This window comes from Balaenoptera musculus, chromosome 5 (genome assembly GCF_009873245.2).
Source record: "Balaenoptera musculus isolate JJ_BM4_2016_0621 chromosome 5, mBalMus1.pri.v3, whole genome shotgun sequence".
Taxonomy (NCBI): Eukaryota; Metazoa; Chordata; class Mammalia; order Artiodactyla; family Balaenopteridae; genus Balaenoptera; species Balaenoptera musculus.
The window spans coordinates 61,686,896-61,758,984 of record NC_045789.1 but is presented as its reverse complement, the minus strand read 5'-3'; positions in this window follow the sequence as shown (position 1 = coordinate 61,758,984).

The following is a 72,089-nucleotide window of genomic DNA, read 5'->3' as shown; positions in this document are numbered from 1 at the left end:
TGTGCAGCAGGAACTAGTACAGCTTTGTGAAGCAATTATACTCCAATAAAGATGTAAAAAAAAAAAAAAAAAGAATTATTAAGTTAAAATGAGCCATTAGGGTGGACCCTAATTCAATCTGACTAATGTCCCTATAAAAAGAAGTAATTAGATCAGTTGTGTTATTTATCATGATCCCTAGCCCAGAGCACAGAACAATGATTTAGCATGATGCAGGGCACATATAGTAAATGCTTGAAAAAAAAAAATTAAAGTAATAATAATCAACTTTAATACAAAGTATTCAAAAACAAGATTCAATTTAATATTACATTTAAAAATTGAGACACTTTATAAATTGTGAAATACAGTCACACTGTGTTTCTTCTCAAATTATAATCCTTAGGATCTTGTGAATCTTTTCAGCTCCAATAGTAAAATATACTAGGACAAGGAAGAACTTTTGATGCATGTACCTTTTAGAGCTGAAAAGGCATTCCATCATCATTAAGTGGTGGCATCTTCCATCAGGTTTTAAGAGTTATTGGAAGATAACTCTGCTTTTCATCATAGTCCTTATCACTGCCTGACACACTGTGTAATTATCAAATTATATGTTAATTTCCTGTGTCTTATAACTAAACTGTAAGCTCCATGAGAGCAAAAGCTTCTCTTATTTTACTTAATGCTGTTTATCCAGAGCCTACAATCGTTATTTTAGGTACCAATAAGTACCTACAGAATGTAGGTACCAGTAGATGTTAGTGGAATAAATGTGTGAATCATGAATGAATAAATTAGATCCAAGGATAGCTGCTATCATTGAAGTAAGGGAGAAGATGGACAAAGAGCTCTGGAGGTACATTCAGTCCTCTCACAAAATACAACTGGTAGGCAGCCTTCTGAGAACCAGAGAAAATAGAAAATAGCAAGAGAAGTTTTACAATACCTCTGTTGACATTTTCTCACATTAACATAAACACACTTCTTATTTTAAAGTTAAATGTCTTCATCACTGTCCTTCAGAACAATAGTTTCCAGACATTAGAAATTCCATGTATGATTATTTAATTATTTTAAATAGAAGAGGTAGCAAGAGTTAGTGATTTAGAAGAATGAAAGAACTCTACATAATGAGAATGTAAAAATATTGGTTAGAAAGAAATATCATTAGAGTCATATCTCCAGTGTGAGAGTTATTAAAGCCACCTTGAATCTATAGTCTAACTTTCATTATCAGAAGGTTTAAAAATCATTTGAAATAGAAGGGACCCAACTGTTCCATTCTAAAGATGATAAAAATCTCTCTCCCAGGACTGTGAATGGTCACTAATCTCATCTGGAAAAATTATACTACAATAATGCAGTAACTTTATAAATTTCTGGAAAATTAAAGTGATTGTCATAAATTATGGATGAAATATCTCATCACAAGCCCACTTTGTAAAAGAAATGTTAGTGTATTCTTCTTAAAGATTAAAAGGGAGGGTTTGGGTTCTCTCAGATAATGATTATTGGACTACAGAGTTGATGATGAATCCTAATACATGTAAAAATTTTATTCAATCCATAGGACTCATTCATGTATGAGTCAAAATCATAATTTGTGAGTTCAGATAATATTTCTAAGTAACATGTTCCAGTTTTTCTTCCAAAATAATATTATTGGTATGACTAATAATGTTTTTTACAGTATGACTAGCACTGTTTTTCTACTGACTTAAGTTGATTTTGGCTGATGAGTAACAGTAAAAAGTATCATTGGAATTGGGTTATTCATTCAACATTTAGCATGTGAAATTTTGTCCTTCAAATTAATGGTATTTGAAAGGAACCTAGGCAATAGGAATAGAGACAGGAAGTGAGGAGTTGTGAGGAAATATAGTACAGCTTTAATTTATACATGAACACTTTAAAATCCAATGAACTTTGCATCCATCTTGTCTTCACTATTCTTTATAATTTTTTCTACCAAAAAGACATTTTCCAAAAGCTAAAATAATTGTATACACTTTTGTCCACCTATATGTTTCAATCCTCCTCACAATTGTTTGTATGCTTAGAAAGTCACCAAATTTTGCTTAACCAAGGTACAAGTTGATAAATATATTTTAAAAAATAAATATTTTGTGTGAAAATTTGGAAAACATCTATGTGCTTACATGCTCACAGAGACAATTTGTGCTGTTACAACCTAGAAATTTCAGAGAAACTCAGAAAACCATTAAACTATGTTTCTATAAGTTTGTATATGTTTAATAGCCAGGTTATATTATAATCTAATACACATAGAAAAATAAATTGGTAATTCCATAAACTGTTTTCCTATTTGTACGTATTTGCATGTAATTTCAACTTTAAGACCACACTAGTATTTTCAGTTTAAAGATCCAAAGGAAGTTCTGGACATCTTGATGATTTTGCAAATCCAACCTCCCTGTTGTTCACATCAAAATGTTTCTGGTTACCCTTCCCACAGTCTTTCAAACCACACTTGACCAATCAACAGTTTCAGAAATATCCAGGAGGTGACTCTTTCTCACCACCTTCCAGCTTGGTCCATGTAACCATCATCTCTCTTTGGGATTACTGTAATAGCTTCCACTCTTGTCCTTCTTCCTTACACTTCATTCTCTCAACAGAGTAGCCAGAGTGATAAAATTAACCAATCCCAATTGTGTAACTCCTCTGCTCAAAGGACAAAGCAAGTCCTTTTACTGCTCAGAATGATCTTCACTTTCCAGAAAGACTGATGACCTCTCTGACCTTGACTATCAAGTTCACTGTCCTTTATTCCACTCCACTCTTGCCCAAAGACTTTCTTTTCGTTCTGTGAACCCATCAAGCATTTTTTTTCCCTACGAATTTTTGTAGTTATTCTATTGAAACACTTTCATTCATGACCTGCTCTCTCCTTTCAGGTATTTGCTCAAATGTCCTATTGTGAATGAGGCCTTCCTTAACTATTCTACTTAAAAGTACTTCTTTTTCCTATCCCAACATCAGCTTTCCTTTCTTTTAGCTTCTTTTTTAAATCACCTATCAACTGTATGTTTACTTGTTTGTTTAATATCAGCCTGTCCATTAGAATTTAAAGATCACAAAATTATGGATTATTATTGTCTGTTTTCTTGAGTGCTCTATTTCCAATTTCTTGGAATAATTCTTGGCTTATAATCTTATGCTCATGAATTGATGAATTATTATAAATGAAATAGCACATTTTATGGCTGGTGTTTTCTTCCAAGAAAACTGGACACATTTTATGGATATTTTCTCATAGAAAAAGCATCTCAAGAGAAGGCATATATCGGTAGGTCTATTCTTGCTGTTATTATGATGTGTAAAACAGATCATTACCAGTAGAAATACCATCCCTAGAAAAAAATTGCCTCCATATTATGCACAACTTTGATCTAGATAAAGGACAAAGTGCTCATTTCTTTTAAGCATATAGTATTAAAGTTCACATTATTTGTTGAATAATGAAGCATAGATCTTTTTGCAGGGTTCAGAAAATTTAAGACATTGAATTCAGTAAACAAAACACCCTAAATAAACATGATATATGACAGTTCTATCAGTTTCCTACTAAATTTTAGAAGTTGCCATAAAAGCAAGAAATTAAATTATATAATCATTCCAAATTGTTTAAAACCACATGCATATCAAGTATTGTATATGCCTAATAATGGTGAATATTTCCATTCACAGTCTCCATAAAAGTTTCTTCATTAGCCTCACTCCCTATGCATAGGATTTGTTAAAAAATACAGTTTTATATCATGATATTATAGAATATGTATAGAAAAATCAACTATTTTGGGTATAGAGATTTCCAAGGTAATTTTTTTTCTGTTGAACCCATCCTTTTATTAAATATTAATGAAATGTAGTGTACAAGGTCAAATCACCTATGTAATATGTTACTGAAATTCCTTCAGTGAAGAACCTCTATTCACTTTAAGATTGGTCATTCACATGCTCAGCATTAATAAAATATCAAATATTGTCACAACTTTGTAAACACACACACAAACTCACTTTGCCAGTTGATAAATGAGGCATTAATCATGGAGAATGGACTGTCTAAATTTTTTTTGGTTGCTTGTTTTTCACTTCTTTTTAAAAATATTTTAACTTTCAGTATAATATCTTCAGGAAAAATATTTTTATAAAATATATATTATTTTTTAATGGAATTTGTCTCTGAGTTTTTAAGTTTTTCTCCAAACTTATATGTATATATTCACATGTATATTTTCCTGTCTAACTCTTTATACACCTGGTATTTAGTTTTTGAATGGTGTTAAGTTAAACAATATATTTTTTCCAAATAGTCATTTTCTTACACTTTGGTTTCAATAATTTTTTCAAGATCCTTTGTGTTTTAAATTAAATGCATACATTTTCTTAGGAATTGTTTTTTGCAATCAGTTACTATTGTAGTAATATAATATTTTCATAACTGTAGGTAACAATATTTTAATGTACAACAAGATGAGTTCTGAAGTTGGGGAGATATTTGGGTCAGAGATGCTTTGGTCATGTTTATAAGCTGAAAAACAATGTGTAAGAGGAAAAGAGAAACTTTAAGATACATGAGAGAGGTTAAATTATAGGTAAAAGTCTTAAGTGAGGTGTAAAAAATTATGTTAGACCTGAAAAGAAAAAAATTTGACGCTTCCATTTGAGATATGATGTAAGGAGATAGATATGGTTTTAAGAATACATCTATTTATGTATATATAAGAAACAAAAAATTGGACTTCAAATTTTATGATCTCACTTTCTCTGTAAAGTAGGAGGAAAGGTCATCTGTTAGTTGTAAACAATAAAATATCCCGCAAGATTTAAAGAAATATTAGATTGCTGTTTTAAAGTGATTTGGGTTTTCAAGAAGTACTATGGTGTTTAGAGGAAAACAAAATCAATCCAGTGTATCAATTCTTGTCCTCTCTTGGTCTTAACAAAGTTCAAATTTGATTACATATCAGGTGACAAATTCAAAATTGTGCTATGTTGTAGTTAACTCTCTTTGTAATTAGCAAAAGAACTAAAAATCAATATTACTTGAAACTAACACTTATGGAACAACAGTGGAATAGACTCTACAGAACAGTATAATAAGCCATCAGGGAATACTTTGCTCTGGTTTTTTGTGTTCACTGGATAAGTAGGAACTTCAGTTTTATAATCAATGGAGTTGGAGAAGAAAGCAACCCAAACATTATGCAGCTTAGTTGGAAAAGCATAGAAGGCTATTTGTGTCATATTCTGTGCAGAAGGAAGAATCAGTTGTTATCTATATTTCTTGAGAAGGAATTTACAGATTAAGAAGTTGGCTGTATACTCTGAGACAGAGACAGAATCTGTATTTGTCATTGGGAATTGCTTTACATGATGATGATGATGATGATTTTAGTCCTTCATATCAATGTGATTTTGGTTAGTTTAAGTTTATTCGGTACTTTGCCAGTTGACAAAACTAAGATTAGAAATCTATATTTAAATACATGATAATTCAATTAATCCACCTGCAAATATTTGCTGACTTCTTTTGTCCTTGCAGTAACCTTAAGCAGTTAAAATGGCAGGCTTGTATGTTATGCCCAAAGTTTAGTGAAAAAAATAGCGTAACTAGTTGAGAGTTGTTTATTGATAAATGGGGGAAAATAAAGAGGGTTCAGATCCTCAGGGTCATGTAGATTTACTGACATCTTGGTTTATTGCAGATTTTTTTTTTTAACATCTTTACTGGAGTATAATTGCTTTACAATGTTGTGTTAGTTTCTGCTGTATAAGAAAGTGAATCAGCTATATGTACACATATATCCCCATATTCCCTCCCTCTTGCACCTCCCTCCCACCGTCCCTATCCCACCCCTCTAGGTGGTCACAAAGATATTTAATAAGGAACAGGAGTGGGGCGTTTGAAGCATTATTCGCTGAGTACAAACGAGGATGTAATACAGGTGTTGTGCAGTGACTCTTCCACTAGTATGCTCTGACTTTCTTTGCCTCTGTTATTGGAAAATCCCAGACAGTAATTCTTCACCCACAGCCTGTCTCTAATATCTTGCTGCTGCCCCAGTAGAGCTTAGCAATCTGTGTGCTCTTCACTGGCACTGCTCTCATCGAGCTGGCTCTGCTATACTCTCTGGCTGGCTCTGTTTTTTCCTAGTTACATGATTCTCCATCTGCTTCCATTTGTGGTGGCAAAGTGGCCCTGCCTATCTCTTACTTTGCATTCTGCCATGTTTCTAGTTTTGCTATTGCTTTAACTATATTTTAAACATGTAGCATAGTTGATTGAAAACTGAAGAAATGCCTAGTACTTATTTAGATTCTTTGCAGAGAACAGTTAGTCTTTGCCACTGACTAAACTACACTTTAAACCAAGGTTCAGAAACTTCTTGCAATATGTTTCAAGTAACCAAAATGGAAAATCCAAGCAAACTGTTGCCTGTGTTTAGCCTTGTGATTTAAAGACAGCTGGTGGAGATAAGCACTAACATAAATCTTGTCTGAATTTCCCAGACCTAGCATATGAATCGTGAATTTTTTATTGCTTTTTCTAGATGTTTAACTATAGGTGATGGTAGTATATCAGAACAGAAAGAACAATGAATTTGTTTAGAAAATCTAGGTTCAGTTTCTTACTCACTTGCTAGTTATTTGACCTTGGGGAAATAACCTTTGTCTATGTCCTCCCCTTCAGTTTGGAGATGAGGAAACTGAGCCTAAGAGAAAATATGAAATTATCAGAAGTTTTCAAAGCTAAAAAGTGCCAGAGATAGATATTAAATTAAGTCTTATTGACCTCAAAACCTATGCTCAATCACTGCACAGAGTGCCTGCTTTGTTGCTGTTGTTTTACTAATAATGTGTTGACATTTTTAAAATTGATGCTCAGTTCTAAACTCATCTATATTTGAAAATGTATATGGCTTGTGATCAATTGCTACCTACAACTTGTGACCAAGTTTCTCTTTAGGCTGTAGCTGAAGTCTTTGGGTCTTGAGTATTCTGTCCGTTTCTAGGCATATTTTGTAACTGAATCCACAAGGACCATTTTTCTCCAGTCAAAACCGAATGTCTTCTCTTATCACATAGTATTTTCATACAGATAGTCCTCTTATTTTTTCTCCTCTTAGCCAGTCCTTATTCTTTACTTTTTTCAAAACAAACCTGATCCATAGTTAATAAAATGTCTTTCATTTCAGCCTTTTAACTAAATATTTCCTTTGCCTTCTTGGCTTATCTGAAACCTGATCCTCAAATGAAGATCCTACTTGGATTGCACCTCCCTCCAGCTGAAAATGTAAATTCTCTCACAATCATGCATCATCTGATATTTATGTGGGTTTGAAATCCTCCTCCTGACCTACCGCAAATTTAAAACATTACAATTCTACTGTCTTGTAAAAACCCCTCTTTTTTGTGAGTTGTGAAACTTGCCTAAATCACCCTCACTTTCATCTTATCCATATAACTCCTTTATGTATTTTTTATACTTCAATGAATTTGGAATACCATTTATAGTCTTTCTTTCCATGGAAACCCCAACCATAACAAGGGACTTCAAAATCTATATGAAGGTATTGTGAAAAACCCAGCATCTCAGTTTTCTGAACATCTGAAATAGCATGACTTTTCTTATCTCTTCTCTTTAGCCGGACTATTGATGATTACATTCTGACTGAACCCTATTGTTATATTGTTCCACCTGAAAAAAAAATCATGAATTTAGACGTTTTGCTTTAGGACCGAAGTTTTCTATTGTTTTCTCAGTTTCTTGCTGATCCTATGCCCATTACAACTGTACACCAAATTCAGGTGGATCACTAGTTTTTGACTTCTATTGTGTTCACAATTCTGATACAGACTCTGTCATATCACTCACTCTCTTGTCAAAATTCTAAACCCACTTTCCTTTTTGTCCTTTCACATCATCACATAGCAAATCTCTAATCCTAGATAACTTAACTATCTACACTGTTCTGCCCACAGCTGAGCTGAGAGTATTTCAATTGAGCATATTTACAACTACAAATTATCAATAATCTCAACTAGGTCTTCAATCCTGCTGAGACATTCTATTTCTCTGGATGTTTCATTTTCTACTTTCCACAAGTATTTCAGTCTCTTTCAACTGTCATCAAACCTCCAATAATTTATCTTCTTATCCTTTCATTCTCAGCAAATGATTTCATGTACCACTTCACAGAAAACAAAACAAAACAAAACTGAGCAAATAGATGGTAACCACTTCAGTGTTCAGGAAACATAAAACAAATCTGTCAATATTTGTAACTATTTTTTTCTTTCCTTCTCTTTCTGTTAAAAAGTAGGAGGATGAAAAGAAATTATGTAATTATGTAACTTGTCAAAATTCACACAATTGTGAATGAACAGGAATTTGAACCTGACCTTCCTGAATTCAAAGCCATTTTCTTACCACTGAAATATTCTAAATTCCATAGAGAGAATTCTGTGAGTAGATATAGTATCTTTAATTGATTTTAAGATGGTCAATTTTGCTGTATACCCCATCTTCTTACTCTTATAGAGACCATGCCATTGATAGTGATTATGATACCTCTAATAATATAATTTATACAAATGAGATCATTTTATAAATGATATTATTATTTGTATAAATGCCATTTGTATAAAAGAATAAGGGAAAACCCATAATTCATAATAACATAGAGAATAATACTCAACATAACTTTGCTGTGGTCAGTAATCTACTTAAGAAGGCCAGTTTTGTTTCTTTGACACGCCAAAGGATCTAGTACAAGGTGATTTATTCCTGAAATACTGTGAAATTAATGAAAATATTATTTGTGGGGAAAAATGAGTTTACTTGTGTTTGTAATTAGTTTCTCCTGCAGCAGCAGCTGTGCTTATATCAAGAATATGCCATGATGAAAAATGGTAGGTTGATTTCTGTTGTTTTTTCATTTCTTTCCCCTTACATTTATTTTTTATCATTTTGAAGGAAATTAGAATCATGTTTAATTATTTTATTATACTACAGAGGGAAGAATAATAGTGTGCCTGGAAATGCAGCTATGCCCAACTCACTTAATACCATTTCAGTGATTTTCCCAGTCGCTTGAGTTTGCTCAAATACTATTAATTGCAAGAGATCAATAAATCCTAACTATCAAAATCACATGAAAATCAGTTTCAGCTCTTTCCAGAAGGAAGTGAGTCAGGATTTTATCATCCAAATCATTTATTTCAGCACTGGGATACATTCCTCCTCTGGTACACTTTAGACTTACAGGGTATGTTCAAGGATGGATCCTTGAGGTACATTCTAAGAGTGCTTCCGGCAGATTGTCCTCACTCCATTATATAATACTCCCTAAGAATGATTGTTTAATCAGGTTCACATTATCCACAAAGGTATATTGAGAGAAATGATTAAATGCCTTTTTCACATTCGTTATATTTATGACATTTCCCCACCCCAAACAGAAAAAAAATGAATATAAATATTCAATAATAGAGAATAATACTGAGTGTTTATATTTTTAATAAACCAGTATTAGGTAATTTTATTCTAAAATGGTATTATCATACCCTCAAAGCAACTGTTTACCAGTGCTTTTTTAATCCTACTGGAGTTTGGCATCAAAATTACCAGCTTTAATTCTTCAGTTTTCATGATCTATCTCTTTGTCCTTTTTGAACATTAGTATATAGACCGACTCTAGAATATTTGTGTCTCTCCCATTTTTCATTATTTCTCAAAGAGTTATTCTTTCTCAAATGTGTTTCTGAGCATACATTTTCAGGTTCTCCTGTCTCATAGAAAGGGTTCTGAATTTGGATTCAGAAGACCTGGTTTCGAGTCTTAGATCTGCTCCTTAGCTTATGCAGGACTTATGGCAAGCCAGCTATGGCTGCTGCTCTCATCTGTAGAATAGAAATAAGAATACATTCCTCAGACAACTATTTTAACAATTAGATGGAATACAGTCCAGGTAATGGCATAGTATTTTGAAGACAAGAGTACAGCATATGGGTAACAGTAAATCACTATATACATAAATGATTTTGTTAATGAGCATCTATTAGTATCCTTGAGCACCAAATGCCTAGACTAAGTGTGCTGGCTTATTTATTAGTTACTGCCTTCATATTGTGTCTCCATTTATCTTGCACTTAACTTGCCTTTAGTTAGCACTTGGCTTAATTATTCAGTTTAAAGGTGATTCTCTCCTCCATCCCCATTCTCTCTGTTGTTTTCAAAGACAGAATTCACACAGGAACAGGTCTTTCCCATTAACCTTGCATTAAGCTTTAGGATGAACTATTATTTGTTCTACTTCTGGACTGAAAAGAATCCTAGAGCCTGTTTGTGACTCTTTTAGTTAGCTCTCTTTTTCTAACATTTATGCTTGTTAATTTGAATGTTACCTAAATAGATTCTTATGCAGCTATAGTAGTTTCATTGAAAATCCAAGTATGTCCTTTTAAATTAAAATTACTAAGAATGATTTTTCTTCCATTCAAAAAGTGGCCTATTATGTGCCTGGTATTGGTGAGGTAGAGATAAAGCATAGTTTTCAAGTGTGTTCAGTAGATAACCATCTAATGGGGAAGACAGAGAAATAAAAGGCTACTATGATTTATGATATAGAAACAGAGAAAGATGACAGTTCAGACTGGGCAAGTCTGGATTGGTTGAAGGAAGTATTCCTAGAGGAACTGACACTTAAGCTGGGTTTAGGAAGATGAACAGAAGGAAAATATTTTTAAAATGGAGTAGAGACAGCTACAAGAAAGCATGTAAAAGGAAAAATGTTTATGAGTATAGACAGGAGAGATGGGGGCATCAGAAAGCCCTATGCTTTTGACTCCCACCCCCAACCTCTAGCCTGCCTGTCCGTATTGGCAAGAATGAAGAGGAAGCTGTAGGCCTGCTTTCATGATTGCCTTTTATCCTTTTGTATCCATCATTCAAAGAAACTTTGATTCTCATATACATCACTTATTCTTATCTGTCTTCTAGACCTTTTCTTCTTTCTTTAGAATACATGGTCGATTTATCAAAATGCTCTGTAACTTGGTACTTTCTCAGAACACTACTTTTACCATCTTGCTCTTACTGAAATCTGCCTCTCCCTTGAGGACGTTGCTGTCCTACATCTTATATAAGTGATGACTGCTTTATCTTAATATGTGTAAGCAGTACCTATCACAGAAATTAACTATCATATCTCTCTCTGGAATGTTAGACATGTATTATCAATCATTCCTTACTGAAACACTTTCTTTGCTTTCCCTTAGTTCACTGACTCTGTGTCTCAGCCTTCTAAGCTAGTTCCTTTTCATCTACCCAACCTTTTATTTGAGTGTCTATGTGGCATGTTAAAATCAGTATATTCAAATCCAAGATCCTTATATTTTCTCCCCAACTCTCTCTCCCTGTTTCAGTTAATGACAGCATTAACTGTTGATCAGGTACTTACATCTAGATTCATTCTTGACTACTATTTTACTTTCACACCTCAAATACAGTGTGTCAGCAAATACTATTTTTCAATTTTACCTTCAAAATACATTCAGAATTTGACCATTTTTACCTCCTCCACTGCAATCTTTTTTTTTTTTTGGTCTAATCCACCATTATCTTTTCTGGACTATTTTAATATCTTTGTAATGGTTCCCAAGTCCTCATGCTTTTGCACTTGCCTTTTCTATATTTGAGTCAAATCTCAGGGAAGCAGCCAAAGTGATATTTTTCAATGAAAGACAGATTTCATTGGTCTTTTGTGAAAAAACCCTTAAATGGCTTTCCAAGTTATCTGTAGTAAAACCCAAGGCTTTAAATGTACTTGCATGTACTGGCTGTCATTACTCCACTCAAGTCATCATCTGTTACTCTCTCCCTTGCTCTCTCTCTGCTTCAGCTACAGTGGCTTCCGTGCCTTTCCTCAATCTTTCAGAGTCTGGAGGTTCTCAGCCTAGGGCTTTGCCCTTGATATTCCATTTGTCTAGACTGTCTTCACTCCAGACATCTGAGAGCTCACTCTCTTGCTTCCTTCAAACCTGGACGTCTTCTCCTCAGTCAGGCATAGGACCATCCTATTAAAACTACAACACATCTGACACACATGTACTTTCTCTACATCCCTCCTGTGCTTTATTTATATTGTATTTATCACTATAATACATAATTTATTAATTTTATTTAGTTTTTATTTTTTGACTAGCGTGTGAGCTCTATGGGCTTATGTTTTTGTCTGTTGTTTAATTACGTCTGTAGTTTCGGAGTTTAGAAAGATGCATGACCATAAAAGAGATTAAATGAATAAGTATTTCTTAAGACAATAAAGAGCAAAACTATTAAAAATGACAAGGAATAATAAAAGTATATAATTTACAGAAATCTAAGAAAAACACTTATTGGTGTTAAGATGCAATCAGAAGTAAAAAAAAAATTGCCAGCATTCTTGAAGACCCTTCTTATCTCCTCTTCCAATCGCTCTCCCTTGTATCTTTCCCAAGGGTGACTCTTATCTTGACATTTAACACTAAAGGTTACTTTTGCCAATTTTTCTCAACTTCATAGAAATGGAGTCATACAGTCTGTATTTTTACATTGCTAACGTTTTTAGCTCAAGATTATGTTATGGGGTGCATCCTATTTTTGTATGTAGCTATAGTTTATATCTTTTTATTGTCATAATAATTCATTCAATGAGTATACAACCTATCAGTTCTAATGCTGACGAACATCTGTATGGTTTCCAGCTATTTAAGTATCATTAATATTAATGTTATGGACATTTCTGTACATATATTTGGTGCCCATGTAGTAGGTAGTATCTGTGAAGGAAACTGAGAAGGGTTTCCAGTATACAGTCATCTACATGTTTATAATCTGTGTGATAGTTAAATTAGTGTCCTCTCTAAATTCTTATTCTACTCCGCCTCAACCACACAGTTCTTCCAACAACTATATCCTGGTCTATTTATATGCATTGTAAAGGGGCTAGTTCCTTTTTATCCTTCAAATCTGAATTAATTCAAGCCTAAGTCTTTTACAGTTGTCACTATATACAAAGTCCAAAGAGCTAACAGAACATACAACGTTATCACTAAACTAATCCCACATACTCAAAATTAAAGTAGAAAACCAGCCAAACCCCAACACAAGAGCAGCCATCTATGCAAAATCATGTTCTCATAACCAAGAATATCGTATTATCAAAGATCATTGCAGAAATGAAAACTGAGGATAAGAGTGACAGAAAACATCTTCCTGGAATACCCTTGCCAGTCTTCAGATAATCTATGGCAAATGCTCTGAATTTATAACATGTGGCATTAAACTCACCTGAAAAAAATATCCCATCAAGAGGTTAATACTGGCAATATACATTTTTATATATGTAAGAAAATTTCAACAATGCAAACTACTATCTCTCTCAGAATATCAGGAATTAAAATAGCTGATATTTGTATTGTGGCTTCCCATATATTTGACAATATGACATGTTAAACAAATAAACAATGCTTTCACCCATATAGTACCCTATGTAAATCTTAATACCATTCTTGGAAGAAAGTGTTCTTATTTTCATTCAACAGAAGAGGGCAGCGCCCATCTGTAGCACACTCCCCATCCTTACCCCATCCTTTATGGTAAGAGAAGGAGGAATCTCAGAAAATTAACAAAGAGTCCATGCTGCTTGTGAAAAGCCACATAATTTTCTCTGGGAAATTATGTAATTAAGAACAAAAAATTTAGGAACAATAATACGTATTAAGCACATGAATATAGATCTCCCTGTGCTAGATGAAAATCTTAAGACTACAAAATAATAATTAGTGCTTCTCAGCCTTTGGCTGAGATCAAGTGCAGAATAACATTAATTCATTCTTTCATTCACTATTCATTCACCCAATATATATATTTCAAATATATATATTTGAAAATCTATGGTGTGTTAGGCACTGTTGTGAGTGCTGGAGATATTTAAAAAATTAAGATATATAAAGTTCCTGCCTAATAAAAGTTGTGATCAATTGGTGAAGACAGATAATGTTTCAGATAGTACAGGTTGCAATAAGAAACCACTCCAATATGTAGTGGTTGAAACATACACACACACACACACACACACACATACACACACACACACACACACACACACACACGCACTCACACACTAGGTATTTAGCTTACATCTCTACAAGTCACAATTTGGGTTGGGCCCAGCTGGTTGGAACTTCTGATCTGGAACTTGTTCACTTAATTTCAGCTGGGTCTGTTCACCTATCTGTGATGAGCAGGTGGGTTGGGTGGGACTATGGTTTATTATGGCCTTGATTTCCCAAATGGGAATCACTTTACCTGGTCTCTTATGCTATAGGAGGCTAGCCTGTGATTATGTACATGGCAGCAATGTTCCAAGAGCAGTGACAGAGCAAAGACCAGTGTTAAAGTACCCTCCAAGTGACGGTTTGTTTCATGTTTGCTACTCTACCATTGGCCAAGCAAGTCAAATTGTCAGTATATAAGAATCAGTGTATTAGGGGCTACCCAAGTGCTTTAATACAGGGAGGTGTGAACAAATGGAAGAATCATTATTGCAACAATTACCATAGATAATACATATATATATATATATATATACACACACACATACCTTTAGCTGGGAAATATCAAACTCTCTAAAATAATGATGATTTGGCCCATTTGAAATGGTCAAATATGAACTTGAATTCATCAAGGATTTAACTCAATTTTGCAAGGCATTTTGTTTTGCAAACACCTATGTGTGTACCCAGAGTTTTGAGGGGGAAAAATCATATTACTAAAATATTTTATATGTATAAGAAATTGGTTATACAAAGAACATTAAGAATTATCTCTGTTTTCAAGTAGTTAAAATTATATTGGTAGAGATGTAAACAAATATATTATTACAAAATAATAGTATAAGATTATTATAGTAATAGTATAGTAAATAGTATATTATTATTGTAAGTATAAGTAAATAATTACAGTTACCAGTTTCACTGGAATGAGTCTTTCCTGCTCTGTAGCAGTCCCACCCTTGGTAAAATATAGAAGCTCCTACTTTCTTTCAAAATGAAATGCTTAGGTAAAGATGCTATGGGAAATCTGTTTCTTAGCTTGTCATTAACATGAAGGAGATAGTGCAGTGTATAGAAGCACAGCCTATTACAAATGTCATAGACATTTTTCTTACAAATTTTCTTACCAGTTCAAAAATCCCCCAAACATAAATTATATATGTAATAGGTGCCAACAGCAGAGCAACTGGGTTAACCTCCATCTAATTATATACATCAAAGTAAATGGTATGTTTTAAGTCAACTCATAGTAACTTCCTAATATGGATTGGTAGCGCCCTTCTTTTTGCCCTTTGATTTTGTTCCATTTAATGTTTCCACAGTTCTTCATGGTATAGTTTTAATCAACTTTATTTAAAGCTGATTTGCATACAATAAGTACACTCATTTTCAGTATAAAGCTCAATTGCTTTTGACAATTGTAATTACCCACATAACCACAATCATAATCAAGATATAAACTATTTGTATCACCACATATGTCTCTGACTGTTTTCTATCTATTCAACCTGACTCTGGCCCCTAGCAACCACTGATTTGCTGTCACTATAAATTAGTTTAGCATGTCCTATAATTTGATATAGATGAAATTATACAGTTTAATGTATCCAGCTTCTTTCACTTAATATAATGTTTTTGAGGTTCAGTCATATTCATCTGCATTGGTAGTTTTGTTATTTTATGTTATTGAGCAGTATCCCATTCTTTAGCTATATCAGAAATTGTTTAACCATTCATTTATTGATGGACATTTGAGCTGTTTCCAGTTCTGAACTAAAAATAAAGCTGCTAGAAAAACTCATGTTAAAGTCTTTGTGTAGACCTATATTTTCAGTTCTCTAGGATAAATAACTTGGAGTAGACTGGCTGGGTTGTATGGCAAGTATATTTTTAAATAATAAGAAAATACCAAACTGTTTTCTAAAGTAGTTATTTCACTTTATATTCCCACCAGCAATGTGAGTTCCGGTTGTTCCACATTCTTGTCAATATTGATATTGTAATTCTTTTTCATTTTTGCCATTTTAATATGTGTTTGGTTGTTTAAATTTTCATTCTTCCAATGAATAATAATGTTGAACATTCTTCATATGTGTATGGGTATTTTTGTATTTTGTTTAATAAAGTGGCTATACAGGGCTTTCCCCATTTGAGGTTGTTTGCGTTCTCATTACTTATTTGTATCTTTATATGTTATATATATCTTCATGTATGTTGGATATAAACCCTTTGCCATATATAATTTATAAACAATAGTAATTATTATTACTTTCTTTTTAGTCTGTGGCTTGTATTTTTCTTGAATATGTCTTACAACAAACATAAGTTTTTAATGTTGATGAATTCCAACATTACTTATATACATAACTATTGTTTATAAATTATATATAACAAAGAACTTCCAAATTATTAACTTTCTTCCCTCATTGTTAGTGATTACTGGATCTTAACAGGAAATCTTTGCCTACTGTAAGGCCATGAAGATGTTTCATAAATTAAGCTTTTCATTTAGGTTCATGATCAATTTCAAGTTAATGTTTTGTATGGTGTGAGGTAAGGGATAGGGTAATTGTTCTTCATACAGATGCCCATTTTCTTCAAACATCATTTGTTGAATAAACTATCTTTTCTACACTACATTACTTTGCATATTTGTTGAAAATCAGTTGACAATGAATGTGTGCATTTATTTATGAGTTCTCTAGTTTATTTCATTGAACTACATGTCTATCCTCACAAATACCAGACAGTCTTGATTATAGTGGCATTATAGTAAACTTTGAAGTAAGGCATTATAGGTCCTTCAACTTTGGTTTTCTTTACAAAATTATCTCAGCTACTCTTTTTCCTTTGTAGATCCAGATGAATTTTGAAATCAACTCGCCAATTTCTTAAACAAAACCTGTTATGATTTTGATTGAGATAGAATTGAATCTATAGAGTAAAATCAGAAAGACAGTGCTAGGTCCTATTATAAAGTGCTTCTTCAGATCTCTAGAAACTTGTCCAGTTTGGAGCTTGCTAAATCCTAAGTAAATGTATTTGCCATTTAGAATGTGGTATCATGGTTTAGAGTACAGCCCTGAGAGAGATTTCCTGAGTTTGATCTCATTGCACTGCTTATTATTTAGATGAGGTTGAGAAAGTTATTCATCTTTTCTGTCGCTTAGGTTCCTGTTTGTCCAGTGGGAATAATAATAGTGACTATCTTGAAGGGATATTGTAAGAATTAAATTAGTCATTATTTAGAAAGCATTTACAACAGAACCTGGCAAATATGTGCCATATAGATGTGTGGGGTGTTTTTGTTTTTGCTATTTAAATAATTGCTGTACTCATTGCCATTCTTCCATGAAGGCCAAGAAAAAACAATATATTAATTAACAATAGGCTGCAGGCCAAGGTAAAGTTTTTATGTTTTTTCAGTGTTAAGTAAACACAGTGTGGGATCTACAGCTTACTGGTAAATCTCCAGGTAATTATAAAGCATAGGAGAAGATGTTACACATAGGAATACAAAATGGAATTAATAATGCTGAAATGTGTAGAACAGTAGAAAAAGCAGAGTAAGATTAGAAATAATAAAAATAGGGACTTCCCTGGTGGTCCAGTGGTTAAGACTCCACACTTCCACTGCAGGGGACACGGGTTTGATCCCTGGTCAGGGAACTAAGATCCCACATGCTGCACAGTAGGCCAAAAAAAAGAAAGAAAGAAAGAAAGAAAAGAATAAAGTAATATCCTTTTGAGAAGTAGTGAGAAAATCAACTACATGTTCTTGAAATACATACCCTTTCTTTCTTTAGATCCATGTATTATATGATAAGAGTGGCATCTTAGGCGGGGAAGGATTTAATGAAATTTAAAAATCTGGCAAAGTAGCTTTTATTCTTTTTTTTTTTTTTTTTTTTTAAACATCTTTATTGAAGTATAATTGCCTTACAATAGTGTGTTAGCTTCTGCTTTATAACAAAGTGAATCAGTTATACATATACAATATGTTCCCATTTCTCTTCCCTCTTGCATCTCCCTCCCTCCCACCTTCCCCATCCCACCCCTCTAGGTGGTCACAAAGCACCGAGCTGATCTCCCTGTGCTATGCGGCTGCTTCCCACTAGCTATCTATTCTACATTTGGTAGTGTATATATGTCCATGACACTCTCTTACCCTGTCACATCTCACCCCACCCCCTCCCCATATCCTCAAGTCCATTCTCTAGTAGGTCTGTGTCTTTATTCCCGTCTTGCCACTAGGTCCTTCATGGCCTTTTTTTTTTTTTTTCCTTAGATTCCGTATATATGTGTTAGCATACTGTATTTGTTTTTCTCTTTCTGACTTACTTCACTCTGTATGACAGACTCTAACTCCATCCACCTCATTACAAATACCTCCATTTCATTTCTTTTTATGGCTGAGTAATATTCCATTGTATATATGTGCCACATCTTCTTTATCCATTCATCTGTCAATGGACATTTAGGTTGCTTCCAGGTCCTGGCTATTGTAAATAGAGCTGCAGTGAACATTGTGGTACATGACACTTTTTGACCTATGGTTTTCTCAGGGTATATGCCCAGTAGTGGGATTGCTGGGTCGTATGGTAAGAAGGATCTTTGGTGCTGTGGACCCATCAGATGGGGAGTATCTTTTGGTCTCATGGGCAGGCAGGCTAGGAGGCAGTTTAGGAAGTGTAAAACTTGTTCTAGGATTGAGAAATAAGATAAAAAGGACCTTCAGTTTTCTTTTCTCTTTATTTTCTATTCTAGTTGCTGGAGGAAAAAATCATGTAGGTAACTCAAGTTGTTCTGTGTTTCCCAGATTCAAGGATGACATGTTCAGGAAAAACCTCTAACTATACATAATTCTGATTCATCAGTGGTAAAATGACCCGACAATTTACCACTAATCTTTAGCATCGAAAAGTTAAATAGCTTATTAACAGCAACAACTTAAGGTAATGGATCAAAAAATTCAGAATTTGTTTTCAAGGCAAAGTAACTGGTCTTTTGTGGCATTATGATTATTCTAATATCACAGGTCAACGAAGAAGAGAGTTATCTATTATAATCTGAAAGAGCAAGGACAGTACCAAATACAGCTGTCACACTCAGATACTAGAATGTTTTTCATAGCTTCTTTGCATTAGAAGATGTTCTTATTACTTATCTGATTATCTGTGGTTGCCCCATAAAAAAGATCGATGACAGAAGAACTGCATATATAATGGAGATTTCATAAATAACAGTAGGAAATTTGTGACATACTTTCTGAGATCACCTAACAAAATTGTCTAGCATGCTTAAGGGTAAAAGTAGCTCTTTGCCTGAGGACCAGTCAAGTCCATCCAAAATAATGGACTCTGCTGATAATAGCAATAGTTAGTAATTAAGCAACTGACTATACATATTCTTATAGAAAGGAAAGATGACTGGTCACATTTTAATGTTCTCTCGCACCCTTATACCTCTGCCAATGGAGATCTGTGAACCCAGATTGAAAGTATGTAAGTTACTTGGAATTTCAAATGGGCCAAAAGCTGTGCATGTGTCCATGATGTCAGTTTGCATTCAGTGAAACTAGTTAACAGTAGTGGTTCATCATTAATAATCTAGACATAGCTTAATTATCCATGGTCCTTGGTTCATTATTTTTCCATTTATGACACAGAAGATTATTAATAGTCTCATACTAAATATTTTGACTGTTACCAATGCTCAGTTGCTAGTTTGCAAGCAGGAAACATTTCCTTGGGACTATATAAAGCAGTACTGTGTATTTGTGCCTGTGTATTTTTCTTCCAAATTAAATTTGTTAGATTACATATGCTTGCATTTCATTATGAGATCATAAAATGCAATATACTCTATAAATATCGACATGATGCAGTACCTAAATTACATTTAGACTGTGCTGAAGACAACCACAAAGCAATGAAAAATTAAGTCTTTTATGATATCAGAGGCATTCAGAGCAAAAAACCCGACTTGTTTTGAATGTACCACAAGTAAGACGTTTGCCTGTCAATAACAGTAAACTTAATAAGAATATTCAACTTAAAAGTATACTGAAATATGTTTAAGTTAAAATAGAATTAAGAAAACAATTATGCTAAAACTAAAATAACACTAAATTCTTTTCAATAAATAGAATGTATTCAAATACTATAATTCCTAAATGAAACACTCTTACCACAGTCTACCATTAATTGAGGTTTCCGTATACTAGCCATTTCATATGTGAAATGGTTTACACAGATTATTTTATTTAATGCCCACAACTAATTCATGATGCAAGTCTTAGCCTTCTTATTTCATACTGAAGCCACAAAAGATGAGTGAGAGTAAAATAACTTGACTGAGGTCAAGAGCAGGAAGTGGAATCTAAACTCTACCCAGGTCAAAGGTAGCACTATGTTGATGCATAACAGTACTCTACGCTGTAACCATTGCCTTCCTGGTGAAGTTTCTCATCAACTTAGCTTATCAGAGAGGATCCTTCCACATATCTCCCATCGGATGTGGCTCCTAATGCTGACTTTAGGTTGTGCAAAGACCTGGAAGTAAGCCTCCCTTTTCTGTTTTAAATAATTTCACTTTGCTCCTATCAGCAGCCCTATTACTGCTTTAGCTATAAGGAGTACAGAACTTGTCTACATATTTCTGAACCTCAATTAATTTCATTAGAATTCATGTTGTTCATAGAACATTTGTTTTACTCTTTTGTTCATGAGACTACAATACAGTCTTTTCTAAATGTGAATTTTTCTTTGTAAACATGGAATTGGAATTGTGTTGCTCAGAATTTAGGAATTAAACTTTAAAAATGGAAATATTTTAAGTATCAAGAAAAATTTAATTCTCTTTATGGATTTAGTAATCTAGCTGGTTTTTCAATACTTGAGAAGTTCACAAATATTTGCAGGGAAGGAGGCCAGTTACTCTGTGGTAATCTGTAATCTGCCACAATATCTAAAATGATATAAAACTGAAAAAAAATATGATATTCAGTAAAAATATAACTTCTATATTTGATGACAGTTTGACATAAGTGTGCATATGATTCACACTTGCTATAGAAGATAGAAAAATAATTATCCTGTAAATTTTAGCCATAGTCACCAAGTAAAGAAAAATTAACAGTTCTTCAAAATTGTTTTATTTTTCAAGAAAAAGTCAGAGTGGGCTTCCCTGGTGGTGCAGTGGTTAAGAATCTGCCTGCCAATGCAGGGGACGCGGTTTCGAGCCCTGGTCCGGGAAGATCCCACATGCCACGGAGCAACTAAGCCCGTGTGCCATAACTACTGAGCCTGTGCTCTAGAGCCCACGAGCCACAACTACTGACCCACAGGCCACAATTACTGAAGCCCGCGCACCTAGAGCCCATGCTCTGCAACAAGAGAAGCCACCACAATGAGAAGCCCGTGCACAGCAACGACGACCCAACACAGCCAAAAATAAATAAAAAAAATAAATAAATTAAAAAAAAAAAAAAGAAAAAGTCAGAGTAAGTCAAACTACTGCAAGGAGTATCTGTTTTTATTGTTTCTTTGAAGTCTGATATTTAGAAAGTAGTCTCGCTAAATGTATAGAAGTCTATAGAGTACGGCTAATATAGAATTTTTAATGTTTAATTTTACTCTGTGTAGAGCTATGCAAGATCAGAATATATATACTTTCATTCATTTATGCCAAATTTTTTTGAAAAAAATTCTGTGTCTCAAATAGAAAGTTTATTTGTCTGCCCACATATAATTATATATATTCTTTATCTCCACTGATGCTGTAGACATTTGGTAATATGTGGATTTATTTGCTTTTCATGTTGACGTGTGGTTTTGAAGAAGGTGTAGAGAGATTTGGATTTGAGCATCCATCATTGTTCTATGGAAGGTAAGGACATTTTTCTTTTAAATTTTGATTTCTGTACCCTATATTATTTCAGTATACAAGAACACAAAATATATTCCAACATTCTGTTACTCTTAGTATCTAAATTGTGGTTCAATTTATAGGGAATCATTTTTGAAAAATATAAAGAATATTAAAGAGAATTATAAGCTTTTATGGCCACATAGAAAAAATACTCAAGCTTAACTCTCCAGCAAAATCAGGTCCATATCCATAAAGTAAATCAGCATATAGCAATTATCACATGGTGTAATAAGGAAATCTTTTCAGAAAGTCGATTAGATTTCCAAAGTATTTTAGACATTTTCATATTTGTTGAAATAAGCAGAAGTAAGTCAATGTTTTGAAAGGGATATATTCTCCCTCAAAAAAGATAGAGTGACTACAGAGATAATATTTTGAAAATAGAAAAATAAACTAATACGCACCATAAAACATTGATGTGATTTAAACTGTAGATGGCAAAGAGAAAAATCTACCATAGCAAAAATAAGCCATCATCATTACTATGTTCTAGACAATGTACTAAGAGCGTGCTTTATATGGATTATTACTCTAATTCTGTACAGCTACCATTTTTTGAGAATTGATGGTATGCAGTTAATTATGGCATAACTTCAGTAGCAGCTCTTGGATTGTAGCTTATTTGTTGGATCACTTCTGTATTTCTAGAAGTAGTTTCTTATGACCCAGCCTAAAACCTACTCCCTAGAGCTCTTCTAACCATTCAAAGCATCTAATTTCTGTATTCAGTATTTCTTGCTTTTACTACTACAGTTGTTTCTCTTTCCTGACTGAACTGGACTGATAATTGCTAAGCTTTGCTTGGTCTTAGAAGGACCTAAGAGAAAGGAGGGATCAGTTATATGGTCTAACTGAGAGCCCGTAATGACATGGATGGTCCATCCTCTTAGTGATATTGAGAAATGGTTTGACTTAAGAGATGATGTATTTTGTTGTTGTGCTGAACTAGTTTGTCATGAGTTAAATATGTTGAAGTTGGAATAGGAAAAAAAAAATAATAAAGCAAAAGGAACTAAAGTTAGCTGAGAATAACAATGTGTCTTACTCCATTTTTCATTTTTGACTACTGACAGATTTCAAGCTCAACCACTCCCCTTCTTTTTCCTGTCTGCCCCAAATCTGGCAAGCTGATAACAAAGCCCAGGTTCTCCCTCCTTTGGTGCCAGCAGAAGTTTAATCCGTGTAAGCCCCAGCCAGAGCAGGAACTCTCACTCCTGCCACATTCCCTAACCACCATTAAAAACCAGGCTATTTCTCCTTTCCTAGCTGTCTCAAGCCTTTTCAGACCAGCTTGAGAGCCAGCCCTGTCCTCCCCAGAAAACCTCATTGTGTGAATAATAAACTTTTCTCATATTCTCTTGGTACAAATGTGGCATCATCAGTCTTGACATCCAGATCAAATTTAAGGTAGAGCTCATCTACAGTATTGTTGTGATCACAACAATCACCATAGTGAACATAGCAGCATCTAGATGATGGCCACCACCACTGGGAGTCTTGCTGCTGCTTGTTAACAACGTGCACTTTCAACTGTGTTTCTCTGTACTACAGTAGCTAAGTCCTACTGGGCCTCTGTTATAAATTTAACCTACTTAAGTCAGAAGTTTTGATAATTGGTGAAGAGGGACAGGAGTATAAGAATGGAGCCCTTTAAAAAGTGGCTTTGATTGTGAGTCTTAACCCAGACATATATGTGCATCTCAGATTGAATTATATGTCTCAGTTCTACTGTAAATTGTGAAAAGCACTAGTCTCAGGAAAAATACTCTTACCCTGTGATGACTGGTAGTCTCAAACAAATTGATCCCCATTTTAGAGAGTGCTCAGAGGAAAAGGCCTATGCCCTGCAATATATGGGCCAGTTGAGTGGTTACTTCTGTGAAGAAGTATTAGTTACCATTTGGCATGCTGAAGTCACAGTCTTTAAAGCAGAAGGCTCACTAGAACCCTACAAAATGCCTTTGCTACTGCTATTGCTTATGCCTTTATCATAACAAGGATCCTGATATTTAGATTCATAGGGAAAGACATTCATGGCACACCCATGGCAGAGCAAAGCTACCTCAAGCCGAGGGTTCTTCAATGCAATAAAACAGCCATAGACATAGGGAGATCCTTAACCCTGACAATACTGATTTGAGACCATCTGGAAGAAAAATAAAGGAAGAAAAATAAAAATGAGCAGAGTAATGAGGAACACTCTCTGAATTATGCCCAGAAATAAATACAAACAAAAAAGACAATGCAAACAAATAAATTAAAAACCTGGATCTGTATCCAGGCAGAAACACAAAACTAAAAAGAAGTCCACAATTTGGCTCAATAAGAAATAAAATTTACTGAAAGAAATTTATACAACAAAAAGATAAAAGGGAGCTGACTGGCTTTGGCACCCCTAAAACATAGGTTCTGAATTAACTTTATCTGCTGAAATGTATCCATTGGCAAACTTTCAAGGTCTTAATTGATACTGGGGCTCAAATTAGCGTTATATGTGGAGATCCCACTACATTTAAACAAGGTACCTCCTATACCCTTAAGAAAGTTACTGAACATAAAATAGAGAACGAACAGGTAAGTTGCACCTTAACCCCTGGAAATATTGCCTTGTCTAAATTCCCCATAGTACCATTGTCTTAAAATATTCTATAATGGGTATGAACACTCTTACCCAATGAGTAAGAAATTAAAATTAAATTAAGTCAGTAGCACTTACTATCACATTGATAAGATACAATCCCATGGACCTTGGCCTGCCTCCCCTCATTTTTCTTAAAGGTAATTAGTGATGTTATGGAAAGCCAATCAGAGTGTTTCTGGGATGTATTTGCCCCATAAAGGTAGGAAAATTCACACTTAAGTGGTTAGAAAGCTTGGACTAAAGTTTGACCTCATAAGTGTCCATATTTTTATCAGATCATGAATTTAATATTGAGCTGAACTGATGTAACTAAAGTTGCGCATTTAAGCTTTGTGAGTATACTACAGCTGCGATTTCCTGGGCTCATAACACAATTGTTCAAATTAGAATAATTGAAACAGACTTTGTTTTATCATTGTTTAATTCAGCTTCACTTTTATAGATATGACATAATATCTAAATTATATAACATAATTTAGAATGATGGTAAACATCACATAATTAAGATCAAGAATATGTGATACTTACTTTTCAGGTTATTGCATATTATTGAAACCTAAGGGATGAATTTCAATTTTGGGTCTCAAATATGGTCCATGTTACCATTCATGGTTTCTGGATATCTGAATCCATCATTTTACTTGGAAAAAAAGTAATTTATCTTCACCTTGGCTATTAATTTATAGGTGTTAGGTCATTTGCTCTCAAAAGGAGACTCATGCTTGGAAGTCAGAGATCTGTAAAGCTTTCTGGAGTCTAACATCCTCTCTGCTAGCCACAATAGCCATTATTAGTGATTGTTTTAAGCGAGTGCTTAAAATCTGATGAAATGTCAGAAACTCAAGCAACTTAAGAAGCACTCTGAATAGAAAAGACAGAAAAATAAAATTGCTGATTCCACTAATAACTTGTCAAAAGCTACTGAGTAATTCCTTATTTTCCTCAGTTGTTTCTAGTATCAAATATGGCTCTCTCTTAGTGTGACCAGCTGCTCCTAACTGGTCTTGTTCTCAAGGAGCTGGTTGCTTAGAATCATTTATACAGCCATGTTAGATCATAAACTATGCTTGATTTCTAGAGATAGCTATGGTATTTACAGTTCATTATTTTATATTTTTTTCAGCATTATGGAGCAACATTATGATCAAGCCTATCTAACAGTCTGCAGTCCCACCCTCCTAGATGATGTTTTTTACCCCAGGCAGGGCATAAACTTTCTCTCCCTCTCTGTTCTACTGGACTATCTTTCCTCCAAAGGGATTATAGTGTTGAACAAAGTATTCTCTCTTGATAATGACCCAAAACAAATACGTATGGTGCCTTGGCAAACATTCCTAATTTCTCATTTCATTTAATTTTCTCTAGCCTTCCCTCCCATCAATGTTCACCATGGTTGACAGTACAATCATACCAGTCAAGTTCTGGGAAAGGCTTTGGCTCTCCCATAATCCCTCAAGGCTAATAAACATTCCAATTCCAGCATTATAATCACAAAGATATTCCAATGAAAACCCTTTTTTCCATGGAGACTAAGAAGTTGGGTGGTTAATGGTAGTGTTCAGTGAGGGACTGTTCTTGACTACAACAGAGAGATAATTATAATCTGGTAGTTAGTAGTCACTGAGTGTTTAATTTATTCATTCAGAAAATTTTTTTTTTTTGAGAAGTTACTATATGCAAGATACCCTTATAGTTGCTAAGGATGCAACAATGAGCAAAGCAGACAAAAATCCCTTACCACATAGACCTAGATAATGCTGCTCTATTAAATAACTCCAAACTCTTAGAAGTTTAAAGCAATAAAGGTTTATCAGACACAAGCTGAGTCTTTATTACAGATTGGCTGGGGGCTCTGCTCTATATGTCTTCACTCAGCAGCCAAGACTCATGATGTAGCTACGGTTATTTCTGCCAGTCACAGAGGGAAAAGGAAAGAGTACTATGAAGGGTCTCATACCAGTGAGCAAATGCTCCGAAACAGAAATTATACATAGCAGTATTGCTCACACTTCATTAGACCTAGTCACAAGATCCCACTCAGAAACAAAAGGGCCAGAAAGTGTAATCCTCCCATGTACCCAGGAGTTGGAGGGCTGGATGTATTTTGTGAGCAGCACAAATTATTACTGCATGGACATTGGCATATGATAAGAAATCAAATAAATAAAATATAGATTATGTAGCTATTATAAAGTCAAATAAAACAGGAAAGTTAAATAGAAAGTTTAGGTTTAGGGGGTACAATTTAAAATAGTAAATCAGGGAAGGTGTAACAGATGTCGACACTAAATAAAGACATGAAGTAAGTAGAAGGGTGAGGCAGAGAGTCAGTCACCTGTGAGGAAGAGAATTCTAGAGAGGGAGTAGAGAAAACACAAAGGTCTGAAGGTAGAGATCTGTGTTGTGTGTTCCTGAAACAGCAAGGGAGCTAATGTTACTGGAGGGAAGTATGCTGGGGGAGTGTAGAAGGAATTAAGTTGAAGATGTAACTATGAACCAGATCAGGTAAAGCCACTTCAGAGGTTTGAATAGAAAAGTAAAATGATCTTTCCTACAGAATAGCAGTATGCTGCTTTTGCTGTGTTGACAGTAGACAATATAAGGGCAAGATATAAATGTGATGACCAGTGAGGAGGCATTCATCTGGGCAAGAGACACTACAGGCTTGATCCATGTTGGTAGCAATGAAGCAAGTGAGACAGCTGGACTCTGATTATATTTTAAAGATTGAATAAACGTAGTTTGTGGATGAATAGTTTGTGGGGAGAGAGAGAAAGGAAGAATTCAACGATTAGGGTGTTATCCCGTGAAACTAAAGGGCTAGCATGTCCTATAAGCTCTTACTTTAAATATGTATATAATTACTTGGCCCTCTATTGCTACCATGCCCACTGCTACCACCCTTATGCATGTAATCGCCATCTTTCCAGAACCATTGCAACAGTTTCAGACTGGTATAACTCTTTCCACTCTTTCACTGACAAGTCAAGTCTCCAGATACTAGCTCAAGTGATCTCTTTGAAAACAAAATATTGTCTATAACAGAGACCAAATTTCAAAGTCTTTGCTTTGAATTTCAAAGGTCCCACATGATGCAGCATTTGGCAACCCCCTGACCTCATTTATAATCAGTCTCCTTCTTTGCTCACTCAGCTCCAATCGGCCAGCATTTTTGAACTTTGAACATAGCAAATGCTTACCCTTTCAGGGTCTCTCCCTGCTATTTTCTGTGAGTGGAACAGTCTTTTCCCCAACTATTTGCTAAGATCCTCACTCACCTTATTCATGTTTCTCCTTGCAAGTCAGATCATCATAAAGGATGATTCTGGACACTCTATCTATAATGCTTTCCCTCCCCCCACACATGCCTCTTTTCTGCTTTACTCCTCTTTATTTTCCTTGTAGCACTTGTGGCTAACATCATGAAGTATATTTATTCAAGTATATATTAATTTTTGCATTGCTTCCTCCTACTAAATTTAAGAATTTATGAAGGCAGAGAATTATCTGACAGGTTAATACCTCTATCCCCAGTGCCTGAATCAGTGACTGGTACAGAGTGGGCACTCAAGGTATATTGATGTTGAGCAAAAGAATAAGTAAGTAAATAAAATACAGGGGGGTGAAATTAGAGTCTTCTACAGGTACCCCACTTTTTGAAGTTTAAATAAGTTAAGCAGTAATATGGTGAACTGCCAGGAACCACAGATGTCATAATGTAGCCAGGACCATGAATGAAATGGGAGATTCAATTATTGATACTGTTAATATCTTGACAAAAGCAATTGAGTTCCACTGACATTCTGAAACAATTTACCAAGTTCAAATATTGTCATATAGAAACTAGAATAAGGGTAAAGATAAATCCACAGCATAAAGCTTAAAAATATTTATTTTCTGCATGGAAATATGTGCCTGGGCCATACTGTTAATTTCTAAAAAAATGAATGTGGGGAGTAAAAATTCTTCCAGAACATAATCCTAGGAGAAATTTTAATGAATAGCTCAGGAAGGAAAATTGAAACTTGTAGGCTCACTAATTGCAAACAGTATTTAAAACAGCATTTAAATCTAGAAATGGCACTTATAATTGAGTAGAATCCAAACCTGTACATGGAGTAGAATACTCAAAACTATGGCCTGGTGTGCCAAAAATTCCCCCAAGGGCTCTGGTAGTTGCAGCCTTATCAGCTATGTAAGTATAGGCAGATGGTTGAAAATATGGAACCTCGGTGACTTGATCCTTTGTCCTATGCTAAGGAGAGAACTGAATTTTTTTTAAATTTTTTTTTTAAACATCTTTGTTGAAGTATAATTGCTTCACAATGGTGTGTTAGTTTCTGCTTTATAACAAAGTGAATCAGCTACACATATACACACGTTCCCATATCTCCTCCCTCCCGCATCTCCCTCCCTCCCACCCTCCCCATCCCACCCCCCCAGGTGGTCACAAAGCACCGAGCTGATCTCCCTGTGCTATGCGGCTGCTTCCCACTAGCCATCTATTTTACATTTGGTAGTGTATATATGTCCATGACACTCTGTCACCCTGTCACATCTCACCCCTCCCCCTCCCCATATCCTCAAGTCCATTCTTTAGTAGGTCTGTGTCTTTATTCCCATCTTGCCACTAGGTTCTTCATGACCTTTTTTTTTTCCTTAGATTCCATATATATGTGTTAGCATACTGTATTTGTTTTTCTCTTTCTGACTTACTTCACTCTGTATGACAGACTCTAACTCCATCCACTTCATTACAAATACCTCCATTTCATTTCTTTTTATGGCTGAGTAATATTCCATTGTATATATGTGCCACATCTTCTTTATCCATTCATCCGATGATGGACACTTAGGTTGCTTCCATGTCCTGGCTATTGTAAATAGAGCTGCAATGAACATTTTGGTACATGACTCTTTTTGAATTATGGTTTTCTCAGGGTATATGCCCAGTAGTGGGATTGCTGGGTCGTATGGTAGTTCTATTTTTAGTTTTTTAAGGAACCTCCATACTGTTCTCCATAGTAGCTGTATCAATTTACATTCCCACCAACAGTGCAAGAGTGTTCCCTTTTCTCCACACCCTCTCCAGCATTTATTGTTTCTAGATTTTTTGATGATGGCCATTCTGACCGGTGTGAGATGATACCTCATTGTAGTTTTGATTTGCATTTCTCTAATGATTAATGATGTTCAGCATTCTTTCATGTGTTTGTTGGCAATCTGTATATCTTCTTTGGAGAAATGTCTATTTAGGTCTTCTGCCCATTTTTGGATTGGGTTGTTTGTTTTTTTGTTATTGAGCTGCATGAGCTGCTTGTAAATCTTGGAGATTAATCCTTTGTCAGTTGCTTCATTGCAAATATTTTCTCCCATTCTGAGGGTTGTCTTTTGGTCTTGTTTATGGTTTCCTTTGCTGTGCAAAAGCTTTTAAGTTTCATTAGGTCCCATGTGTTTATTTGTGTTTTTATTTCCATTTCTCTAGGAGCTGGGTCAAAAAGGATCTTGCTGTGATTTATGTCATAGAGTGTTCTGCCTATGTTTTCCTCTAAGAGTTTGATAGTGTCTGGCTTTACACTTAGGTCTTTAATCCATTTTGAGTTTATTTTTGTGTATGGTGTCAGGGAGTGTTCTAATTTCATACTTTTACATGTACCTGTACAATTTTCCCAGCACCACTTATTGAAGAGGCAGTCTTTTCTCCACTGTATATGCTTGCCTCCTTTATCAAAGATAAGGTGACCATATGTGCGTGGGTTTATCTCTGGGCTTTCTATCCTGTTCCATTGATCTATATTTCTGTTTTTGTGCCAGTACCAAACTGTCTTGATTACTGTAGCTTTGTAATATAGTCTGAAGTCAGGGAGCCTGATTCCTCCAGCTCCATTTTTCGTTCTCAAGATTGCTTTGGCTATTCGGGGTCTTTTGTGTTTCCATACAAATTGTGAAATTTTTTGTTCTAGTCCTGTGAAAAATGCCAGTGGTAGTTTGATAGGGATTGCATTGAATCTGTAGATTGCTTTGGGTAGTAGAGTCATTTTCACAATGTTGATTCTTCCAATCCAAGAACATGGTATATCTCTCCATCTGTTTGTATCATCTTTAATTTCTTTCATCAGTGTCCTATAATTTTCTGCATACAGGTCTTTTGTCTCCTTAGGTAGGTTTATTCCTAGATATTTTATTCTTTTTGTTGCAGTGGTAAACGGGAGTGTTTTCTTAATTTCACTTTCAGATTTTTCATCATTAGTATATAGGAATGCAAGAGATTTCTGTGCATTAATTTTGTATCCTGCTACTTTACCAAATTCATTGATTAGCTCTAGTAGTTTTCTGGTGGCAGTTTTAGGATTGTCTATGTATAGTATCATGTCATCTGCAAACAGTGACAGCTTTACTTCTTCTTTTCCAATTTGGATTCCTTTTATTTCTTTTTCTTCTCTGATTGCTGTGGCTAACACTTCCAAAACTATGTTGAATAATAGTGGTGAGAGTGGGCAACCTTGTCTTGTTCCTGATCTTAGTGGAAATGGTTTCAGTTTTTCACCATTGAGGACAATGTTGGCTGTGGGTTTGTCATATATGGCCTTTATTATGTTGAGGAAAGTTCCCTCTATGCCTGCTTTCTGCAGGGCTTTTATCATAAATGGGTGTTGAATTTTGTCAAAAGCTTTCTCTGCATCTGTTGAGATGATCATATGGTTTTTCTCCTTCAATTTGTTAATATGATGTATCACGTTGATTGATTTGCGTATATTGAAGAATCCTTGCATTCCTGGAATAAACCCCACTTGATCATGGTGTATAATCCTTTTAATGTGCTGTTGGATTCTGTTTGCTAGTATTTTGTTGAGGATTTTTGCATCTATGTTCATCAGTGATATTGGCCTGTAGTTTTCTTTCTTTGTGACATCTTTGTCTGGTTTTGGTATCAGGGTGATGGTGGCCTCGTAGAATGAGTTGGGGAGTGTTCCTCCCTCTGCAATACTTTGGAAGAGTTTGAGAAGGATAGGTGTTAGCTCTTCTCTAAATGTTTGATAGAATTCGCCCGTGAAGCCATCTGGTCCTGGGCTTTTGTTTGTTGGAAGATTTTTAATCACAGTTTCAATTTCAGTGCTTGTGATTGGTCTGTTCATATTTTCTATTTCTTCCTGGTTCAGTCTCGGTAGGTTGTGCATTTCTAAGAATCTGTCCATTTCTTCCAGGTTGTCCATTTTATTGGCATATAGTTGCTTGTAGTAATCTCTCATGATCCTTTGTATTTCTGCAGTGTCAGTGCTTACTTCTCCTTTTTCATTTCTAATTCTATTGATTTGAGTCTTCTCCCTTTTTCTCTTGATGAGTCTGGCTAATGGTTTATCAATTTTGTTTATCTTCTCAAAGAACCAGCTTTTAGTTTCATTGATTTTTGCTATTGTTTCCTTCATTTCTTTTTCATTTATTTCTGATCTGATCTTTATGATTTCTTTCCTTCTGCTAACTTTGGGGTTTTTTTGCTCTTCTTTCTCTAATTGCTTTAGGTGCAAGGTTAGGTTGTTTATTCGAGATGTTTCCTGTTTCTTGATGTAGGCTTGTATTGCTATAAACTTCCCTCTTAGCACTGCTTTTGCTGCATCCCATAGGTTTTGGGTCGTCGTGTCTCCATTGTCATTTGTTTCTAGGTATTTTTTGATTTCCCCTTTGATTTCTTCAGTGATCACTTCGTTATTAAGTAGTGTATTGTGTAGCCTCCATGTGTTTGTATTTTTTACAGATCTTTTCCTGTAATTGATATCTAGTCTCATAGCGTTGTGGTCGGAAAAGATACTTGATACGATTTCAATTTTCTTAAATTTACCAAGGCTTGATTTGTGACCCAAGATATGATCTATCCTGGAGAATGTTCCATGAGCACTTGAGAAGAATGTGTATTCTGTTGTTTATGGGTGGAATGTCCTATAAATATCAATTAAGTCCATCTTGTTTAATGTATCATTTAAAGCTTGTGTTTCCTTATTTATTTTCATTTTGGATGATCTGTCCCTTGGCGAAAGTGGGGTGTTAAAGTCCCCTACTATGATTGTGTTACTGTCGATTTCCCCTTTTATGGCTGTTAGTATTTGCCTTATGTATTGAGGTGCTCCTATGTTGGGTGCATAAATATTTACAATTGTTATACCTTCCTCTTGGATCGATCCCTTGATCATTATATAGTGTCCTTCTTTGTCTCTTGTAATAGTCTTTATTTTAAAGTCTATTTTGTCTGATATGAGAATTGCTACTCCAGCTTTCTTCTGATTTCCATTTGCATGGAATATCTTTTTCCATCCCCTCACTTTCAGTCTGTATGTGTCTCTAGGTCTGAAGTGGGTCTCTTGTAGACAGCATATATATGGGCCTTGCTTTTGTATCCATTCAGCCAGCCTGTGTCTTTTGGTGGGAGCATTTAATCCATTTACATTTAAGGTAATTATCGATATGTATGTTCCTATTCCCATTTTCTTAAATATTTTGTGTTTGTTATTGTAGGTGTTTTCCTTTTCTTGTGTTTCTTGCCTAGAGAAGTTCCTTTAGCATTTGTTGTAAAGCTGGTTTGGTGGTGCTGAACTCTCTCAGCTTTTGCTTGTCTGTAAAGGTTTTAATTTCTCCATCAAATCTGAATGAAATCCTTGCTGGGTAGAGTAACCTTGGTTGTAGGTTTTTCTCCTTCATGACTTTAAGTATATCCTGCCACTCCCTTCTGGCTTGCAGAGTTTCTGCTGAAAGATCAGCTGTTAACCTTATGGGGATTCCCTTGTGTGTTATTTGTTGTTTTTCCCTTGCTGCTTTTAATATGTTTTCTTTATATTTAATTTTTGATAGGTTGATTAATATGTGTCTTGGCGTGTTTCTCCTTGAATTTATCCTGTATGGGACTCTCTGTGCTTCCAGGACTTGATTAACTATTTCCTTTCCCATATTAGGGAAGTTTTCAACTATAATCTCCTCAAATATTTTCTCAGTCCCTTTCTTTTTCTCTTCTTCTTCCGGGACCCCTATAATTTGGATGTTGGTGCATTTAATGTTGTCCCAGAGGTCTCTGAGACTGTCCTCAGTTCTTTTCATTCTTTTTTCTTTATTCTGCTCTGCAGTAGTTATTTCCACTATTTTATCTTCCAGGTCACTTATCCGTTCTTCTGCCTCAGTCATTCTGCTATTGATCCCGTCTAGAGTATTTTTAATTTCATTTATTGTGTTTTTCATCGTTGCTTGGTTCCTCTTTAGTTCTTCTACATCCTTGTTAAATGTTTCTTGCATTTTGTCTATTCTATTTCCAAGATTTTGGATCATCTTTACTATCATTATTCTGAATTCTTCTTCAGGTAGACTGCCTATTTCCTCTTCATTTGTTAGGTCTGGTGTGTTTTGACCCTGCTCCTTCACCTGCTGTGTGGTTTTTTGTCTTCTCATTTTGCTTATCTTACTGTGTTTGGGGTCTCCTTTTCACAGGCTGCAGGTTCGTAGTTCCCATTGTTTTTGGTATCTGTCCCCAGTGGCTAAGGTTGGTTCAGTGGGTTGTGTAGGCTTCCTGGTGGAGGGGACTAGTGCCTGTGTTCTGGTGGATGAGGTTGGATCTTGTCTTTCTGGTGGGCACGTCCACGTCTGGTGGTGTGTTTTGGGGTGTCTGGGGCCTTGTTATGATTTTAGGCAGCCTCTCTGCTAATGGATGGTGCTGTGTTCCTGTCTTGCTAGTTGTTTGGCATAGGGTGTCCAGCACTGTAGCTTGCTGGTCGTTGAGTGAAGCTGGGTCTTGATGTTGAGATGGAGATCTCTGAGAGATTTTCGCCGTTTGGTATTACGTGGAGCTGGGAGGTCTCTTGTGGACCAGTGTCCTGAAGTTGGCTCTCCCACCTCAGAGGCACAGCCCTGATGCCTGGGTGGAGCACCAAGAGCCTTTCATCCACACGGCTCAGAATAAAAGGGAGAAAAAAATAGAAAGAAAGAAAGGAAGAGGATAAAATAAAATAAAATAAAGCTACTATAATAAAAAGTAAGAAAAAAAATTAAGAATAAATGTATTCAGAAAAATTTTTTTTTTAATTTTTAAAAATAGATTTATTAATTTTTTATAGTAAAAAATAAGAAAAAAAATTAAGAAAAAATTTATTAAGAAAAAAATTTTTTTTAATTTTTTAAAGTAAATAATATGAAAAAACTTATTAAAAATTTTTTTTAATTTCTAAAAATAGAAAATAAGGAAAAAATTATTAAGAAAACATTTATTAGGAAAAAAAAATTTTTTTAAGTAAAAAAAACAAAAACAAAAAAACAAAACACGGACGGAAAAGGGGAAAAATTAATATATCCTGCTCCCAAAGTCCACCTCTTGAATTTTGGATGATTCGTTGTCTATTCAGGTATTCAACAGATGCAGGCACATCAGGTTGTTTGTGGAGCTTTAATCCGCTGCTTCTGAGGCTGCTGGGAGAGATTTCCCTTTCTCTTCCTTGTTCGTACAGCTCCCGGGGTTCAGCTTTGGATTTGGAACCGCCTCTGCGTGTAGGTCGCCTGAGGGCGTCTGTTCCCCGCCCAGACAGGACTGGGTTAAAGGAGCAGCTGCTTCGGGGACTCTGGCTCACTCAGGCAGGGGGGGAGGGAGGGGCACGGATGCGGGACGAGCCTGCGGCTGCAGAGGGGCGTGACGTTGCAGCAGCCTGAGGCGCGCCGTGCGTTCTCCCGGCAAAATTGTCCCTGGATCACGGGACCCTGGCAGTGGTGAGCTGCACAGGCTCCCGGGAGGGGCGGTGTGGAGAGTGACCTGTGCTCGCACACAGGCCCCTTGGTGGCGGCAGCAGCAGCCCCAGCGTCCCCCGCCCGTCTCTGGGGTCCGCACTGATAGCCGCGGCTCACGCCCGTCTCTGGAGTTCGTTTAGGCGGCGCTCTGAATCCCCTCTCCTTGCGCACCGCGAAACAAAGAGGCAAGAAAAAGTCTCTTGCCTCTTTGGCAGCTGCAGACTTTTTTCCCGGACTCCCTCCTGGCTAGCACCGAAGCCCGAGCCTCAGCTCCCAGCCCCCGCCCACCCCGGCGGGTGAGCAGACAAGCCTCTCGGGCTGGTGAGTGCTACTCAGCACCAATCCTCCATGCAGGAATCTCTCCGCTTTGCCCTCCGCACCCCTGTGGCTGCGCTCTCCTCCGTGGCTCCGAAGCTTCCCCCCTCTGCCACCCACAGTCTCTGCCCATGAAGGGGCTTCCTAGACTAGTGTGGAAACCTTTCCTCCTTCACAGCTACCTCCCACTGGTGCTGGTCCCGTCCCTATTGTTTTGTCTCTGTTATTTCTTTTTTCTTTTGCCCTACCCAAGTACGTGGGGATTTTCTTGCCTTTTGGGAGGTCTGACGTCTTCTGCCACCGTTCAGTGGGTGTTCTGTAGGAGGAGTTCCACGTGTAGATGTATTTCTACTGTATCTGTGGGAAGGAAGGTGATCGCCATGTCTTACTCTTCCGCCATCTTGCGCCTCCCCCCCCGAGAATTGAATTTTTAAGTGACTTTTTAAAAGTATATAAATTACTAAATAGTTTTTATCATATGCTGAAGAATGCTATAAGCTTTTAAATGTATTTATATTTTCGTAAGTGCTTTCCAAATTTTAATAAATTAGCTGAAATAAAAGTTGTAAAAGCTAGAGTAATCATTAGAACATTTTGGAAATGAGTATCTCGATATTGATATGAGGAATAATTCCAGATGACAATTAAGAGTAAATAATATAGTTGACAAAAAGAGCAAATTTGACATGATGTGCTTTAAAAAGTTCAGCATTGACCAGTGACTACCAAAATCAGAGCCATATGAGTAATCTTTAAGTTGGCTTCCTAATTTTATTACATCAAGTGTGATACTAAAATTCAACTTAGAAAATGGAACCTGATTTACCTTTGTTTTAGAGACAAGAGAACAAGAAGTCAAGGTAAGAACAAACAGTAGAACAAAGAATATATTTCTAGTTGGTGATTTAATACACTTTAAAGGGATACTTTCAAGGATGACAGGGCTCAAATTGAACCTACCCTGTATATATTTATTTATTTATTTATGGCTGTGTTGGGTCTTCGTTTCTGTGCGAGGGCTTTCTCTAGTTGGCGGCAAGTGGGGGCCACTCTTCATCGCGGTGCACGGGCCTCTCATTATCGCGGCCTCTCTTGTTGCGGAGCACAGGCTCCAGATGCGCAGGCTCAGCAATTGTGGCTCACAGGCCTAGTCACTCCGTGGCATGTGGGATCTTCCCAGACCAGGGCTCAAACCCGTGTCCCCTACATTGGCAGGCAGATTCTCAACCACTGTGCCACCAGGGAAGCCCTACCCTGTATATAAATGATTGTGTTTGGCTCCTTCAGTACTCAGGGCCCTAGGATTTGTAACTACATGAACTCAGCTCAAAATATATTATCATTAGAGAGGCTTAGGTATCAAGCAGTTATGAGAAAAGTGGTGCCTCTTTTTCCTGTGTTCAAGTAATGCATGTCTGTAATCACTATGGAACTAAATGCACGGAGATGTTGAATGTCTGAGGAAGTTATGTGTTCTGTATTCAAAGATGTTATAATCTAAAGTTATCTATATTCTATAACTATACCTATATATCTATGCCTGAGATATTTTATACTCTCAGTTTCCAATTTCAGAGTGGGATTAAATGTCTTGCTTGGGAACACCAATTTGGTGATTTGTTAATCTTGTTTGAACCCAGGCTTGTCTGATTCAAATGTCCATACTCTTTTCACTGTAAACACAGACTCTCAAAGCCGAGATTCAAATAACAAGCGTTTTGGAGATAAACTGCCTAGGGAAACCTTTTTTTTTTTTAACTGGTTGTCATTCACAATCCACCCATCCCAAATACACACACATACACACACACACACACACACCACACCACAAAATACACATATGAAATATATAATTTCAAGGTTTTATTGAATGTTTCTATTAAATGTTTTATTAAATGCTAAAAATTAAATGTTAAGAATGCTGTAATACATGAGTTTTATAGGTATTTTGCAGATATACAATCATAAATTACTAGTATTATTAATTTAACTTAGATTCATAAATCCTAAGGACTTTCAAATATATATTTTATATGCAGTCTTTATATTTGTACCCATGTTATTAATAAACAGTCCTATAGAAAATGTTAGTTCTAACATTTATACTAAGTTAGACTCATGATTGTTTGCATTTCATTCAATAAGAATAGACAAGAACTAAATACATTTGTGTTTCTTGCTTGTCCCTTGACATTGGAATTAGCTTGTATCATTTGGCAGGTGTCTCCTTTCAAAATGAGGGCAGCATTTCAATTGCTATTTATATGTGCCAAATCCTGGCTAAACTGTTTAATTCACATGGACCTGAAGAGATTGTAGCTGTGGGCTTTGTTGTTTTTTGTTCCTGTAAATCACAGGACAAGACAGGTTTTAGGGCACTGTTTGAATCAGTCCCTCAGGCCTCCCTTAACAAATGGGTGTCACTCACAAATGCTGGTAATGATGACTTCATGATTTCAGTTGCACTTTTAGAGGGCTGGTAAAGTGACCTATGGCCTTTCTTAGTCAGTCCCAGGAAGATGGGAAATAGTAATTATAGTGTAATAAAGCACATGAGGACTCTGTTTAAATGGCAGAATTTGCATTTAAATGGAAAATTTTAAATGAAAACATGTAAAAGCTTGATAGGTGCAATATTTAGTAGACAGCTCATGCTAGCAGTTAGAAGGACGCTTAATCGCATGTCATGTGTGGATGTGCAGAGGTGGGCTTCTGTGCATGCCCGAAGGGCAGGGGTAGAGAATTTGAGTGGGATTGAAAAGGAAAAGGTAAAGTTAGCCATAGATATGACACATTTCATCAAATTGAATTATAAGAATATTTTGATTTTTTTAAAAGATTAAAGAATTAATTATTTGGGGACACTCCAATGTCATGACCTATAGCTAATTGAAAACGCCTAATTGATTAACACTTAGGGACTATAATGGAATTTAACTTTCTGAACTGCCCACGATAATTCTGCATTAATCCATTTACTGAAAGTGTTTATTTATATTCTGCATAGGAAATTAAGGTATACATAAGTTTAAATGCATTTGACAATTAGGAGGTATTTTGAAATTGACATGAAAATCTATCATGAAAGTGATTTCCTTTTTTTAAATGAAAGAGATGCCCATGAAGATACCTTTGCAGGTTGTGAGAAGGCAAATAAAGTTACTTCAGTTAATGCAGCAAATAATGTGATGAGGAAAAAATAATGTTTGAAAACTGTATGTTAATTCAAATGTTTTCTCTTTTACTTAGGTAGTAATTTTATTGAATAACTCAACCAATATAGCCTATCTGAAAGGAATGATAAAAGATATGTTTTCAAAGATTCCCAATTTATAAAAAGTTCTGTCAGAATGATGGTTACTGCCCAACTATTCAATGAATAGCTATAGATTAATTAATTTTCTAATCGCAAGATAAGGTAAAAATGTATACTCTAGTGTTTCAAATCTTGCCATATTAAAATCATATCCTTTAGCAGCTGAATGAGTAAAACATACAGGTAGCTTGTTTCTTAGGTTTTACATATTTAAAGGCAGACATCAACTAGCAAAAAAAAGTTTGAGTTCATCTATATGAAAACAATTTCTAAAATGTATTTTCTACTGAAGGCAGTTAAATCGGTATAGTAACCAATGCATATGAGTATTTCTTACCCTTTCGTGTTTGCTCTCTGTATTTAAGAATGAAAGTGCAAGTGCCAATGTTATCATAGACTCACCTTATTATTTGTTTTTTCTTTAGTATATCTATTTCCAGCATATAAAGCTGTTGGGAAGAGGTCAAACATACAGATACATTTCTGCTGTCTAAATGTGCTTGTGGGTTCATACTTTTAGTGATTATATGTTATAAAACAGAAAGGGCCATACTTGTGGTCCATTAGTCTCACCAGGTTTAGGATATACCTAATTATAGAGTAGAAGCTTTTGTAACTACAACAGTATCCATGTCAAAAAGTAACAAGGATTCTGATTAACTTTAGTTTGACACAGAATTTCATGGATGAAGCTGTGTTTCTCTCAGAGTGATAACCACATTTCTTCTTAGTATTTGAATCCCATTTATGAAAGAGCGGTAGGCGTTCTCAGATACCTGAAGATACTGCTCCCACACCTCAGTGACCTTCGGCCTATTCCCTTCCATGTGCAATTATGTCTTTTAGTTTTAGTTTTGTTTATTAACTCCCAAACTGGGCTTAGTATGTTTTTCTTGCCCTAATAGTGATGGAGGTTAATGAAAAATAGAGGAGGGCTCTGAAAACTTTCATTCATTCAACAATTATTTAGTGAACATTTACTATATTCCAGGTGCTTTTTGGTTAATGGATGTAGAGCAGTATATAAAATAGTAAAATTCTTGCACTCAAATTTTATTGTATAATGCATATAATGTAATAGTAGGTAACAAAAGCATGTTAAACACATGTTAAGACACAAAAAGATGATACAGTGTGAGAGAAGTGCTATTTTATATAAGGTTGTAGGGGACCCAAATAATTTTTAAAGAGTTAATTATTCTGGGGGCTTCCTGGGCAACATTTGTGTGGTTGGTACTAAGTGTTCAGAGTCTAGACTACTTAACTTGGTATTTTATGGAATATCACACCCAGGTCAAGCTTCACTTTATTTCTTAATATGTTTCTCACTTTCTTTTGAGTAGAATCTTCTTTTCTTTTGCATCTCGCATGCATACTGTCCCTGGTTATTTTAGGTTCCTTGAGTCATACTGAAGTATCCTCATCTAATACTTGCTGTAGCATCCACCTGGCTTTTTGTTCAGTTGCCTGAAACCTCTGGTGGTAATAATGGACAATAATGAATTAGTTTTTACCCAGATAAACTGAGCTTGTTAATATTACATTAGCTGGTAAATGTGTTATCGCTCTCATGGAATGTAATTACATTAACCAATTAAAATGTCAGTCCCTGAAGAGATAGCCTAAATCATATCTTTGGAGAGAGATATCTCTGTAATGTGTGCCAACTTTAATGAGCTATCTGTATTTAATTCTCTTTCACATTTCTGCCTTCTTACCTATACCTGAAACACTTGCTTTGATACACTCCCTATGACCTATAAGCATTGTAATTATTTTCCTAATTTTTAAGCCCTGTCACTGATCAAACTGTTGCTTCATCATCCTTATTCACCATATGTCTACCTGGATGTCTGAAAATTTCTTAAGACTTATTTATTCAATAAATGTTGATGAGGTACAATCTACATGCCATATTCCATTTCAATAAGGTCCTGTGCTTGGCTCAGTGATCTCCTATTCCATTTGCCTTCTGCAGCAATAATAATCCCGCTGTTGCTCCTCACTAAAGCAATCTGTTAAAAATACTACAAGGAAAATTCCTCATTCATTAAATATCCAACCATTAAATATATGTAAACCATTAAATATATGGGACAGTCACTATTCCAAAATTTGCAAATATAAAAATGAATATGTTAATTTATTTTTTCATCCATTTACTTGTGATCCAGTTTTTGATGAGTCTTTTAGATCATCTTAGGTAGTTTGGCTTTTATTTTACAGATAATGAGGCCTCAGTGAGGGTTATTTGGCAGTGAGGGTTATTTGGTTATTTTTGCTTTGCATTTCAGAAAAATATTACTCTACAGTGAAGTGCAGAATAAATTGAATTAGTGAAGAAATGGAGCCAGGGAGCATAGTTAGCAAGCCATCCAATGATACAGGAAGAGATGAGGATGCTATGAACTAAGATGATGGCAGTTGGGCAACAGAGAAGTTGGAAATATATTAAAGAGATAAATAATAAATGTGGTCTTATTTCTTCCACTTGATTTTCTAAGTTAAAACACAATTCTTTCCATCTGTTTTTGTGCATATCTATATTAAGTGCAGAAATGAACTCCTCCAGTTGTTTGAGAATAATAATTGATTCTCTCATTGCTACAAGGAATCTAATAGAGTAAAGTAAAGGGAAGTAGTTGCAGGAAAATATTGTCATCAGAGTATTTATGGTGGTTGGGACTTCCCTGGTGGTGCAGTGGTTAAGAATCCACCTGCCAATGCAGGAGACATGGGTTCGATCCCTGCTCCGGGAAGATCCCACATGCTGTGGAGCAACTAAACCCATATTCCACAACTACTGAGCCTCTGCTCTAGAGCCCATGCACCACAACTATTGAAGCCTGTGCACCTAGAACCCGTGCACTGCAACGAAGAGTAGCCCCTGCTCGCCACAAGTAGAGAAAGCCCATGCACAGCAGTGAAGACCCAACGCAGCCAAAAAATTAATTAATTTAAAAAAAAGAAAAAAAAAATTTAATTGCTTTAAAAATACTTGTGGTTATCTTAGGTACATAAAGTAATGTTTAAAATCTTATTATTAGCTTTTTCTATGGAATGAGGGAAAATGTTTTTTCTATTGTGGATAAAGACTATCACTTCCTCAACAAGGCCTTCACTAACTCCACCAGAGAAGGTTAGGCACCCTGATGTATATTCCAGTGGTATCTTGTATAATCCTAAATTAATGTTTTCATACTTCATTGAATAAGTTGTCTAATACCTTTCTTTTTTTTAATTATTTTTTATTGGAGTATAGTTGATTTACAATATTGTATTAGTTTCTGCTGTACAGCAAAGTGAATCAATTATACGTATACATATATCCACTCTTTTTTAGATTCCTTTCCCACATAGGTCATTACAGAGAACAGAGTAGAGTTCCCTGTGCTATTCAGCAGGTTCTTATTAGTTATCTACTTTATATATAGTAGTGTGTATATGTCAATCCCAATCTCCCAATTGATCCCTCCCCCCGGCCAATGCCTTTCTTCTTCACTGGAAATAAGATCCGTGAATTCAAAAACTGTTCAAAGACATTTTTGGGACTCTAGAGCCTATGATATTCCTTGTAAAATAGATACTCAAAAGATATTTATGGAATAACTGAATGAATAAAAAGGAGGGAATATTGTACATGTAATTTTCTCAAGACTGATAAAAAATTTATCAAAACCAGAGGTACTTTTTGGATTAAATTTAATTATTTAAAGTCAAGTAATATGGTGCTATGAGTATGAGTGAGAGATATGTGGAGGGCTGACTGGGATATCTGGTAAGTATTTAGTAATAAAAATCTATGAAGTTAGCAATTCTTAGGATCCTAATGTGGATTAGCTTCATTCTTTTAGGACTCAGAACTGAAATCAGAGGTTGTGATGACAGCTTGGAGCAAATATTAGTAAAAATGAAATAAGATTGGATTTGACATAACAAATAAATCTGAGCTCTTTTCCCAGTTTAATATTAAACCCTTTACTGTGGTCCTCATTTCACATTATTGGACATTATGCAAGTGGTCTTTCTGGAAAGGTGTAGATTAGAAGAAAGACAAGTTAAGAAAGGAAATGCTGAAAATACTTTAATGGTTTAAACTCTATCACTTTTAGGGGAAAAAAAACTAAATAAATTCAAAGCATAAGTAACACTGGTAGTAAAGGTCTTCATACTTATAATTCTAAAAAATCTTGATAAAAAAGGCATATGCATATTAAATGTAATTAGGCTTCCTCTTTTGCCTTTATATCAATAATGTGTAATGTATATATAATAACATCTATCTTTTATAAAACCAGTCTCAGTTGTTAGTTGTTTAAAATTGATTGCATAAATATTCCTGATCTTAAATCACTTTAAAACAAGATTTCAATGAATTTTTTGACCATTTATGCAGAAATGGTAGTCCTATAGAGCTGTGCTTCTTAATAAATAAACCATATTTTCACCTTTACCCTTTTGATTGTGTAAAAGCACAGAAATATCTCTTTCAGAATTATAAGAAAAGTATCTTCCATCCCAGCTCTGTTCTACCTTCCAGTGATTAACGGTTTTAGTTTCATAAACCATTGGTTTTGTTCAATCTGTAATTACACTTGTTTATTGACTAGTGTATTTATTCTTTGTTAAGGTACTATATTTGTTTTTATATGTATTATGCTTAAATTATATCTTAATTTCCTTGGCTATTGATACCATCTTCATATGTATGGGCTGATCAGTACTTACTTGAATGTTCTAAGAGTGTTAATATACTTTTAATGGAATGCATATGACTATCTTATGTAAATTTGCAAATAAAGTAGTATTTTTCATGGCTACACTAATAACACACTGTAAATTAAGTTCAAAATGGAATACCAGGGAATTCCATGCCCAATCAAGATGGAATAATTGACACTGGACTAATAGTCAGAAACAACTAAAAAACAGGGAAAAAAGGCAAAAAAAAGAAAATAGTTCTCAAGACATTGGAATCAGGCAATGAAGGACAATGATACCTAAGATATGGGAAACATTAAATAAGGTGAACGCAATAATTGCTTCAGCCTGCTTGCAGAGTGGAGATACCCAGTTGTAGCCCAAGAAGCTCTCTCACAGGAGGAGATGAATCTGGGAGTCTGGAGAGGTCGGTGAAGCTACAGTTAGCAGACCCAAGTATCAGAGAAGAGAGTTGCTCAGAGAAATAGCTCTGGAGATCTTCAGAGGATATTCTTTGAGTAATCGTCTGAGTACTAGTCAGCCCATGGGTGTGAGGAAATGATCCAAGATTGAGTGAAAAATCACCCAAGAGGATAAACAGGAACAATATCTGAAGCTCCCATAGATTGAGCATATTTCCTGTTCCTACCAGACAGAGGCTAAACCCATATAATTTACAGAGCATCAGGTATCTTACTCAGAAGGGTCTTGCCTCAGTAGTAGAGGAGAATTAGACATAGAGTAAATCTTGCTCTTGTCTCAACTAACAAAGATATGAACAAACAAGTTACAAAAGAATCAACTGTTTCTAAGTAACTTAAATGCATCCCAGAACAAAACTGAAGAATTTTTGTATAAATACAAAAATTCTGCAACCAACAAGGTAAATTTCACAATGCTTATTATGATCCAATCAAAAATGGCCAGGCATGGAAATAAGCAGAAAAATACAACCTATTAGGATAAAATCAATTAATCAAAACTGACGCAAATGACCAATATGGTAGAATTAGCATAAAAGAACATTAAAAAACAGATATGGTTGTTTCCCATAGGTTCACAATGCTAGAGGGAAAATTAAGCACATAAATTAGAGACTTGGAAAATATAAAAAGGATCCAAGTCAGACTTCTAAAGATGAAAACCACAATGAATGAGATGAAAACTACACTAGATAAGACTAATAATGGATGATTGGTTATTACAGCAGAAAATATTAGTGAACAGGAACACAAGGTAATAAAAAGCATCCAAAAATGAAAGAGAGACAGAAAATAATGACTGGAAATAAACATACATGAAAAGTACAGAGTATAGCTGAGATGTAGGACATGTATATTAGCAACTATATATATATATATATATATATATATAAAGAAAAATGAAGTCCTTCAAAGAGAAGAAAAATAATACCAAATGGAAATCTGGATCTTTCCAAACGAGTGAGGAGAATCAGAAAGAGTGACTACATGGGTGTATATATAAAAGACACAAAAAAATTAAATCTCTTCAAAAGTTAATTTATTGTTTAGACATCACGACTATACACTGTGATGCTTCTGTAAAGGGGCAGAGAATAAATAGTTTAGTCTTTGAGGAATACATTTAGTCTTTATTGCATATTTTTTGTTTTGTTTTATTTGTAACTTTTTAAAAGGGCAAAAACAATTTTTTTATTGTTCTGAGACTGTACAAAAACAGTCTGTTGGTACATAGGATTTGGCAGAAAAAGAGGAAAATGTATACGAAGAACAGATGGGGTGAATAGAAAACAAAGAGCAAGACTATTTATTTTAAATAAACTATAATAATTTATCTGGTTTAAACATCCCAATTAAAAGATGGGAATTGTCAGGTGGGATAAAAATTCAAGACCCCACTCACCATGTGTTGCCTGTAATATACTCACTTTATATATACAGACACAAATAAATTAAAATAATGGAAATAAATATACCATGCTTACACTACTCAAAAGAAAACTGAATAGTTAATTGATTCTAGAGAAAAGAATATTAGAAGAGATAAAGAGGATCATTTCATAACAATATGGAGTCAATTCACCAAGAAGACCTAATAATTTTGAACATGTATGCATCTAATATTAGAGCTTAAACATACATGTACCAAAATTTTGCTAAAACTACAAAGAAAAATAGAGAAAATCACAATTATAGTCAGTAATTTAGTGGAATTCTAGTGGAATGTACAGAATAAAATGTCAACTCGGAACTATTATGTGATTAATAAATGGGAAGTGCAACTATATATTAGTTTCCTAGGGCTGCCATAATGGAGTACCACAAATGGATGGCTTAAAGCAAGAGAAATTTAATGCTTCAAGGTTCTGGAGGCTAGAAGTGTAGGTTTAAGGTATTGTCAGGGTCATGCTCTCTCTGAAGCCTGTAGGGGAGAATCCTTCTTTGTCTCTTCCTGGCTTCTGATGGTGGCCCTCAATCCCTGGCATTCCTGGGCTTGCAACTTCATCATTTCAATCTCTGCCTCTGTCATCACATGACATTATCCCTGTATGTTTATCTTTCTTCTTCTTATAAGGCCACTAGTCATAATGGAATAGGGCTCATCCTACTCAAGTATGACCTCATCTTAATTAACTACATCTACAATGACTCAATTTCCAAAGAAGGTCACATTCTAAAGTACTAGAGGTTAGGACCTTAACATATTTTTGGGGACACAATTCAACCCATAATAGCAATAATTAAAATTTCTCTAATGGAGGCTATAAATTTAGAGTAAACTGAATTTCAGTTGCATAGATAATTGTTGACTATGACAGAAAAAGAGAAGACCTAAAAGTGACTGCAAGCTCAAAGATACAGGACCAATAGCAGAAGAGAATAAGGTAGATAACGTATTATAATTTGAATTTGAATACAAATACAATAATAGGTCATTATTTACCATTTTTGTTAATTGATTTTCCTCTTGCAGGAAAAGAAAGAAGGGGGGGAAGAAGATGATATAGACAAAGACTTTGAAAGTCATTCACATCTGCAACTTACTTTCTTAAGGGCAGCAAAGCACCAGTTTTTTTCTACACTAAATAACTCTATGACACTGTTTACTGGACTCTAATCCTTTGCATAGATGCGACAGATGAAGTTATTGGATGCTATACAATACACAAGAGAAAGAACTTGTTAAACAAAATGTAGAGTACTATGTCTATACCTTGGTGGATGTTGCATAGACTTAGGGATGCAGAGGAGGAAAAAATAGTGATACAGTGAGAGATAAGGATAATCATAGCTCCAGGGGGAGAGATAGACTTAAACAATCACATAGATACAACATTGGGAATACAGATTATCAAGGTGAGCTGTTGCTTAGCACGATGACAAGAAAACACACACACAACTCAAAAATGTTTCATGTGATTTTGGGGACATAATTGATGATCTTGAAGAAAGTAGTTCTAATAAATTGTTAAGATTGAAACAAGGTTATTAGGAAGTAAAAAAGAAAATTAGATGTTGATCTTAATATTAGTCATTTTGTATTCAAAGCAAAGAGATGGTGGTAGCATGAAGAAGTATAGGCAGTGGGAGGTTTTGTTTTGCTCTTAACAAGGCAAAAGTTCTTACAAAACATATCATATGAGAAGATGGGGCTACATGAATAAAGAGGCTGACAGTACAAGAAAGAGAGAAGATCACATCCTGGATTATAGGATATTTGCAAAAATCATATGCCCCTGGCCACTATATTGGCTTTTCCTTCTGTCATGAATCCATTCCACTCCTTCCATTGCAATTAATTCAGTCATTTATTAAATGAAAGATATGCAAATACCCTATAATATAGGATGTTTGGGAGTTCTATAATCTGTGTAGTAATACAATATTAACAGATTAAAGTGTGTTAATATAATTTTAAGAAGTATTATTTACTTTAGAATGGTCTCAAAAATCTTGTCTTTTGGTCTCTGTCCTTTTTACTTTTTAATCATTTTATATTTGATACTTATTATCCATTATTAACAAGTTACATTAATATTATCATTTACAAAAGTTTTGGTAATCCATGCTTAAATATAGTTACAGCAAATATTGACTCATTTAGTCATCATTATAACTATATTGGTCAGATTCATTCCCATTTATATTTGAGGAAACAGATGCACAGAAAAGTTAAGTTATATTCCCAAGGCCACATGTTTTATAAAAAGTGAAGTTGGGATGGGAGCTAAGCAGTCTGGTGTCTAGAGTCCTTATTCATATTTGCTATAGTATGCAGCCTAATATTAGGGCTTGTTCAGTTTACACATCTTCCTGTGATTTCCAAGGCATAATTTTGGAGTAGTATTTCCTTCCTCTTTATTTTCTTTCTACGAACTTTAAGCATAGAGACTATAACAAGAACATAACATAAGGGAACTAAATATATCGTGTGTGTGAGAGAGAGAGTTTGCTTGTGCTCTTCTTTGCCCCTCCAATGAACCTCAATTTCAGGCATTAATTCCAGAAATAAAAATTGTCTTGCACTTTAATGTTCTCAGTTAACTGAACTATGAACTCTCTGAAATAGTCGAGATATTACAAGAGAGACATATAAAGGACATGCCAGCCAATTCTTGACATATATAGTGTTAGAGACCTTAGTACAACCATGTCTCAGCAGTAGCTGAAAGGTTAATGGAATTGGGATTTGAGTAGACATGACTGATTTTCCTCCTGCAGAAAGGAAAGGAGGGGGAGGAAAGAAGCTGATTTGGACAAAGACCTTTAAGGTCATTCACATCTGCATCTTCCTTTCTTAAGGGTAGCAGAGCACCAGTCTCTTCTACACTATGTCACTGTAATCTCTTAGAAGAATCGAAAGCTTGTCAGAGAAAACATTGTTCATCCAAGAATAAGCTGAGAGACTAGACAAAGTCAGTGTGCGAAGAACAAAAACCAACACTGTGAATCAAGCAAGTCTGAGTAGCATTTCCATTGTTAAGTCAGTGTCTTCCTGGTGGAAAACTTAATATTTGAGGGTATGGCTTCTGACTTTTGAATATTACATTAGGATGATTTTTAGAGTATACCTCTGCCATCATTTCCCTCTAAAAGGCACTTAAAACTTTGCTTTAAAATAGTATCAAGATAACACCCTAAGTCAGTTTGCTCCTGAAGGACGTTACTTCTTTTGCCCTTATACACTCAAGAAGGAATGTTATTTTTTTTAAATTTTGCTTTAAGAAAACTTTGTTTTGCCTTTTGGCTCTTTGTTGGAGTGTACCTGTTACCTCTTGGTATGACATCCTTACAGGGCAATGTGACCTCAGCTGTCAGATCTAATCAAGAAGGATTTCAGACCATTCATTCAGCACAACACTTTTTTAAAAACAGTTTTAGGGTCATACGTGTAATGTGAAGTTTGGGGAAATTATATTAATATGTTCCCCTACATAATTTAAGATGTTACCAGAGAGTAGGTTCTCGTGTCGTCACAGAAAGAATTCAGAGAGGAGACAGGGAGGTCAAGAAAGCAAAGCAAGGATTTATTAAGCGATAGTACACTCTCAAGGGGAAAGTGGGCAGGCAGACTCAGGTGAGTAGCTGCCCTGAGTTTCTTTGGCAGGCTGGTTATATTTGGCATGAAAATGAATGGGTGGAATATTCTTTGAGGTGCCTTTTCCCACCTTTATTTGTCTGCCTCCAGGACCTTTGTCACCCCAAAATGTGTGGTTTTCTGTCAGTCTGGGGGTTCCTGCTTTTCTTTATCTGCCCAAGGACCCCTGTTGTTTACAACAGGTTTCCTGCCATTTAGCCTGTTCCCCCATTTCTCTGCTCATATCTAGCTATCTGCCTGCTCAAACAGATTTATGAGTGATTTTATTGCCTTTTGAAGTTGAAAGCCAGATGTGCAAAGGAGGGAAAAGGTTGAAAAACAATAGTTTGGTTCCATATTTTCATTCTCATGAACCTCAAGATTCCTTTATTTACAAATATTTTATGTAGAAATCTTCTAAGTGTTCCTTCCATTTTTCACTGGTCAACTTCATTAGTTGACATTTAGTGTATACAACATCTCACCTCTTAGAAACAGGTTTGCCAAAAATAATTTCTAAAATATTCTAATTTCTTAAAAAGCTAAAATATATTACATATGATGAACAAGGATAATTTCTTTAAAGATTGAAATAAAATAAGCAGATATTGAGTTCCATCTTAATTGCAGTATGTTTTGCCAAAGATGTTAAAATAAAAAACCAAACAAACAAAACCGAAAACCATAACAAACAAAAAACCTGTTGTTCTGCTAATATGTCCCAAATTTTGACTTCTTATCATCACCTGAGAGCTCTTCCTTGCCTTTCTATGAAGAATGAAAAATAAAACTAGAGACAGAAAATATTGATTCTTCATTCTGTTGCAGTTAATATAATTGTCTCTTGAGGATACCATATTTATTTAATGTGTTCAAACTAGAAAAGAGAAAGGCAGAAAAATAAATTTATACTATTGACATGAATGCTAATGCAGTCTGGATATATAGAGTCAGACGCAGCTAAACTAATGAACATAAGATAACGAAACATGAGATGGCAGAGACTTTAGAGTTCACATAGTCCAACCCCTTCAGGCACTCACAAGTGAGGGGCCTGGGCCAGTGTCTTAAATCAGGGATCAGCAAAGATTTTCTGCAAAGGGCCAGATAGTATTTTGATGATACAATTTCTGTTGCAACTACTCAGCTCTGCTGTTGTAGCTCAGAAACAGTCATAGAGAATATGAAAACAAATGAAGGTGGATTTTTTTCCAATAAAACTTTATTTATGATCAGTGAACCAAATTTGACCCATCGGCCATAGTTTTCTTCTGCCCCAAACTATTAAAGTATTAAGCTTTTAAAGTAAGGGACAAGTACTCAGAAGTTGGCTCCAAGAGTTGTACATTGTCTCTTCTGAGACATTACTCTTTTAAATTGAATTTGCGGTAGACATTGAATACATGGGAAAGCAATCCTTTCAGAGAATGATCCTAAAGATGATGAAATGTTTATTGATATGTAGAAAAGAATGAAACTCCTTAGGTATGCAGAGACTGGATATCAGGATAATTAGACAATCTTGGAAGATTATTAGATTTGCTGACCAATAAGCAATCTGTAGGTTGCATTCCAACTTGATGGGTGTGATTCAAGCTGATGCCTCAAAATAATATGTTCTTTACATTTTCAGAGTCATTAATGAATGATGACAATTGCAAGAGTTAAATCTATGAACTTCACTGAAGTTTTCTTGGAGAAAGGAAACAATGATGACTTGTTGCCTCTGGAGATACAATACAATGACATAATACACTTGGGTATGCTAGGCTAAGTTTTCTGAGATATTTGTTTGTTTTCCTTTCTAGACACAATATATACAATTATAAATTTGTCATTAAATACTGTTGGTGTCCAGTTATGGCTACTCAAACGAATAAAATGTTTAACACAAGCACAGAATACTGAAAGCTCAATAATACATAACATACAATATCATAAAAAATTATGGCTTTCCTCTATTAAACACTAGTAAGGAGTAGTATTATGAATAAATAATTATTACAATCACATGAATCTACTTTTTAATGACTAGAATACAAAATATGATATTATGAAATGTCACATCCATTTATGACAGAACAGTCAGTGCTATTATTCATTAAATTGACTAATATTTGATGAGAACTTACTATGAGTTAGGCAGTAGGCTAATTGCTGAAAAATCAGTGAGATATTAGGCAGACAATGTTTCTTCACCCATAAACCTTTAACTGGAAAAAAACTCCTTTAATTGTCATGTTTATAAAAGATTGTAAATTGTGATAAATGCTATGAAGGTTAAAAACAAATAGTGTTTGAGAATAGTTTCTCTGATTAAGAGAACTTAATATTGAAAGGTAAAATGACTATAGCCATTCCAAGAGTTGAGGAAAAAATAATTAGAGACAAAGAAAGTAGAATATACAGAATCCTTGAGAAAACATTCTGTCACATTTAAGAGACAAAATGAAGATAGCTCTGCCTGAAGAATTGAGGAAAGAAAATGAATTTGGAGAGCTAGCTAGTGATTAGATAAATCATTCTGAGCCTTATAAGTCATGTTAAGGGACACTTTAGGTTCATATGTGCTATGATAGAAGAAATGAACTGTGGGTATGGGGGCAAGAAGGAATCATAAGAAATATTTAATAGCAGCTTGCAAGAGATGCGTAGACAGGAGTTATGTATTTGGAGACAAAATCAACAGGACTTGCTGATGAATTGAATGTGGGAGTTAATGTAGAGAGGAATCAGGATTGTCAGGTTTTAGATTTGAGAGGTGAACCCCATTGACTGGGATAAAGGTGAACAGAAGATAAAAGAGTCTTGTCAAGCACTTCAAGAGATGTAATTTGGAGATATCAAGCAAGTTCAGAGCTCAGAAAAGAGGTATGATGCTGGAGATATGAGAATCATCAGTGTTGTGCTTGATGTGAATTGATGTGAAAGAAGAAGAGAATAGGGAGTAGGATATTTCTTAAAGAACATTTAGACATTATTTAGAGTAGAAGGAGTCAGCAAGGAAGTTTTAAAAAGTCACGTAAGTCAAGTATATATTTTAAGAGAGAAAAAGTAGTCAATTGTGCTAAATATTGCCAGAAGTTTGAGGAAACTGGGTGTAAAGAAGTGTCCAGTGGATTTGGCAGCAAATAGTTTATTGGTGATCAAAAAAATCATTGTTAGTAGTGTTAACAAAAACCAGTATAAAGTAAATAGAAGAGAAATTGGACATTCTATGTTAAACATGACAAATTGAATACACACATTATTTTGACCCTTCCTGGAAACATCACTCTATGAGAGTAATGGATTTAAAAAGCCATCAACCTGAAATGACAAAATGAATAAGAGATTAAATAGCAATAGAATAAAATGTTATAAATAAAAACAGATAGACAAGTGGTAATTGTGTTAACATACTGGATACTACTGAAACTTATTAGATGAAAACTTTAGATTCTTTTTTAAAAATGTTTCTTTTACTCTTTAGTACTTGATTAAGCTTCATTTCCATAATTTAAATTCCCAGATTTCAAGATTAATACAGCACATATGAATTCCCATGAAAATGTCTAATTGTCAGATTATGAATGAGAACATTTTATTAGCTGATTTGTCTTCTGAGTTTAGGCCATGTAAACTATAGAATTTGGGGTTGTAAACTGAAATAGTATGTAGGATCCAAACAGGTCATAGGGTTTTGGTGAATTGGGTCACCCTCCTCTTCTATTTAGAGCTGCCAGGCACATTTGTATGCCCAATGTTGCCAAGTCTTCTTACTTTTAGGAGAAACATGTTTTTTTAGCACATGTTATTGATGAATGAGTCAAGTTCCCAACATATGTCCTTGCTATTTTACTTTTACTTATTAAATTAAATGAATATATCAAACAATATTCATATCAGAACAATGTTTTGTGAATCACAACCATAAGTTTGATACAGAAACAAGAATTCCGCAAAAATCAATTGAATACTCCAATAAAGATGTTAAAAAAAATCAATTGAAAGCATCCTATGAGAATCAATTGCTATGTAGGATTCAAAATTAAGAGGATTTTATATTTTATTATTTGTAAGTTTCATACTACACATCCTTTATATCAGTAAAAGTTATATCAAACATGCATGCTCATCTACATGCATACATTTTGCCACAGAGCTGGTTATTGAATATTTACCATCATGAAACTATTTGTAATGAAAAGATTTCTAAAAAATTCTACAAAACAGAGAGTAAGGGGAAGGTGGAAGAAAAAGAGATGAAAATGTTTCAGAAAATATAAGAAAAATCCATGCTCAGTCCTGGAGATCAAATGTCTAATCATGGGACTTCTGGAAAGAGAGACAGGAGAGGAGCAGATTATTAAAAAATAACAGAAAACTATTTCTCAGAATTGACTGGACCTACTTAGAACCCAATAAAATGAAATTTAAAAGATACACACCGAAGTGCATAACTAAGAAACATCACAGCACCAGGATAAAAAGTAATTTCTGAGAACTTCCATAGAGAGTAAAGAATAACTAAAAGATCACAATATGAAGGAATAAAGATCAAAATCATATTAACTTAAGAGAAATACTGGAAATGAGAATTAAAATATAATGCCTTTAAAATTCTGATGAAATTTAGAATTGCACACTAGCTAAATTACCTATTAAATGTAAAGGAAAAGTAAAGATATACTAGATGTATATAGCATTTTAAAAGCTTCCTCCTATGTACCCTTTCCCCAGAAGTTCCCAGAAATATGCTCCATGAAACTGAAGCACAATTGAGAAATAGGAAGGTAATACATACATGAGACAGTGGATCCAATAGAAAAGAGGGCAAAGGGATTTGCTTGAATAACAGAAAAACAAAACCCCAGAGAGACATCTGTGGCACAGACCTGCAGCCCACTGATATTGTTTAGAGCAGGAGGATGGATAACTTTAGAATGCCTATTACTGGGAAACAATGAAACAAACAAACAAACAAACAAACAAACAAAAAAGAATCAGACTGATGTGTTTATGTTGAGAAAAATTTTATGACTATTGGAGAGAAGTGTGGGAAAAAACCTACTTGGCACACATACAACACTAATTGAAAATAAATTATGTCTTTATGAATACTAGAAAAAAATACAAAGGAATACAAGAAAGGAAATGTAATCAAAATATACTGTGTGGTTGAGGTTAAAATTAAAATTTATAGTAATGATATGATTTAACCAAAGCAGGATATATCCATGCCCACACTGAAGAGTACAGTGTAGACAGGTACTATTTTCCTCTGACATTTTCCCATTTTAATTTTAGAGCCTCACTTTTCATTGTGTCTCATCTATAATCACATTTCTTTTTATTAATCAATCCCTTCCTCTGTTTTTCAATTCAGGCAAGAGTGTGTGCAAGCATGCACAAATGAAACACTTTAGCATGAATGTGTTTAAATTTTTCAGAGACAAATTATCCTTGCTGGCCCTTCTAGAAACTGCTTACAATGTAGTATAATTGTTCTTGATTACCTTAGCAAGTTTCCAAAATCGCTGTAAGCTAGCCTTTGCTACAGGACATACTTTTAAATTTAATGTGACCAGCCTATCATTTCTCTAAATAGTTTGAGCAGAACAATTTTAAATATCTAATGTACAGAGTTTCTCTGCAAGAATCATCCTGCCTATTACTTAACGAAATGTATGTAGAAATGAAAAATAAATGTTGGCATTGTGGTTCACTGTGACCTAACATGAAGATAGTAGACACATAGCTATTTTTGTTTCAGGATGATTTATTCAAAAGCTATATTGTCAAATATAAATCTGTATAACTACTTAAGAAAAATGTGTCTATTATGCTCACTTAAACATACCTACATAACTTTTGGCTAATATATTTCTAAAATACTCAGTCTCAGGTTGCTAATTTACATGCATTTGTTACATTATTTCATTTGTCCTACATTTATCTACATGAAATAATCAAATTGTTTCCCTCCTATACACAGAAAGAAAAAATGGAAACCAAACCACTTGTCATTTTGTTCCAGTTTGTTAGGTTTTCCTTCAAATGTAAATTCCTGAAAGTGTTTGTGAAGCATAAAGCCTTTAAATACAGATTCCAAAAGGAAATCTTTTTTGTTTTTAAAATCAGAGCAAGGAGTCCTTGGTGTATCTTTTGCTTATCAGTACATGGTAACTTATTTGTTTCTAAATTATCTAATAAAAAACCATTTTCCCAATCAGAATTAGTCATAATTAGTTGAGCTGCTTTGGTGCTTGTTTCATTACACCTTTTGATTACTAATGATATTGCATTTGGAAAAAAATAATCTCTTCACATGCGTTCATGCTTTAAATTGTTCACTTCTGTTAAAAGCAGCTATCAGTCGCTGGTAGTGTTTCCTATTGACTTTGATTATTTTTTATTGAAAGGTTCTTCTTTTCCTTCAATACTTAGAATGCTTTTTTATTTCTCTCCCATTGTTTTCTTTTCCCTGGACGCATTATTTTCTCAGTCTTATTCCTCTGATCACTTAATTAATTTGAGGTTTTACATGGCAAATCTCTTTCCCAGAACCTTTTAAAATGTTGATCTTTGATATATAAGGATTTTACTTCCTTTTTTCATAATTTAACACAGAAACACTGTTAAAAAGAGTTGAAATTGTTTGGAAAACATGTGTTTGGGATAGTGGTAATACTCAAATTTAGAATCTATACAAGAGTGGAAGTGACTTTCTTACACTGCATACTAAAAAGAGAGCCCAGATGGTGGGTCTAGATCAAGGGTCTTATCAGTGCAGTGGACCTGATTGATTACCAAGAATCTGGCTAAGAGTTATACAGTTTCCATGAGGCCTAGTCATTTGCAAGAAAATGTCCTGGTATATCAGTCAGGGTATATCAGTATGGCCAGAAACAGGTGGTACATCCAAGATGGGTAATTTGAAGATATACTTTTTAAGGGGCTGTATACAAAAGCTGTGGGCAAATTGTGAGAAAACCTCAAAGGATAGTGTAGTGATATTGGGCCTGGAACAGCAGCTCAAGATTAAAACTCTTCAGCCTCAAGGGAAGAAGAGGGAGAGGGAGATGAGTGGAGAAGGCTGTTTGGAGAGGAGCTGTGGCTTTTCAACTAGGGATGCAGCCTGCAGAGGGAACACTGACGGATACCTTCAACTCCATTCTCCTCCTTTTACTGATCTCCACTGGGTTGTTCCCATTGGACAGACACGTCAGCATCTCAGAACTCAGGACAGGGTGGGTCTAGATCTGAAGGGCAAGGAAGGTACTCAGCGCACCAGGCATAATTATTATTAATCTGTTCTACTCTGTCCTCCTTTGTTACAAGTTGCATTAAGCAAATTAATATACTTTAATAACGGGCATACCGTTTAATAAATATTCCTTAAGAAATAGGTTTGGTGAAATTTACAAAGTAAACAATTTATGAAAAGTTTAAACATAAAAAACCTTTATACAAATGGTAAAAGCACATATCGATATGTTAAAAAAATTAAAAATTGATGGAAATCAAGGAGAAAGTGAAAAAGGAACAGTAGAGGTGAGATTCAGTATTCAAAATTTCAATAATAAAATGAGTGAAGGTAATTATATAGCAGCAATAACAATAATAATACATCATTTAAAATTCATACTTTATGTAGTATGCAGCTTGCTCTAGAACTTTTATAAAAAGGTATCACATACTTGGTTATGAAACAATTCAATATATTATAAAAAGTAGAAATCATACAACATAATTTCTAAATTACAGTAAAACTTTAATCACGGAGTTAATAAAATATTCATTTGGAAAAATTTTGAAACAACAATAGTGAACCTGATGGAAAAAGAAAAATCAAAATTATAATTATATTTCTTAGAGAATAATGATCATTGCATCAAAATCACATCTTTTTTCTTCACTTACTAACAGGAGTGTATTAAGGTGAAAAATTATATGTTTCCCTCAAGAGATTAAAATATGAACATTAAAGCAAACTTGAGCTATATGGAAAAAGGTAATAATGAAATTAAGGTAAAAATAATGAATTTGAAAAGAAAAAATTGGTAGAATTATTATTTTCCAAGAGATAATGTGAAAAAATGTAATAGCTAGAATCAATCGAGCTAGAATATATGTATGATTATATAAATATCTGTATATAAATATGTATATCTGTATATGTATATATAGATATTTATGTATCATATAGCTTTGCTATAAGAAAAATAATATGTTATGCAGTTGTCCCTTGGTATCCACAGGGGATTGGTTCCAGGATCCCCCACAGATACCAAAATCCACAGATGCTCAAGTCCCTATATAAAATGGCATACTACAATACATACAGTAGGTTCTCTGTATCCCTAGGTGTGAAATCTATGGATACGGAGGGCCAACTGTAGGCACATACAATGATTAAAATCCTGAAAGCATGTATGTACTACTTTTTGTTAGTACCTTTTAAAATCTTGGTAAAAATGTAATTATGATCAAAAACTATAAAGCATAGAAAATAATTGCAGAAGTAGAAAACCTCATAAAGGGCCCTTACAAAAAACAAAAAACAAAAAACAGAAAAAAAAGTTGAGAAAGGGCATCTCAACAAAATACATCAATTCCATCTAGATTAATGTATAAAGTAAATGTTACCAAAAATGGATATCTCTCATGATAAGTAAATTTTTTATGTATGAAAGGATGGAAATTTAAATTTTGGATCAACTATGCTAAATATGATTTCAAACTTCCAAAATTTTTTAGGATATGATCAATACTTATCATTAATGTATATAGCATTAGTGTTTGAAAACACTGTTTAAACTTGAATAACATTCTGTTTTTTCTATCAATTACCAAGAGAGGTGTGTAAATATTTGGCTCTATTGTTATGTGTTTATCTGTTTCTCTTTGTAGTTATTAATTGTTGCCTTATATATTGTATGTCCCCCCAAAATTCAAATCTACCTGCAACCTCAGAATGTGATTTTATTTGGAAATAGTCTTTGCAGATGTAGTTAGTTAAATTAAGATCAGGTCATAATGGATTAGGGTAGGTCCTAACCCAATGACCAGTGTCTTTATAAACAGAGAAAACAGAGATAGAAACACATACAAAGGGATGATAGCAACCACAATAAGCTTGGAGAGAGGTATGGGATGGGTTGTCCTTCAGAACCTCCAGAAGAAACCAACCTTGCCAACACCTTAATTTTGGACTTCAGGCCTCCAGAAATTTTAGAACTTAAAACTGTTGTGTTAAGCCACACAGTTTGTAGTACTTTGTTATAGCATCCCTAGGAAACTAATATGTGTATATTGAGGCTATGCCTGTAGACATATACAAATTTAAAATTATTATATCTGCTTGGTGTATGGACTATTTATCATTATGAATTGATATCTTTATTGCTAATAATACAATCTGACTTAAATTTCTTTTTTTTCCTGCTATTAATATGGTAACATCAATTTTTTTCTTCTGTTAGTTTTTCAATGGCTTGTATTTTTTTCCGCATTTTACTTTCAGCCTTTCATTATCTTTATGTTTTACATATTTCTCTTTTCTACAACATGATAGATTTTTCCCAAGTAGCTACTCTTTATATTTTCACTAACATTTAGTCGACTCATTTTTATTATTATCGATATGCTTGTTTAAATGGAAAATTTCATTTTGTGCTTTCTCTTTGTCCCACTTATCTATAGTTTGCTTCTTTTTCCCTACCTCCTTACCTTCTTTCAAACTGATTATTTTTTGTGATTCCATTGCTTTCTCTTTACTTGTTCTGAAGTTATGAAAGCTATTTCTATTATTTTAATAATTACTCTAGAAATCACAACATGCTTTTTAAATGATCAAAGTTGTAGTTAAACGGCACTTTTATCTTCCACCTGAACAAGAAAAGATATCAAGGAATTTAATTCCTATTGCTTTCCTCTCAAATTGTACGTAAGTTCTCTAATGCATTTTAACATACAACACTATTTTAAACTCCAAACATATATCTCCATTGATAAATTTACTTTCATGTTTACCAGATTTTTGTTCTTCATTCCTTTTTGCATCCCATGACTTCCATCTGAGATCACTTTAATTCTTTCCTAAGTTTCATCACTCTGTGATTATCTTCCTTCTATCTAAAATATTCACTATAATTTTTCATAGTAATCATTTGTTCATAATAAGCTCAGTTTCTGGTCTGAAAATGTCATTGTTTATTTTTATTGTATCCTCAAACATTTCCTCTGTCCTATTCTCTCTCTCTCAACATTTACAATATTAAAAATAAAAACATATATAGATTTTATGTTCCATATTTGTTAACATTTTTTTCCATGTTTTACTTCTAATTATCTCTCTCTGATATCTGGATAATTGCTTCCGATGTGTCTTCCACTTTTCCAATTTTTTCCTTAGCTAAGTCTATACTACTATTAAAACCTGGACATTTTGTTTTAACTTCCATTAGTCTTTTAAATGTCCTAAAAAATCAGTTTGATTCTTTTTCTCATTTATGAGCTAAACTTTAATAATATCCTATTTCTTGAAAGTCAGCTTTTATTTCTTTAAGTACAGTGTTCAATTTTAAAAAATTAATCTGTGACTAATAATCCACATCTCTGAATAATATATCACACTGCTTCTGTTATCTGTGGTTACTGCTGATCTTTGTTATGGTGTCATGTTTACATGCATTCGTGGCTTTTTTTTTTTTTTTTATCATAGGCTGCTAAAACTATTTGTAGGGATTTCACAGGGCCCAGAATAAAGGTATTTGTTTTTCCAGAGAGAATGCACTCTCTGTGCCAAGTAAATAGGGGCACCATCCAGTCCCATATCAATTTAACTTAAGCATATGACTTGAAGCTTTAATTGGAGGCTCTAAGTATAATACATTGGGACTGCAAAGGCCAGGTTTTGGTTCCAGTTTCTCTGGAACATATTTTCCTTTGCTCTGTTCAACAAGAAAAAATTGTCTTTCCAGTCTCTTGGGGTGTATATTTTGAAAGAATAGTGGATAGTCAAGAATTCAAGGCTGTTTCTTCTGTACCTCACAAGATTTACCAAAACTGATATTGTTGTCTTATCTTTAATCTCACTTTATCTTAGTTTATATCATTATAATTATTTCCTACCTTTGCACCTCTTCTATGCATTTAAGAATTTTTTTTAATCCTGCATTTTAAGTTGCTGTCAGCAGGAGGGTTGGTCCCAATAGCCTGCTATATTTCCTGAACCATATATTACACTTTCCACAATATTTATCTGGATTGGAAATTTCCTAGAATTTCTTCTACCTCCAGTCTTGTTTTCATCTCTATTTATTGGGCTATAAGTTGCTGAGACTTTGTTTCTCAACTGCTGTATAATTTATAAATATAATTATTCATAGCACCTTTTAATACTATATTGTTGTCCTCTGCATGCTTTACTACACATTTCCCTGATCCTGCTTCCCTCCAAACCAAACCAAATAAAGTCATACTTTCAATCTCATTCTTAACCTCATATATGTAAAGATTTCACTCAATATTCACAATCACTTTCACTTCACTCTACGTAGCCTTGATAGAAAATCACATAAACTTTTATAAATAGGAGCATTCCCAGTAAAGAACACTGAGACCTACTTTCCAACTTCCGTCTTCTTATATCCAAAGATCTCGTATTGTTTGATAGTATTTTGTCACCCAATGTTGAAAATATTATGAATTTTTGCATTAATAATTTTTGAGTATTTTAAAATAAGATTACAGAGAAGCAACAGCTGAAGAGACATTGATTCTTTGTGGTATCATCTAATAACTTGAATTATTATTTATGAATGTATAAATATATCAGAATTTTAAATTATCAAGGCATGCATTATTTAATAGATAATGATTCTCTTTCAAAAAAAGTTGTTTTACTAAATAAATTATATTTACTTGGTGCTCATTAGAAATAAGAGTGCATACTACAGGTTGTAGAATATTGACATTTTGTGAACACTTTTTTAATAACATGGTCAAGTATGGATACATATTCTTCTGTCCTGGAAATGTTAGACTGTATGGGTGAATTTTGGTGCTCTGTTACTTACTTATGGACACTGAACAGCTAAAATTGAATGCTTTATTTTGGTCATGATGATTGTTATTAAAGGGTGTGACATGGTTTGAATATATCTAACAACTAAGTCATTTAGTTAGATGCTTTTGGAAATTAAAATTAATGTATAATGATTCTCAGTTCTAAATGACAGTACAAATCATACACATTTACCTTGCTTCTGTCCTAGATTGTCAGTGAACTGAGAAAAATCCCCCATTAGCCAAATGTTGGACAACAGGAATATCAAAAAAGTTAAGCACAAAAATGAATCATAAACAACTGTAAAGAAAAAATAAATCAATGCATCTATACAAATACTAATATACATTAATTAATAATTAAAAAAATAAAAGATGATAGCAAAATAGGTAGACAGATGGTGGAGAAGGAAGGGCTCTAGCTGGGGAAATATTTCAGGAAAGACAGTGTATTTGCTTGGTTTTATAAAGTAAGTATAAGCAAATATCCAGTGAAGAAATCGCATGAGACTGTGCCTATGTGAACAGAATCAATACAACCAATGAGGGGTAAATGAATATCATGTGCCAGATATGACATCCTGAGAAAACAGTATCACTTATGTAGAATTTTGCCCAGGAATATGTAACCTGAATCTAATAATAGAAAACATCAAACACACCCCAAATAATGAAATTTCTATTTAAAAAAAAAAAGGTTTTCCTTAAAACTGCCATTGGAAAAATACAAAAAGCTCTTGCTGTGTTCCAGTTTAAATGAGACTGAAGAGCGTGGCAACTAATGCAAAATCAGATCCCCTGCACCAGAATAAAAAAAATGAGAAAAAGCACATGATTGGTTTAATTGGAAAAAAATCAGAATATGGACACTAGATTAGATAAAAGTATAATATCAAAATCTTCTTTGATAACTGTATCTTGATTACGTAACAATCTATCCCTATTCTTAGGAAATGCATGGTGAACTATCATTTAGGGTTAAAGTACCATGATATATGAAATTCAATCTTAAATTATTAAAAAGAAAATTAAATGCATGGGTGCATACACACACACACAGAAAGTAATAAAAGCAAATGTAGTAAAATAAGGTAAAATATTGACTATAGGTAAATCTGTGTAAATGATATATGGGAGTTCTTTAATATATCCTTATTTGTGCTGTCTTTTGTGTAAGTTTCTTTTTTTTTCCGATAACATATGTATGCATAGATACATCATTTTACTAGATATTTAATTTTGTATCAGAAAAGAAAAGAAGTGTATTTTGGTCAGAAGTCCTTTGTATATTTGCAAATCTTGGCCTTTCATTAACATATGTATACATATCTTTATGCAAATTAATTAACTAAAGGTTAGATATCATATATATATGGAAGAAATGGAAAAAAAAACCACATACATATACACACATATACACATAAATTTTCCCCAAATCAAAACAAAATAATATTAGAGCAATGGAAGAATTAAATTATAAAAATAGCCTGAATACAAATTATAAAACAATATAATATAGAAGTGTTTTAATCTGTATCTAAATAAAATGAATGATATTCTATAAAAAAAAATTTCAAGTATAATCTCGGAAAAATTAGAAGTAGAATATAGCAATGATGTAAAAGTAAATTTAAATATAGTCACAGGAAGGAGCTTCAAGACAGTGGAAGAGTAAGAAGTGGAGATCACATTCCTCCCCCAAAATACATCAGAAATACATCTACATGTGGAGCAACTCCTACAGAACACCTACTGAACGCTGGCTGAAGACCTCAGACCTCCCAAAGGGCAAGAAACTCCCCAAGTACCTGGGTAGGGCAAAAGAAAAAAGAAAAAACAGAGACAAAAGAATAGGGATGGGACCTGCACCAGTGGGAGGGAGCTGTGAAGGAGGAAAGGTTTCCACACACTAGGAAGTCCCTTCGCGGGCAGAGACTGCAGGTGGCGGAGGGGGGAAGATTCAAAGTCATGGAGGAGAGCGCAGCAACAGGGGTGCAGAGGGCAAAGCAGAGAGATTCCCGCACAGAGGAGCGGTGGCGACCAGCACTCATCAGTCCAAGAGACTTGTCTGCTCACCCACCAAGGCGTGCGGGGGCTGGGAGCTGAGGCTCGGGCTTCGATTGGATCCCAGGGAGAGGACTGGGGTTGGCTGCGTGAACACAGCCTGAAGGGGGCTAGTGCACCACAGCTAGCCAGGAGGGAGTCCGGGAAAGGTCTGGAACTGCAGAAGAGGTAAGAGACTTTTCCTTGCCTCTTTGTTTCGCAGTGGAGGGGATTCAGAGCGCCTCTTAAAGGAGCTCCAGAGACGGGCACGAGCTGCGGCTATCAGCACAGACTCCAGAGACGGGCATGAGACGCTAAGGCTGCTGCTGCCACCACCAAGAAGCCTGTGTGCGAGCACAGGTCACTCTCCACACCTTCCCGCCCGGGAGCCTGTGCAGCCCGCCACTGCCAGGGTCCCATGATCCAGGGACAACTTCCCCAGGAGAACGCACGGCGCGCCTCAGGCTGGTGCAACGTCACGCCGGCCTCTGCTGCCTCAGGCTCACCCCACATCCGTACCCCTCCCTGCCACCAGCCTGAGTGAGCCAGAGCCCCCTAATCAGCTGCTCCTTTAACCCTGTCCTGTCTGAGTGAAGAACAGATGCCCTCAGGTGACCTACACCTAGAGGCAGGGCCAAATCCAAAGCTGAACCCCAGGAGCTGCGTGAACAAAAAAGAGAAAGGGAAATCTCTCCCAGCAGCCTCAGGAGCAGCAGATTAAATCTCTACAATCAACTTCATGTACCCTGCATCTGTGGAATACCTGAATAGACAACGGATTGTCCCAAATTGAGGTGGTGGACTTTGGGAGCAACGATATATATATATTCTTCCTTTTTTCTTTTTGTGAGTGTGTATGTATATGCTTCTGTGTGCGATTTTGTCTGTATAGCGTTGCTTTTACCCTTTGCCCTAGGGTTCTGTCTGTCCTTTTTTTTTTTTTAGTATAGTTTTTAGCGCTTCTTATCATTGGTGGATTTGTTTTTTGGTTCACTTGCTCTCTTTTTCTTTCTTTTTATTTTTTTATTACTTAAAAAATTTTTTTAGTAATTATTTTTTATATTAATAACTTTATTTTATTTTATTTTATTTCATTTTATTTTTTCTTTCTTCCTTTCTCCCTTTTATTCTGAGCCGTGTGGATGACAGGGTCTTGGTGCTCCAGCCGGGCGTCAAGACAGTGTCTCTGAGGTGGGAAAGCCAAGTTCAGGACATTGGTCCACGATAGACCTCCCAGCTCCACATAATGTCAAACGGTGAAAATCTCCCAGAGATCTCCATCTCAACGCCAAGACCCAGCTCCACTCAAGGACCAGCAAGCTACAGTGCTGGACACCCTGTGCCAAACAACTAGTAAGACAGGAAGACCCATTAGCAGAGAGGCTGCCTAAAATCATAATAAGGTCACAGACACCCCAAAACACACCACCGGACATGGACCTGCCCACCAGAAAGACAAGATCCAGCCTCATCCACCAGAACACAGGCACTACTCCCCTCCACCAGGAAGCCTACACAACCCACTGAACCAACCTTAGTCACTGGGGGCAGACACCAAAAACAATGGGAACTACGAACCTGCAGTCTGAAAAATGAGACCCCAAACACAGTAAATTAAGCAAAATGAGAAGACAAAGAAACACACAGCAGATGAAGGAGCAAGGTAAAACCCACCAGACCAAACAAATGAAGACAATATAGGCAGTCTACCTGAAAAAGAACTGAGAATAATGATAGTAAAGATGATCCAAAATCTTGGAAATACAATGGAGAAAATACAAGAAACATTTAACAAGGACCTAGAAGAACTAAAGAGCAAACAAACAATGATGAACAACACAATAAATGAAATTAAAAATTCTCTACAAGGAATCAATAGCAGAATAACTGACACAGAAGAATGGATAAGTGACCTGGAAGATAAAATACTGAAAATAACTACTGCAGAACAGGATAAAGAAAAAAGAATGACAAGAACTGAGGACAGTCTCAGAGACCTCTGGGACAATATTAAACACAACAACATTCGATTTATAGGCGTCCCAGAAAAAGAAGAGAGAAAGAAAGGGACTGAGAAAATATTTGAAGAGATTATAGTTGAAAACTTCCCTATATATGGGAAAGGATATAGTCAATCAAGTCCAGGAAGTGCAGAGAGTCCCATACAGGATAAATCCAAGGAGAAACATGCCAAGACAAATATTAATCAAACTATCAAAAACTCAATACAGAGAAAAAATATTAAAAGCAGCAAGGTAAAAACAGCAAATAACATACAAGGGAATCCCTAAAAGGTTAACATCTGATCTTTCAGCAGAAGCTCTGCAAGCCAGAAGGGAGTGGCAGGACATATTTAAAGTGATGAAAGGAAAAAACCTACAACCAAGATTATTCTACACAGCAAGGATCTCATTCAGATTCGATGGCGAAATTAAAACTTTTACAGACAAGCAAAAGCTAAGAGAATTCAGCACCACCTAACCAGCTTTGCAACAAATGCTAAAGGAACTTCTCTAGGCAGGAAACACAAGAGAAGGAAAAGACCTACAATAACAAACCCAAAGCAATTAAGAAAATGGTAACAGGAACATACATATCAATAACTACCTTAAATTAAATGGATTCAGTGCTCCAACCAAAAGACATAGACTGTCTGAATGGATACACAAACAAGACCTGTATATATGCTGTCTACAAGAGACCCACTTCATACCTAGGGACATATACAGACTGAAAGTGAAGGGATGGAAAAGGTTATCCCATGCAAATTGAAAACAAAACAAAGCTGGAGTAGCAATTCTCATATCAGACAAAATAGACTTTAAAACAAAGACTTTAACAAGAGACAAAGAAGGACACTACATAATGATCAAGGGATCAATCCAAGAAAAATATACAACAATTGTAAATACTTAGGCACCCAACATAGGAGCACCTCAATACATAAGGCAAATGCTAACGGCCATAAAAGGGGAAATCGACAGTAACACGATCATAGTGAAGGATTTTAACACCCCACTTTCACCAATGGACAGATCATCCAAAATGAAAATAAATAAAGAAACACAAGCTTTAAATGATACATTAAACAAGATGAACTTAATTGATATTTATAGGACATTCCATCCAAAAACAACAGAATACACTTTCTTCTCAAGTGCTCATGGAACATTCTCCAGGATAGATCATATCTTGGGTCACAAATGAAGCCTTGGTAAATATAAGAAAATTGAAATTGTATCAAATACCTTTTCCGACCACAACGCTATGAGACTAGATATCAATTACAGGAAAAAAAATCTGTAAAAAATACAAACACATGGAGGCTAAACAATACACTTAATAACCAAGAGATCACTGAAGAAATCAAAGAAGAAATAAAAAAATTATGTAGAAACAAATGACAATGAAAACACGACAACCCAAAACCTATGGGACGCAGCAAAAGCAGTTGTAAGAGGGAAGTTTATAGCAATAAAATCCTACCTTAAGAAAGAAGAAACATCTCAAATAAAAAACCAAACCTTACACCTAAAGCAATTAGAGAAACAAAAAACACCAAAGTTAGCAGAAGGAAAGAAATCATAAAGACCAGATCAGAAAAAAAAGAAAAAGAAATGAAGGAAACAATAGCAAAGATCAATAAAACTAAAAGCTGGTTCTTTGAGAAGATAAACAAAATTGATAAACCATTAACCAGACTCATCAAGAAAAAAAGGGAGAAGACTCACATCAATAGAATTAGAAATGAAAAAGGAGAAGTAACAACTGACACTGCAGAAATACAAAGGATCATGAGAGATTACTACAAGCAACTCTATGCCAATAAAATGGACAACCTGGAAGAAATGGATAAATTTTTAGAAAAGCACAACCTTCCGAAACTGAACCAGGAAGAAATAGAAAATATAAACAGACCAGTCACAAGCACTGAAATTGAAACTGTGATTTAAAATCTTCCAACAAAAAACCCCCCAGGACCAGATGGCTTCACAGGCAAATTCTATCAAACATTTAGAGAAGAGCTAACACCTATCCTTCTCAAACTCTTCCAAAATATTGCAGAGGGAGGAACACTCCCCAACTCATTCTACGAGGCCACCATCACCCTGATACCAAAACCAGACAAAGATGTTACAAAGAAAGAAAACTACAGGCCAATATCACTGATGAACTTAGATGCAAAAATCCTCAACAAATACTAGCAAACAGAATCCAGCAGCACATTAAAATGATCATACACCATGATCAAGTGGGGTGTATCCCAGGAATGCAAGGATTCTTCAATATACACAAATCAATCAATGTGATACACCATATTAACAAACTGAAGGAGAAAAACCATATGATCATCTCAACAGATGCAGAGAAAGCTTTTGACAAATTTCAACACCCATTTATGATAAAAACTCTCCAGAAAGTAGGCATAGAGGGAACTTACCTCAACATAATAAAGGCCATATATGACAAAGCCACAGGAAACATCTTCCTCAATGGTGAAAAACTGAAACCATTTCCACTAAGATCAGGAACAAGACAAGATTGCCCAGTCTCACCACTATTATTCAACATTGTTTTGGAAGTTCTAGCCACAGCAATCAGAGAATAAAAAGAAATAAAAGGAATCCAAATCGGAAAAGAAGAAGTAAAGCTGTCACTGTTTGCAGATGACATGATACTATACATAGAGAATCCTAAAGATGCTACCAGAAAACTACTAGAGCTAATCAATGAATTTGGTAAAGTAGCAGGACACAAAATTAATGCACAGAAATCTCTTGCATTCCTATACATTAATGATGAAAAATCTGAAAGGAGAATTAAGGAAACACTCCCATTTACCATTGTAACAAAAAGAATAAAGTACCTAGGAATAAACCTACCTAAGGAGACAAAAGACCTGTATGCAGAAAACTGTAAGACACTGAGGAAAGAAATTAAAGATGATACAAGCAGATGGAGAGATATACCATGTTCTTGGATTGGAAGAAGCAACATTATGAAAATGACTATACTACCCAAAGCAATCTACAGATTCAATGCAATACCTATCAAACTACCAATGGCATTTTTCACAGAACTAGAACAAAAAATTTCACAATTTGTATGGAAACACAAAAGACCCCGGATAGCCAAAGCAATCTTGAGAAAGAAAAACGGAGCTAGAGGAATCAGGCTCCCTGTCTTCAGACTATACTACAAAGCTACAGTAATCAAGACAGTATGGTACTGGCACAAAAACAGATATATAGATCAATGGAACAGGATAGAAAGCCCAGGGATAAACCCACGCACATATGGTCACCTTATCTTTGATAAAGGATGCAAGAATATACAATGGAGAAAAGACAGCCTCTTCAATAAGTGGTGCTGGGAAAACTATACAGCTACATGGAAAAGAATGAAAGTAGAACACTCCCTAACACCATACAGAAAAATAAACTCAAAATGGATTAAAGACCTAAATGTAAGGCCAGACACTGTAAAATTCTTAGAGGAAAACATAGGCAGAACACTCTATGCCATAAATCACAGAAAGATCCTTTTTGACCCACCTCCTAGAAAAATGGAAAGAACAACAAAAATAAACAAATGGGACCTAATGAAACTTCAAAGCTTTTGCACAGCAAAGGAAACCATAAACAAGATGAAAAGACAACCCTCAGAATGGGAGAAAATATTTGCAAATGAAGCAACTGACAAAGGATTAATCTCCAAGACATACAAGCAGCTCATGCAGCTCAATATCAAATAAAACAAACAACCTAATCCAAAAATGGGCAAAAGATCTAAATAGACATTTCTCCAAAGAACATATACAGATTGCCAGAAAACACATTAAAGAATGCTCAACATCGTTAATCATTAGAGAAATGCAAATCAAAACTACAATTATATATCACTTCACACCAGTCGGAATGGCCATCATCAAAATATCTACAAACAATAAATCCTGGAGAGGGTGTGGAGAAAAGGGAACCCTCTTGCACTGTTGTTGGGAATGTGTATTGATAAAGCCACTATGGAGAACAGTATGGAGGTTCCTTAAAAAACTAAAAATAGAACTACCATACAACCCAGCAATCCCACTACTGGGCATATACCCTGAGAAAACCATAATTCATGAAGAGTCATGTACCACAATGTTCACTGCAGGTCTATTTGCAATAGCCAGGACATGGAAGCAACCTAAGTGTCCATCAACTGATGAATGGATAAAGAAGATGTGGCACATATATACAGTGCAATATTACTCAGCCATAAAAAGAAACGAAATTGAGTTATTTGTAGTGAGGTGGATTGACCTAGAGTCTGTCATATAGAGTGAAGTAAGTCAGAAAGAGTAAAACAAATACCGTATGCTAACACATACATATGGAATCAAAAAAAAAAAATGGTCATGAAGAATCTAAGGGCAGGATGGGAATAAAGATGCAGACCTACTAGAGAATGGACTTGATGACACGGGGAAGGGGAAAGGTAAGGTGGGACAAAGTGGGAGAATGGCATGTACATATATACACTACTAAGTGTAAAACCGATAGCTAGTGGGAAGCAGCCGCATAGCACAGGGAGATCAGGTCCGTGATTTGTGACCACCTAGAGGGGTGGGATAGGGAGGGTAGGAGGGAGACGCAAGAGGGAGAAGATATGGGGATATATGTATATGTACAGCTGATTCACTTTGTTATAAAGCAGAAACTAACACACCATTGTAAAGCAATTATACTCCAATAAAGATGTTTAAAAAATTAAATAAATAAATAAATGTAGTCACAGCTGCCAACAACAAGGCAAAAGTCTAATAATACTTCTTTTTTTTTTTTTTTTTTTTGGAGGGCGGCTCAGGTGAGCATTTTGCCAATCTTCAAGAAATATATTGTTTGTTTGCTGTTTTAAGTGTTCTAAAGGATAAAAAAAGTAGAACTTCCATTAAAAATGCTACAATGAGTTCATACTTCTATAATCCTCTCTAAACACATAACTATGGCAGGCAAAGTATAAAATGCAGAAAAACAGTACAGACAAGGTCAAATAATTAATTAAAATTTCTTCATGTAAAAAGTGGAACAGAAAGTCAATATGGTAAGCTCTGTGTGTGGAATTATGCTTGGGAGGCAAGCAATTCTATTTTTTAGAAGATAGAAAAGGTTAAAAATTGCCAAACGAGAAACAAAAAGCTGGATCCGGCTTTCCTATTTAAAGACAAAGCTTGTGTACTCCCTGCCCCCCATATTTCTGACCTCTGTCTACCCCCATGCTACCTGATAATGTGGTGTCAAGTCACAATACTTCATATAGACAGTAACATTATTGTGATAACCCCAAATCACCTCAAAGCAATAATTCTAAAAAGCTTTTAAGAATTTTTGGTAGACACAGAATCTGGAGGATCAAAAGGAGACAACTGCAAAAAGAGGTAGGTGAGCATAGAGGGGACAGTAAAAGAGAATAAGAGATTTTTTAAAAAACCAAAAAACAAAAAATCCCAAATAATAAAATAAACTTCCACTTAAAATGATTCAGCATAACAATATTCAAAACATAGTAAAAGACAGAGAGAAAGCCAATAATATTATCAAAGTGTAAATCCTATTATGTAAAAATTAATATAGAAAAATCTAAAATTAAATTTAAAATGTGTGTTAAAATTATTTAAAGAGATAAAGGAAGGCAACATTTTCCTTTAAAAATGACTCATTAATAAAATCTGGTTTGTATAGAAAAGAACCAAATGAAAACTAGGTCCATGGAAATAAATCATGTGACAAAGAAGATAAATTCTCCACAGGACACAGTCATAATGTGAATTTGTAAATTGGAAAATGATAATGAATAATTTGCCTAAAATGTAGCTCATCATGACAGAGTTAAAAAGATGGAAGCAGTTAAGAGACAAGCTCATACTTCACATCAAAATCAATGAGACTTAGTTAAAACTACATATACTCAAAGAAAAAATGAATATGAAGTAACAAGTCATTCAATGTAAGATCTTAGAAAAAAAATAATGTGAAGACAAAATTCATAGAGCTAAAATCAGTGAAATTAAAACAAAAAATGTAGAAAATATGTCCAAAATCTATTTCCTTAAAAAGTTAAATGTCACAAATAAATCCCTTGCAAATTTGACTAGAAATTGGAAATAACATACTAACAAAGATTAAAAATAGAAAAGAGCAATAACCGATATGCATGAAGTTCTAAAAATTTTAAGAGAATACTATGTACAAGATCTTGACAACAAATTTCAACTCTAAGAGGCAATGGCTGCTTTCCTGGCAAACCAAACTCATCCAAGAATATGAAGAAGGCTTGGATAACCCACTAGAGATATTAAAAAGGTGATTAAAACTTTACCATTTTAGAATAGCCCTAGGAAAAGCCTTCGGAACTGAGATCTACTGACCTTTAAAGAGTGGTTAAAAGTCTGGTGTTATTCAAAAATTACAGACTGTAAAAGATGGAACTCTCCCCAACGTAATTTTGAGGCCAGAAACTAAACACTAAGACCTCATAAAGTTATTACTAAAAAAAATTTCATTTTGAAATATATGGAAATACTGAATCACTATGTTGTATACCAGGAACTAACATAGTGTTTAAGTCAATTTTACTTCAGAATTTTACTTTACAAACAAACAAACAAACTCATCAAAAAGGAGA